Genomic DNA, 60,000 nt, shown 5'->3' on the forward strand with positions numbered 1-60,000 from the left:
CAAACATCCCTTCAGACGTAATGCTCAGACTCCTCGATATCCACGAGAGGACTGCTCATCAGACTACATCCCCTGCAACAGCGCCCACGGCCACAGGGGTCAAAGCTGAAAAAGTCAAGCGGCCAATCATCTCTGTGTCAGGAACAAGCGAGGAATGGACATACTTCAAGCAGAGGTGGTCGGAATATAAGCTCGCCACGCGACTTAGCGGCCAGGACATCATTTTTCAACTCCTTGAATGCTGCGACGAGGCTCTCCGTAGAGACTTATCAAGGAGTTTCACTAACCTCACGTCATGTGATGAAAATACTCTCCTCGATAATATTAAAAAACTCGCAATCCGCCAAGAAAACGTCATGGTGGCTAGGTTAAAACTCCAGCAGATGCGACAAGACAGAGATGAACCCGCACGGACCTTTGCCGCACGCATCAAAGGTCAAACAAGTGTCTGTCCGTACGATTTGAAGTGCACATGTGGAGTCAATGTCTCATACAGTGATCAGATGATTCGGGACACTTTGATAATCGGCTTAGCAGACGACGACATTCGCCTCGATGTGCTGGGGCAGGCTGACCAAGACATGTCACTCGACAACACCATCCGTTTTATCGAGGCTAAGGAAAGCGGGAAGCGCTCGGCTGGCAGGATCAACCCCCTTCCTCTAACGCTCACCCCTACATCAGTCAACGCAGCAAGTAGCACATATAGACAAATGGAAAGAAAACGTCTCACTGCACAAAACCGACCCCCCGGAAAGGAAATGCGGCTATTGTGGTAGAGATGGACATGGCACTAAGAAACAAGACAGAGTCAACCATTGCCCTGCATACGGTTATATATGCACCAATTGTGACATTCCGCACCACTTTGAAAATGTCTGCAGAAAACCAAAACAGAAAAGGCAAGGCAACTCTGCAACAGCCGTGTTTGAAGCACTATGTTCAATCGATCCTCTTGACCATCACGTCTACAATTCTGCACGCGAGTCATGAGGAAAGCGCCCATCTGCACAACAGCCGACAGTCCAAATTGAGATTCAAGCCCTCCCGTCAGATGCTAACGACCTTGGAATCGACCTAGCAAAAGCCCTGGCCATGACACCGGCTGCCAATCATGTCTTGGTGGTACCTCACTCCTTGCACAGCTAGGTTTGACCACTGCCCACTTCACCCCTATTTCAATGAAGATGAGAGCTGCAAATCAAAACCCCATCGAGATCGTGGGTGCCCTAGCCCTTCGAATAACAGGCTTCACACAATCCATGCAACGGAAAACAACGCGTCAAATTGTTTACATCTCGCAAGCAACTGACAAATTTTTCTTATCCATGGAACCTGCAAATACCTTGGTATCATACACCACTCATTCCCATCAATAGAATCAGCCATAATAACAGACTCTATGAAGACCATCCAATCTGCCCTACATAGTGAATCTGATAATACCGCTGACAAAGACCCTTGCGATTGTCACCCTTGCCAGAAACCACCACCCCTCCCAACAATCCTCCCCTTCCCAGCCATAGAAGAAAACAGAAAACAGCTTGAACAATGGCTCTTAGACTACTACAAAAGAAGCACTTTCAATGTCTGCGAGCACCAAGGGCTGCCAATGATATCTGGACCCCCAATGAGACTCCTTATCGACGATGAGGCCACGCCTGTTGCACACCACGCCCCTATCCCAGTACCCATCTACTGGCAGGAACAGGTTAAGGCTGGCCTTGATCAGGACAATCAACTTGGCGTACTGGAACCAGTTCCAATCGGGACCCCAGTGTCATGGTGTCATCGGATGGTTGTCTGCGCTAAGAAATCGGGAAAACCTCGCCGAACCGTGGACTTCCAAGCCCTTAATCGCTATGCCACTAGAGAGACGCACCACACTCAGTCGCCATTCCACCAGGCCCGCATGGTTCCACACAACACGAGAAAGAGTACCTTCGACGCCTGGAATGGCTATCACAGCACTAGACCCCGAGGACAGACACCTGACTACCTTCATAACCCCTTGGGGCCGATACAGATATCGCATGGGCCCTCAAGGGTACATTTCATCTGGCGATGCCTACACCAGACGATTCGACGAGATTATAAGTGACATCGGCAACAAGACAAAAGTAATTGATGACACTATCATGTGGTCCCAATCCATAGAAGACAGTTTCTTCCAAACAGCCAAGTTCCTGGATACATGTGGCAGGAATGGGGTCATTCTTAACCCGGCAAAGTTCTCCTTTGCTAAAGAAACAGTCCAGTTCGCAGGGTTTGAAATTACTCCAACAACTGTTCGTCTATGCCCACAAGTCTTAGAAGCAATTCAGAAATTTCCCAAACCCCGCACAATCACCGACGTGAGAAGCTGGTTTGGCCTTGTAAACCAGGTTGCATATGCCTTTGCGTCAGCAGAAAGAATGCAACCATTCCGCACAATACTTCAACCCAAGACACCATTCATGTGGACTGAAGATCTAGACAAGCTCTTTGAAGAAACTAAGGCCATCATCGTCCAAGAAATTCAGAGAGGCATGGAAATATTTGAAAAAAACAAACCGACATGTCTGGCCACTGATTTGAGCAAAGATGGCATTGGATTCTGGCTACTACAAAAGCATTGCACATGCGCATCAAACAAACCATTCTGCTGCCGAACAGGGTGGAAAGTGACATTAGTGGGCAGCCGCTTTACATCACCAGCAGAGGCAAGATACGCCCCAATTGAAGGAGAGGCCCTGGCTGTGGTAGATGCCCTCAACAAAACTCGTCATTTCGTACTAGGCTGTCCCAACCTGATTATCGCAGTTGATCACAAACCCCTCCTTAAGGTGCACAGTAACAGGAACTTGGATGCCATCCCAAACCCACGACTCGGGAACTTAAAAGAAAAGACACTGAAATATCGGTTCCAGATCACTCATACCCCTGGTGTCCATCATGTTGCTGCAGACACCATCTCACGCAAACCAGTGGGCGAAGCCGAACACATCCATCTACCCTATTCTGCCTCATGACTTCCTCATGGCCATCAGAGCACAACCTGCAAACTCCAATTTACACGCATATGAAGAAAGACTCATTGGAGGGATCAGTTCAATAACTTGGAACGATGTTCGTGTTGCCACCAGCAGTGGCCACTCAATAGTTGAATTAATTGATCTGATAGAAAATGGCTTCCCTGATGCAAAAGACAATTTGCCGACAGAACTAAGACCTTACTTTTAATTCAGAGACAAACTTACAAGTTTCGACGGTGTGACTTTGTACAATGACCGCATAATTATTCCTCCTAGTCTGCGCGACAAAGCCCTTCGAGCCCTCCACTCAGCTCATCAAGGTGTGTCCCAAATGTTCTCCCGCGCTGACGTCTCATTTTTCTGGCCTGGGATGACCGCTGCAATAAGTGAAATGCAAACGAAGTGCCAGTCTTGCAACCGCATAGCCCCAACTCAACCAAGTGCTCCCCCTACCCCGCCAATGTAACCCCAATACCCATTCCATTGCATCTGTGCAGATATTTTCCAATATGCAGGACATTACTACTTAGTTATTGTCGACAGATATAGCAATTGGCCCATCGTGGAAAGAGCACATGGTGGATCCACAGGCCTCATTACCAGCCTTAGACGCACTTTCACTACTTACGGCATCAGTGATGAACTCTCATCTGACGGTGGCCCAGAATTCACCTCTACAGCCACAACAACGTTCCTGCGCAACTGGGGGTCCAACACCGTCTCTCATCAGTGGCATTCCCACACAGCAACAGCAAGGCAGAGATTGGCGTCAAGACCATCAAACGAATGATCATGGACAACACCTGTCGTGACGGGAACCTTGACACAGACTCCTTCCAATGCGCCATCCTTCATTATCGTAACACGCCAGACAGGGACCCTCGGCTATCCCCTGCGAAATGCATATTTGGAAGGCCAATCAGGGACTTTATTTCAATACACCCAGGAAAATATATCCCCCATAAAACCTGGCAAGAGACCTTGGTCAACAGGCACATGAAGAATGAAGAAAGGCTATCTGCCCATACTCGCATTCTACCCCCCCCCCCCCCTTACTGTTGGAGACTGCGTCAGGATACAAAATCAGACAGGGCCATTTCCCACGAAATGGGACAAAACAGGAATCGTTATTGAAGTCCGTCAGTTCGACCAGTATGTCGTCAGAGTTGATGGATCAGGCAGAATAACAATAAGAAACAGAAAATTCCTGCGCCTCTACCACCCAGTGATTGCCAGGGCTCCTCTAGCCACACTGCCTACACCCACCACAACAGTGGCAAAGAGCAATAATTCAACGCCTGCAACACCCAAGATGGTCTCGAACTCAGCAGGCCAGAAAGCAACTCCAGAGACAGTACAGTCCGATGCTCCACCGCTCGAAGAGCCACCCAGCAACTGTCCTGCTGACGAAATTATCGTCCCAACAAAACAACCTAACATACCGATTGCTCCAGCCGGTGATGCAAAGGTTTCATCGAACCTTGCTAACAATTGACAATTTTCTCTTCAGAAGGTCTGTCAATAGTTTTCGGTTGGTAAACAATTTGTCACATGATAAATTCCGCCAAGTGTCAAGAAAATTGTCAAGTACTTGAAAATGTCGCAGCCAACAGCCACCCTTATGAATGTGTGCCTTTCATCAATCAAGGAAATCCCTGGGGTGATAAGTGATAACGTCGTAGTCTCACAAATCCAAAATATCTTTAATCCTTATTTGTCAGGCTTTGGTGGCATGTACGGTACTGAATAAATGTACAACATCCACGGAACGGGTCTAACTGCTTGTAACAAATATCTGATTAACAACCGTTTATATACCGCAATATCCACGAAATATGCTCAAAGTCAAAGCGCTTTACAAAGGATCCCTGACTAATAGCAGCATGTAACATGTAGAACGAGACATGATGACTGTTCAGCGATATTACAAATTTCTCCAGCAGAGACAACGCTGTTAACGGCCAGGTACTCATTTTACACATCAATACGGTGAGATAATGTGAGTAAAGAGCCTTTTCCAAGGATTCAAGTATGCGCAGAGAGAGGCTCAAACCCAGGACCTTCCTATCTGAAAGTGAGAAACATACCAACAAGACCTCAGAGCCGTATTTTCGTGCTGAGAATTGAATTAATGGTCAAAAATAGAGAGCAACAAGTGCGTACATGTTTGTAAATAGAAGAATGAACGTGAAAGTGGTGCTAAGTTAGGAGGCATAACTCTTATCATAAAGGGGACCACTTTTGATTGATTTAGATAACTGTCAATCAATAAGACACACTTTCTCGTAGTTGCCAGTGCCTAAATCTTGTCATTGTCATCGGGTGCAATGCACCCAGTCGTTTTTTTTTTTTTTCTTATATAATTGTTACCGTGTGCAATGCACCCAGCCGGTGGGAATCAGGTGTATAAAATATGCCGTTCAGAATAGGGTTAAAAAGTTCTACAATTACAATTAAAGCACCCAAGAAAAGATGAGACAAAGGGGGAATTGGTTCAAATAGGAAACAGATATAGATTCCAAGAGCACACTATCAAAGTACCTTACTTAGTTTGAGATCACATAAAAGTCTCACCCAGACACCAGCACAAGATCCCACTAAGTGGAATACACTCAAATGTTTACAAATACATGTTTTTAAAAAAACAACAGAGAGATGATTGCAAGGAAAAAAATATCATCTCCCAAAACTATAACTATGCATTCGACTGTTTCCCTCCCAGCCAAGGACTCCGGGAGGGTCAGGACAAATCCAAGTAATCTCATTCCAAGACAAAGACAGAAAGCAATTGGAAAACATACAAGGGGGTAGAAGACACAGTGTGACCTCCTGCCCACTATGGGAGGTCAGGAACCCCTACCCGCCAGAAAACGATCTGTAAAAGTGTTTGAAACAGTGCCAGAGAAGACAAGAAAGAAAAAAGAAATACAGCCTTCATGGCGGGAGATAGAACTGAACCTTAGACCTTCTCATTCTTAGCAAAAGTTGGGACAATCTGATCTCAATATTCTCAGGCCTGCCTACCCCCAATTTCAAATTTCAGAGACATTCTACGAATACAACCTCACATTTCAGATAATGACGATGATTATGACGATGATAATGATTGTCATTCTTCTTCTTCTTCTTCTTCTTCTTCTTCTTCTTCTTCTTCTTCTTCTTCTTCTTCTTCTTCTTCTTCTTCTTCTTCTTCTTCTTCTTCTTCTTCTTCTTCTTCTTCTTCTTCTTCTTCTTCTTCCTTCTTCTTCTTCTTCTCCTTCTTCTTCTTCTTCTTCTTCTTCTTCTTCTTCTTCTTCTTCTTCTTCTTCTTCTTCTTCTTCTTCTTCTTCTTCTTCTTCTTCTTCTTCTTCTTCTTTCTTCTTCTTCTTCTTCTTCTTCTTCTTCTTCTTTTCTTCTTCTTCTTCTTTCTTCTTCTTCTTCTTCTTTCTTTCTTCTTTCTTCTTCTTCTTCTTCTCTTCTTCTTCTTCTTCTTTATTATTATTATTATTATTATTATATTATTATTATTATTATTATTATTATTATTATTATTTTATTATTATAATGTGTGTGTGTGTGTGTGTGTGTGTGTGTGTGTGTGTTTGTGACGTCGTGTCGGGTATAAAAAAGCTTCAATCTTTCTCTTTCAGTCCAGCACTTTGATTCAACATGGATGATTAATAGTTAACTTCGTAAAATAAGTTTAAATCAAGTAGGCTACCGTGAGTGATTCCTAAATCCACCCACTTCGGTGGAGATTTTATTTATTTATTTTATTTCCCAACATGAATGAGATTAAACACAATTCACACCTCATTCTCATTGCATTGCTTTGAAACTCAAAAATATTGCGCTGGCCGACAGTCCAAAACGAGCAGAGGGATCACAATCTGAGTTTCCTTGGACATAGACAACTTGAGTCTGCTGCTAAGCATTGTGTAAACAAATTGAATGTGCATGACGAGCCTAGTTCGGGTCATTTGAATCTAATTATGAAAAAAATCTGGGTCATTTTTTTCTAAATAGTTAGCTCTGCTTACGGACCGTATAAAGTTTCAAAGACGACTTTCCCTCAATATTAAATATATTTATTGACAAAAACATGTCCTCTTTTATAAATAACACAGGGAAAATAATCTAATGAAAGCGTTAGCTGAGAAAATTGGTTCATTGCTTTCTTGAGGGACGCATCTCTGTGCGAACAGACACCGGAGGCCGAAGTCATCGTGTACTCGACTGACACTGGACAATTGGAGGTTGTTACGGGACCCCAAAGAAATTCATACATAATGATTACATACATAGGTTTGTGATGAAAAGAAATCGACATAAATCAATAATTCTAAATGGTACTAACCTTTTTTAAGCCAACTGCATCATAAATAGGGTGCGAATCGGACACAATAATTTCGACAACAAAGTGACAAACTTTTGCACTCGTCACAAAGGAATTCCCTTTCTATAATAAGTGATCACGTGATAAATTAAGGTCTAAGTCTAATACTAAGTCCAAAATTATGATCTGCTGAAAGTCTCTATTATAAAGACATAATTCAAATTATTAACTTTATCAGTAACTCAGTAACATAACATAACATAACATTCTTTCACTTTCAAGGATTTTAGCTAATTTCACTTCAAATGACCACAACTCAATAACCGTAGCTTAACTGGCAATTCTGTTTTCTCTATGATGAAATAGAACATGTTAACTATGTATCACATATCGTAAAAAAAGGAAATCTGTGACATTGTAATACAATTAATATTTTATTCAATGTACTTTAGGTAAAATTCTAAATTTTAGCTGCCTTTTTATTTCATACCGTAATAATTTATTTCTGGATGAAATTTCTTAATTTAAAAGCAGTTTGAAAGAAGAAAGATTGATCTTTAAGTAAACTGAAGAAAAACTGACTCATAATTTGAACATTTAGTCACAGAATAATTTTTTAATGCATGTTTTATTCACAATTCTCCTACTCAGTGATCACTCGTTACGCAATCGCCTGCAGCGGTCATTAATTACTCAGTGACAGCTTTATCTCTTGTAATCGGCAAGTGGTACCGTCGTTCAGGCTAGATCACAGAAACCGGGACTTTTTGCTAAATGTTCAGTTTCAGTTTCAGCACGGTTTTCGGTGCCGTGGTAAGAAATAATTAATATGCAACAGAGTTACATACATAAATGATACATCATTATATTTGGAGTCCTAATCACACTCTCTAATCTCATAACGACATACATGCATGCACACACACACACACACACACACACACACATATGGACATACATTCACCAATGTATGGTTTGAGCTTTGTTTGCTTCGATCTAGTAGTGCTCATGGAAACAAGTTATTTCATTGGTTGAACTATTGAATGCAACTCACGATTTGTATTGTTTTGTGGCAAAAGACTGTCATTTTGACGTCATTTTTTGGTCAGTGTCGGGCCATAACTTTACGAAGGCCACGATTACACTCACTCACTATCCAGCGTCGTCCTCATCGACGTTGGCTGCCCGCCTCTATGATGACAAAAGTCCGCCCATTCTCTTCGTCTTTTGACGGTATCATATAATTCTCTTCCATTCATCTCTGTCCATTCCATAGAATTAAACGAATGAGAATACGTACGAAGCCTAAAAAGTGTCCACCAATGAAAGCATTCAGCGCCATTTTGTTGTTGGCTGAGAATGTAGTAATTACCATTCATTCGGTATCTATGTCAACATAACGACACAAGAAAAACAACAAACAATATCAAAATCCACAATAAAATGTTTCAGAACTGTTGCGTATATTTATGGCACAACGAAGCTGTCAAAAAATGAAGTTAGAGAACGTGTGTTATCATGTATTATAATAACCTGTAATGTGTTTCCCAACTACCACATCATCTACTACTACAACCACCACCACAATATCATCACTAACACTACTACTACAACCACCAGCCCCACATCATTATCACTACCACTACTACTACACCACCACCAGCACATCATCATCACTACCACTACTACAATCACCACAACCACATCGTCATCACTACCACTACTACTGCAACCACCACCACCATTTCATCATCATTACCACTACTACCACAACCACCACCACCACTACTACTACAACCACCACCACATCACTACCTCAACTACTACAACCACCACCACAATAGCATCACTACCACTACTACTACAACCACCACAACCACATCGTCATCACGACCACTACTACTACAACCACCACCATATCATTACCATTACCACTACTACTACAACCACCACCATATCATTACAATTACCACTACTACTACAACCACCACAACCACATCGTCATCACTACCACTGCTACTGCAACCACCACTACCACCATATCATCACCATTACAACTACTACTACAACCACCACAACCACATCATCATCACTACCACTACTACTACAACCACCACCACATCATCATCGCTATCACTACTACTACAACTACAACAACCACCACATTATCATCACTACCACTACTACTACTGCAACCACCACCACCATATCATCATCATTGAAATATATATTTTTTTAAATTGAGCTTTATATAGTGCAATATCTACTAAATGTGCTCAAAGCGCTTTACAAGGGGTCCCTGGTCAACATTTAACATGTAGGACGGGACATGACGCCTGTTAGGCGATATTACAATTTTTCGGACAAAGACAACTCTGCTAACGGCCAGGTACTCATTTTACACCTGAGTACGGTGAGAGAATGTGAGTAAAGAGCCTTTTCCAAGGACTCAACTATGCGCCGAGCGCGAGGCTCGAACCCAGGACCTTCCGATCCGGAAGCGAGTGTCATACTACTAGACCACATAGCCGCATCATTACCACTACTACTACAAACACCACCACCACATCATCATCACGACCACTACTACTACAACCACCACCACCACCATATCATTACCATTACCACTACTACTACAACCACCACCACATCATCATCACTACCACTACTACTACAACTACAATCATCACCACCACCACATCATCATCACTATTACTACTACAACTACAACCACCACCAACACCACATCACCTCACTAACACTCAGTACTACAATCACTACCATTAGGTTTTGGAGCTTTACTTCATTTGAAATAAGGAAACTTCGGAATTGTATTTGGCATTGTGTTTATATATCATAATATAATTCTAATCAGTTATCTATTTAGAACTAGATACTATACAATATGTATGCCAAATACCACCCCAATTCCCCTTGCTTGTGTGCGGGAATTCCTCTTTCGGCATTGAAATTGAGTGTGAGAGAGTCATCCAGGGACGGCTGGTAATAATGGGCAGGGTGGGCAAATACCAGCCTGTTTTTTCAAGTTATATGCTGTATTACCAGGTCTGAAATAATCAAATTTAAATTAGATAATTTCAAAAGTTACTACTTAAACTTTATACTTCGTACTGAAATCAATTTGTGTGTATTTTTGATAGATTGCGAATCACCATGCATCCCGTAATGCATAAACCAGGATACGCTACTGTTCTTTTTTATCACCCCCCCCCCCCCCAACCACTCCACTCCGCCCACATCGTCACGTCGCCTGACGGTGATTTTGCGGTCTGGCCTCTCTAGTACTAGGTCGGGCTAATTCAAATGAGCCCACCTTATTAACCAGTGAAAACTAAATAGAGATTTTGGCAAACAAACTTTTTCTTATTTATTGCCTTACTTGTGCTGGTACCATTGATGTAATGACTTTGGGAATGTTCCAGTATTGAATTAAATTTATTAATTTACTAATTTTATATCAATTTAGTATTAATTTGTATTGTTTTTATATATTTGTTTATCCATTTAAACTTTTCTTTTTTTTTTCTCGTTTTCTTTAGTGCTTCTCAAAACTCATTTATTTAAATTGTTTTCTTATTTGTTTTTTGTTGTTGTTGTTGTTGTTGTTTTGGGTTTTTTTTTGTTTTGTTTTTTAACAAATTAATTTGTTAGTTCTTTTTTTTTAATTCTTAAAGTAATTACCGCTGTATTTTTATTGCCAGACAAAATAATTTTGCAAAACAATGTAATTTTCTATTGTATTCCGTCTAATAAAACAAAACACTTTTATTCAAAAGTCACGACTAAATAAATATATAAAATACAACCACCATTTTGGTTTTCTCAACAATTGAATTAGTATACGAGAAATACTCTTATGAGAAAGGAGAGAGTTGAATTCTAACTAAGTTATAGAGGAAATAAATTTGTTTAAAGGAAGGGTGGGCAGATTCCGTACTTGCCCGTCCTGAAGCTAATACATACATAAGATAGGTCGCGATGAAGAGGCGGGAAGCTCGGGGTTGGTTGGGTAAGGAGTAAAGATAACAAGGTCGTTATTGTTATAGTCTAACGAATGCATGAGGAGAAATTGGTAACATCATTTTGTCTTAATTGTATTGTATGAAGTATTGGCGAAAGCCTAAGATTAAATAAACTTTGTTTTTGTTTGTCTTATTTTGACTATGGAACTGATACTGATACTTGTCATAGCAGACCTGCCTACTTGAAATAGGAAAATAAAAATCGTAGTTTTCAGGGCTAATAAAATCGTAGATATTTTAACTACCCTTTAGAAAATGACCGGAATTTCGTCTGTTTTGATAGATATCAAATTTTAAAAAACGAGATGGACTTGTATTGTCAAGGTGTTGTCGCATTATGTCTTGTCGCTTTATTTTTAGTTGTATTCTCTTTCGTGATTCATTTTTGATTACGTTTGGAATAATTAAAATCTACTGGTATTGTCATTTCATTGTGAATGTGATTATTTGCGGTTGAAATATTATTTTCTAAAGGTGAAAAAAAAATAATAATTAAAAAATAAATAAATAAATAAATAACTTTAAAAAAAATAAAAAGGTAAATTAAAAAAAAAAAAAAAAAAATATATATATATATATATATATATATATATATATATATATATATATATATATATATATATATATATATATATATGACCGAATCATCTTTGCCCCACCACTGTAAATAGGCTAGAACCGCCACTGGAGTCATCACTACACACATAAACAACAGAAACAATTTAAAAACAAGACTATGACACGCAACCACTCACACACGAGGCTATACTATTTATCCTTTTCTCTATATAGAATAGGACAAGACAAACAATAGCTTGACTCTCGCTACACTTCGTATTGATGTTCGTCGTCTCACGAGTTCAACTCTCGGTCGACCTGTCAATATTCCTTTTTGCCTCGGACGTAATCATTAATAGAATGTTGTGTGGTTTTGACCGTGAAGAAAACCTTAAGAAGTCACATTTATATCATTTTAGAGAGATCGTTTTGGATAATTTTGAGTTAAACGAGCGAGCAGCAACTTGTTTTCATGAACGGCCGATCAGCGCTTGTTTACTATAGTAACGCGATTCCCAGCCAACATCAAAATGGCGGATATTTTTCTCATCGAGGCCGCTGGTTGGTTAGCCAATAAGAGCACCGTACGGTTTCCATTGGGTAAATTCCTTGGTCCATTCTAGGATGTTTTAAAAAATATATATATAACTAGGACTACATGTATGTCTTCCCTTTCTTCGTTTGCCCTCCATTTTCCCCTGAATCACATCTTTAATCAACGTGCATGGGTTTCGGCATATTCATATACTCGTATGACCGAAAAAAAACCCAGAGTTTTCTCCTTTTGATTATATTTAATAGCTCTGGCATGACTTCCAGCTCTTCCAGTATGTTTTTATTTGTTCTTTTTTTTTTCCCTCCAGCTTATCCTCATTATCCTTCTGTAAAACCCCATTTCAGCAGATTACAGGGCAAATACAAAAGTCGTTTGCTTTTTGTTGTTTTTTTTTTTTTTTTTTTTTTTTTCAGTGTCAGCCATACAAATCCAAATATCATATTACTATGTAAACATTTTTATTGACCCATCTCTTGTTTGATTCGAATAATCTGTATTTGAATTAAACAATTACGTGGGCAAATAAAAAAAGTTTTTTTTTGTTTTTTTTTTTGTTTTTTTTTTTGTTTTTTTTTTTTTTTTTGTTTTTTTTTTTGGGGGGGGGGGGGGGGGGGGTCAGTTTCAGTGTCAGCAAAAAAAAAGTTTTTTTTTGTTTTGTTTTGTTTTGGCAGTGTCAGCTATATTATATACAAATCCAAATATCATAAATATGTTTACCATGTAAACATTTTTATTGACCCATCTCATCGTTCAAAAACAGATTTTGCAAATTCAGTCGTCAGAGATTGAAAGTCTTCCGTCATCATCGTCGACTAATTGGCGTGCTGTCATGAATTTTGTTTTTGCAAATGTACACATGTGATGTGTGGTTGGTCTGTGTTACATTTTATCACTTCAGCGATCAGAATTTTTAAAAAATACTCACTTCACCAAACCACCGCAGTCACCACCACCACTACCGCATTTATCATCAGCTCCAATACCACCACAAACAACACAATAATAATAATAGTAATAATAATAATAAATTAATTAATTAATAATAATAATAATAATAATAATAATAATAATAATAATAATAATAATAATAATAATAATAATAATGATAATGATAATGATAATAATAATGATAATGATAATGATAATAATAATAATAATAATAATAATAATAATAATAATAATAATAATAATAATAATGATAATGATAATGATAATGATAATGATAATGATAATAATAATGATAATATAATAATAATAATAATAATAATAAGAAGAAGAAGAAGAAGAAGAAGAAGAAGAAGAAGAAGAAGAAGAAGAAGAAGAGAAGAAGAAGAAGAAGAAGAAGAAGAAGAAGAAGAAGAAGAAGAAGAAGAAGAAGAAGAAGAAGAAGAAGAAGAAGAAGAAGAAGAAGAAGAAGAAGAAAGAAGAAGAAGAAGAAAAGAAGAAGAAGAAGAAGAAGAAGAAGAAGAAGAAGAAGAAGAAGAAGAAGAAGAAGAAGAAGAAGAAGAAGAAGAAGAAGAAGAAGAAGAAGAAGAAGAAGAAGAAGAAGAAGAAGAAAGAAGAAGAAGAAAAGAAGAAGAAGAAGAAGAAGAAGAAGAAGAAGAAGAAGAAGAAGAAGAAGAAGAAGAAGAAGAAGAAGAAGAAGAAAGAAGAAGAAGAAGAAGAAGAAGAAGAAGAAGAAGAAGAAGAAGAAGAAGAAGAAGAAGAAGAAGAAGAAGAAGAAGAAGAAGAAGAAGAAGAAGAAGAGAAGAGAAGAAGAAGAAGAAGAAGAAGAAGAAGAAGAAGAAGAAGAAGAAGAAGAAGAAGAAGAAGAAGAAGAAGAAGAAGAAGAGAAGAAAAGAAGAAGAAGAAGAAGAAGAAGAGAAGAAGAAGAGAAATGACAATCATTATCATCGTCATAATCATCGTCATTATCTGAAATGTGAGGTTGTATTCGTAGAATGTCTCTGAAATTTGAAATTGGGGGTAGGCAGGCCTGAGAATATTGAGATCAGATTGTCCCAACTTTTGCAAAGAATGAGAAGGTCTAAGGTTCAGTTCTATCTCCCGGCCATGAAGGCTGTATTTTTCTTTCTTTCTTGTCTTCTCTGGCACTGTTTCAGACACTTTTACAGATCGTTTTCTGACGGGTAGGGGTTCCTGACCTCCCATAGGGGGCAGGAGGTCACACTGTGTCTTCTACCCCCTTGTATGTTTTCCAATTGCTTTCTGTCTTTGTCTTGGAATGAGATTACTTGGATTTGTCCTGACCCTCCCGGAGTCCTTGGCTGGGAGGGAAACAGTCGAATGCATAGTTATAGTTTTGGGAGATTTTTTCCTTGCAATCGTCTCTCTGTTGTTTTTTAAAAACATTTATTTGTAAACATTTGAGTGTATTCCTCTTAGTGGGATCTTGTGCTGGTGTCTGGGTGAGACTTTTAGGTGATCTCAAACTAAGTAGGGTACTTTGATAGTGTGCTCTTGGAATCTATATCTGTTTCCTATTTGAACCAATTCCCCCTTTGTTTCATCTTTTCTTGGATGCTTTAATTGTAATTGTAGAACTTTTTAACCCTATTCTGAACGGCATATTTTATACACCTGATTCCCACCAGCTGGGTGCATTGCACCCGGTAACAATTAAATAAGAAAAAAAAAACAAACGACTGGGTGCATTGCACCCGATGATTCAATGACAAGATTTAGGCACTGGCAACTACGAGAAAGTGTGTCTTATTGATTGACAGTTATCTAAATCAATCAAAAGTGGTCCCCTTTATGATAAGAGTTATGCCTCCTAACTTAGCACCACTTTCACGTTCATTCTTCTATTTACAAACATGTACGCACTTGTTGCTCTCTATTTTTGACCATTAATTCAATTCTCAGCACGAAAATACGGCTCTGAGCTCTTGTTGGTATGTTTCTCACTTTCAGATAGGAAGGTCCTGGGTTTGAGCCTCTCTCTGCGCATACTTGAATCCTTGGAAAAGGCTCTTTACTCACATTATCTCACCGTACTCATGTGTAAAATGAGTACCTGGCCGTTAACAGCGTTGTCAATTTGTAATATCGCTGAACAGGCATCGTGTCTCGTTCTACACGTTACATGCTGCTATTAGTCAGGGATCCTTTGTAAAGCGCTTTGAGCATATTTCGTGGATATTGCGGTATATAAACGGTTGTTAATCAGATATTTGTTACAAGCAATTAGACCCGTTCCGTGGATGTTGTACATTTATTCAGTACCGTACATGCCACCAAATTCTGACAAATAAGGATTAAAGATATTTTGGATTTGTGAGACTACGACGTTATCACTTATCACCCCAGGGATTTCCTTGATTGATGAAAGGAACACATTCATAAGGGTGGCTACAAATGATTCTGTTGGCTGCGACATTTTCAAGAACTTGACAATTTTCTTGACACTTGGCGGAATTTATCATGTGACAAATTGTTTACCAACCTAAAACTATTGACAGACCTTCTGAAGAGAAAATTGTCAATTGTTGGCACGGTTCGATGAAACAAGCGCTTGCTCCCTCCTACCTTCCAAAGTAAGAAGGAACTGGGACTTTTTTAATCTAAGGTTGTTTTCGGCAGAGGAATCACACTGGTTTCTTTCTAGGGATACAAGACTACAGTGCTGCTGAGTTCAATGCACAATGACTGCATGAGATGGTCGCAAACCAGAGATTGTGCACACTTACAATCAACAAACAAAAGATGGTGGTGGCCTCAATGGACCAGAAGGTACATTTCACTTTCCCTCTACTATTTTCAAGCATGTGCTCTCTTGTTGTTCTTTATTTTTGACCACTAATTTAATAGTCATCATGAAAATGCGGTTCTGAGGCATAATCCTTCTCAAACAAGCAGAAAACAAAACAAAAAATAGCCATTGGTGATGTTACCAGAATCACTTGCAGGGTGATTTGGAGCCTTTTATTTTTCTCCCAAGGATCGATATTGGAAGCAATCTTTGTTTTTGTTTTTTTGTTTTTAAGGGTTTTACGGCGCTTGCAACACATTTAGGTTATATCAGCGCCAGTAAAAAGGAAGGAAATGGGATAGTCGAAAGTTCTAGAATTACAATTAAAGCACCCAAGAGAGAGTAAGACAAAGGGGAATTGGGAACAAATAGGGATCAGATGTAGATTCCAAGAGCATACCATCAATGTACTTAGCTTGAGATCACCTATAAGTCTCATCCGGACACAAGCACAAAATCCAACAATGAGGAATACACTCAGATGCTTACATCATACAATAAAAATAAATATAATAATACATAACAGAGAGATGATTTACAAGGATAAAAATATCATCTCTCAAAACAATAACTATGCATTCGACTGTTTCCCTCCCAGCCAGGACTCGGGCCAGGGCCAGGACAAAACCAAGTAATCTCATTCCAAGACAAAGACAGAAAGCATGTTGGAAAACAGATATAAGGGGATAGAAGACACAGTATGTACCTCCCTGCCCGCTATGGGAGGTCAGGATCCCCACCCAGAGGAAGCAATGTCAAAAATCGTCAAAGAGTTCCTGATCCAAACAACCAAAGAACCTGTCTTTGAGCAATTCAAACGGAGGGCAGCAAACAGGACACTGAACCTGACATATAGACAGAACATAGACAATACTGTTGAAAGTTTGACGAAGGTGTGCTGTCAACCAGAAAAGATAACCATGCCTACTCCATCAAAGGAAACACCAGAACAAAAGAGGGAACACTCGCCACTCTAAAGCATACAAAACCGATAAAGATGCAGTATCTGACCATCTTACAAAGGCAATCTGTTTGTTCTCCTGTTATGCATCCCTCATTTTTTCTATGTTAAAGTATACGGGTGCATTGCATCCAGCCAGTTTTTTTTTTCCTCTTGGTCTTATTTTGCTACCGGGTGCAGAGCACTCAGTTGGGTTGACCATGGTGAAAATTTTGTTCCTGAATAAAATTTTACGTTCTTTGAAAATAATTCCTATAATTTGCATAATAACCACTATGGAAACGCTCATTCTGAATTTTAAGGAGAAAATGTATTCTGGGCTAAAATATCTAGAGTTGTTTAGTCGATCCGGGTGCATTGCACCCAGCCGTTCGGAATAGGGTTAATATCCCATTTTCTTCTTTTTTTTTACTGGTGCTGATATGACCTTAATGTGTTGCAAGCGCCGTAAAACCCTTTTAAAAAATCCGATTGTTTTCTTTCAGTGCCTGCTCTCCAATAAAAAGAATTGTCTCTATACTTAAATGGAAGAGGGTGAAGAAAGGGAGAATGGGGAGGGAGAGGAGGATGAGGAGGAAAATAAAAGAGGTAGAAAAATATATAAAGATGGGAAGTGAAAGAGGAGGAGAAAGATCAAGAAGGAGAAATGGAAAAGTAATTTTAAGAAAAATTAGACGGCCCTTTATTTCAACTCGCGTCCTGTCCAGTAGTGACATGCAATTATGCTTGTTACTAGTCCATAACATGCCTTAAATACTGGATTAATTATGCCTATGGCTCTTAAAACTTGTTTCAGGTTTTGTAACTCATGACTCATACATATTTTTCTTTTAAACAGTGATGATGGCACACAAACATCTTAACTTCTACTTCTAGTTACGATAATATGTTCTGTTCTATCCTTATAAAAATATCGAATGTCTAAGGTCTACAGTCTACATACGATCGTCTTGCTTCCAATAAAATATTTTCAAATGATCGTAATTTCAATAACTCAAGTCCAAGCAATAGATCGTCCCCCAAAGGCCGCCATCGTTCTTCTCAGCACTTATTACATGAGATTAGTAAATTTCATGAGTATCTAAGGATTATTATGGATTTGAAACACTTATTTGTCTGTCCTGAAAAGTTGCGTTTTTACGATACGATAGTTTTACACCCTATCCTCGACATTGGTTTAAAGTGCACACATGTGTGATCATAAACAATAATCAAACACTTAGTCTTCTAGTGATCTGCAAATACAGAATAAAAGTAGGACAAGCACAAAACTTGATCGCGTGATTAAAATTAAGTCAATTCACTCATTCATTGAGCTATAATAAAACGGACAACCTGAGCAGTGAATTGATTTGTGTTTCACACGTAGCAAGATCAATCTCTTCAACATTTTTTGTGAGTATAATTCTGTACTTCTTTCTTTTCAATTCATTTTCATTAATGTAGACTATACCAAGTGTTCTGCTGTTCTCGATAAAGACAATAACATGCCATGCATTAAAAATTTTGGCCATTGAAAACTCGTCCTTCAAAATTCCCACGTTTTCGCCAAGATGAGGGTAATTTTAATCAATTGATATTTGAAAGGCGAGTTTTCTGCCCAAAATTTTAAATAGGTACGTGATTTTTCCAGAGTAAAACAGTAAAGGTCCTGTTGTGTGGTGTTTATAGTGATTGAGTGACCACAGTGAAATTCTATCAGGATCTAGCAAGGTGAATCAACAAAATCTTCTTGAATAAATCGTCATGTTTTGGGCAATGGGCAATTGTTATATACGAGTAGTATAGTCAATTGCATACTTCAAAAATACAAACAAAATCCGATTGCTTATCGAATGGCGAAAATGAATAAAAATCTGTATCTACTCTTAAGTTTGGCCTGGAAAATTATATCGTGAATGAGAATGCAATGAGTTTGATACAAGTCATGGGAAAGCAGTTCAAAGAACATGACCATTTTGTAAAGAAAGTCTGGCGCCGCGTTTTTTGCACAGCTTGCGGCCGCAAAATTAGGAAAATTTTCCTGATTTGCAAAAAATCTGCATGTTGTGCAAATTTTGGACAAATTCTTTGATTCTTTCTTTAAAATATTTTTTGCAAAATTTGCGTTCCCGGCGGTGATGAAGAATTTTATTGTAATTGTTTTCCCAACTTTGTGCCTCCTGTATTTCCAAATCAGCATAATTTCTGTCAAAATTTGCCATTTTTTTGTCCCATAATTTTGAGTTTGAAATTTCGTAATTCCACGGGGATACTTTATTACACGGGTTGCATGTAGTTAGTTGAACTCACTGGGCCCTGAGCTTTGATATGGCTGGCCGTCAGCCCTCCCTGGGCTTTTTGGGTAATTTTCAAAAATTCATATTAAATTAACTAATTAAACTACGACTTTGTACTTTTCCATATATACATACATCTGTATTAGATCTATATATAATAAACTTTACCAAATGATGCTATCTATAATAGTTAATTTATTATGAATTTTTGAAATAGCCCACGAAACAGGGTTTTCGTAAAAGGTTTGAGACACCCTCCATGTATAACAAAATGTTGTAACTCACAAAAACCTTCTAATGTTATCAAATAGTGAAGAAAATCAATACTGAAATGATTCAGATTTAATAATAAACCATAAAAATGAAATTAAAAACAAAAATACGCCATATGTATGAATGGTGTCAATCCACCAACAGCGATAATCCGGAGCCTCGAACAAAGTTATTATCAATTGTCCATATTCATACACAGTCCATAAATTATCACTAAAAATATGAATTGTCCATTTCCACATCTTTATATATAATTGAATTAGTGTCCAAATGTTTAACTTTGAAAAATGATATAATATGATAATGAAAAAAAAAAAAGTAATTGATCCCAAATTGGTCCACTTTCGTATCCAAACTTAACACTAACATAAACAATTGTCCAATGGAAATAAGTTTTTAAAAAAATATAATTCTCTTTTTGGTGGAATTGGGCAAAACAAGGGGCCACACATAAAGCAACTTTACAGATGGAGCACCAGTAACGTGTCTCCTTGCGGGCTCTTGAATTGGGTTTTTCACCCGTGGCACGGTGACGTTTCTTTTCCTTGTCAGCACACACTTTGCATGCTCTGTATGAATTGGCCTTGGTGGCAGTGCTAGGAATATTCTCTGCAAAGTGTGTGTGAAGAGCTGACAGTCTCGTAGTGGCAGGGACAAGCGATTGAGACATTCGGGCAACAGGTGGTGCAGATGAACAATTCAGACGCTCTGCTTTGTGGCGGTGAAAATCTGTGCCCAGTTGAATCAGAAACTCACGGACTGTCACCTGTTTGCGCTGGAGCAAGGCCACTTTTTTATTGAATAAAATCCGGGCCTGGATGAAAGTTAGGGTGAGAAGATGCATGAAGAGCTTTTTTGGCCACTTCATGAACAAGCTGATCAGAACAATCAACCCCTGACATGTTGATCACGTAATCTTGGACACAGGTTGGTTTGATCCTGGTGGAAGTTCTAGTTGTGACTCCTTGAGTGGCAGTCGGGTTGTGAATTGTTGTAAGAATATTCACATTCTTTATATCAAACCAACGAACAGCACACAGTCCATCTTTTTGCCTGAAGTCAGATTGCCCTTTTTGTAGTGGCTGTGTAGCCAAGTCCTTGGGCATACCAACCTGATTATGGCGAATAGGTGTCTGTGTATAGGACGTAGCCATGACCGAGATATGGAGTCATAAGATGCATGCAGACATCTGTAGGGGAGTTGCTGAGATTCTTATCTCCACAGTAAACCTCAAATTTGCAGACCTAACCAGAAGAGCTTTCGCATAGTTCATACAGTTTAATTCCCCATTTCGAAGGCTTGTCCTTCATGTAAACACGAAAGATCAATCTGCCTCTCCAGGGACAGATTGCCTCATCTATGCACACTTCACGTTTTGGGGTGTAAAGTGAAGAAAATGTGGTATCCAATGTATTGTAGTTTGTGGAGAGGTTGATGTCCTTCTTGACCATGCAGATGTATTCTGCATTGTTGCTGAAATGTAGAAAGGCCACAATTTGAAGAAAACGATCCCTTGACATTATGGTGGCACAGAACAAAGAATCGACAAAAGGGTTCGTTGACCAGTAGTCAGCAATCGTTGGTTTGCGAGTAAATGACATGTTGACAAGGATAACCAAAAATCCATGTAGGTCTGTAAGTGATACCGGCTTCCAAAGCCGATAAATGCTAAACTCCTTGGCTGCTGCACCAACACGAGTCTTATTCTGAGCAGCATATCTATTAGTTTCTCTCTTTAGAAACTTGAGAAACTCCTTAGTGATGATAAGGCTGAAGATGGCAAATGCCGTTTCACATTCCTCTGGCAGGTGTAGATGGTCCGCAAGGTCAAAGGCTGGAACTTCCGGATAGCCATCAAGATTGTGGCTCCAGCCGTCTATTCGAAGTCGGAGGTGTCATGGTAGAAGGCTCAGGTGCATTACCATTGTCCAAGTTTCTGGTAGCAGGAGGTGCTTCGCCATCTACAAACAGAGAGAAAGAAACAAATGACAAAATGAATAGAGATATTAAATTCTGTAATCACAGACAATAACTTACCCATGCTCCTATTATTATTATCTATAACAAATGGGTCAACAAGGGATGAGAGAGAGAGAGAAATATTTTTCTGAAATAAAACTCGGGGTTAGACAACAACAGCAACAACAACAACAAAAATCTTTTTTTAAAAAACAAATAAATAAAAAAAAAGAAAGAAAGAAAAAAATAAAAAAGAAAAATTTTAAGGAAGGGACTGAACAGAGATTAGATAATTTCCTAGTCCTTTCTAATTAAATGGAAGCAATGAAGTAGAAAAGAAAATAAAATAAAATCCAAGCACAGATGCTCAATCCCAATCCCAATCGTGACCATCAGCTGATGTGTGATCCGCAGACTGGACATCGTCTGACTACAATTACGTGATAAATAAATAAATAAATAAACTGGACAATAGTTGTAAATTAAAAAGATGTGTATCCAAAAGATCTGAATCACACACACACACAAAAAAACAAATAGAAGCAAAATAGAACATTTCCTAGTTCATAAAAAAATTATTGGAGCTAGAAACTATAATGAAATGTAAATAAAAAAGAAATTCAAGCTTCAGCAAGCACCATCGTAAACATCATCAGCCTCACCCGAAGACTGGAGATAATCTGAGTCACATTACGTGCCGTTAAATACATTTTTAAAACTGAACAAGTTGATAGTAACAATGAGATGTCTAATAAATATCCCAAAGGTCTGAGTTGCCCAATATTCACTAAATATATTCACTCAAACGATGTGCGAAAAGCAAGGAGCACTCTCTCACTTTCACTCGGCACTAGGTCAGGGTTGCCAGATTATTTTTCAACAAAATGCCAGGGGAAGACTCAAAAAATGCCAAAACACTCAAAAAAATGCCAAAGTCTGTTGACTCCCACCCCCACTAAGAAAACTACTCACTTTTGATAGACAATTTATTATCATATCCTGGTGGCTTGCGTGTTTTCTTTTCTTTTTCTTTTTTTTTTTTTTTTGAATCATACTAAATTTCCTGTTGGGGTAATTATTTACCTACTGACTACTAAGTGGAGTGCTAAACCACTACACCACGGTTGGATTTTAAGAATGAAAAAGAAATGTGAAGATGTTTGTTTTTACGCGTTTAGAAATAATTAAGAAAAGGTGTCATTTGAAGTATAATATACAAGAAAAAAAAATGCCAAATGCCAAATGATTTTTCGAATGCCAAACGGTTTTAAAAAATGCCAGATTTTTGGAATCTGGCATTTAAAATGCCAAACTGGCAACCCTGCACTAGGTATCAGACGAACACAGGTAGCAGGGTTGCCAGATTAATTTCAGGCATTAAATAAATCTGCCAAATACCACAAAAATCTGCCAAACCGTACTATTTAATAGTACCCCCTTTGAAAACTCATCAGTTTTGTAAAACGAAAAATTCTCAAGGCCTATGTCATAATTATTTTTTCATTTCCCAAGTTTAAAAAAATCACTAACACATAAAAATTGCCATGGAAAACGTGGAGTAGACCTATACATTCATTCCTAGGCCTCGGAAAATAAAATCTGCCAAACTGCCAAATCGATTTTTCTCTGCCAGGCGACTTCAAATTCTGCCCCCAAAAAAAGGACATTTGGCAGAAAATCTGCCAAATTGGCAACCCTGACAGGCAGACGATTTTCTTTGTTGGAACTGTGTATTCAGTCCACCGGAAATAAAAATATTTAAAAAGGACCAATTATCGTCTATACTTATCTTAATCGATAGTGACGACTTTGATACTGAGCCTATTAAAGGCATCATCAGAAATGGACAGGCATAAAAGTTATAGCAATTCAACGGCTTAATAGTATAATTTACAGTGTTTTATTTACTCTCTGAAAATCTTAATTGAGAGTTGTTCGAAACCTGGTGCCTGAAATAGATCTCAATTCTCGAAACCGATTTATCAAACATTGACGAGATTCTTACCGTGGCTGCAAGATAGTCATTGGCCTGGCCAATTTGGCCACACAGAGAATAATGTTTCTACAATTAATTTAAAATTAACTTTTATATCTACATTTTAATTTTTCCGAGTCCTTTAGAATTTTTTTGTGATTATCAAAACCGATGAATTTTCCGAGGAGATCAGAGTTTTAGTATTGCTTGCCCAAGTAAGGTTCTATTTGGTCACTTTTCACATCGATCACTGACCTCGAGTACGGCTGTGCTTCGAGGCCGCCCCGGGCATTCTTACTTTGTCTTCTTCCAAGATCCTTTTCTTTCAAAATCATTCCTTGTCCTTTGAATTGTAGGGCTGGTCTATTGTTCATCGTCTATCATCAGGTCTTGTAAAACTATTTTTTTTTTTTTACTGGTATCCCATTTTTTTCCCTTTCTACTAGACCTAAAATGACCTCAATGTTTTATAAGCGCCATCAAACCTTTAAACACAAAGAGTCCTTAAAAGAATGTAGAGTCATCTTCCTTGCTGCTCACGCCGATATTGTCACACCAAAAGTGTCCGAATGCCCAAGCTGTAACCTCATAAATAAAGATAGGAACCAAAAGAAAAAAGAAAAATCGAGTACAAATAGCTACAAAGCAGTCCTCTCTCTCTCTCTCTCTCTCTCTCTCTCTCTCTCTCTCTCTCTCTCTCTCTCTCTCTCTCTCTCTCTCTCTCTCTCTCTCTCAATCTATCTATCTATACTCTATATTTCTAATCTCTCCCACCAACACACCCCTTCTCTCTCTGACGCTCCCTTAAACACATTCAAGACCCTATAACTATAAAAGGTTGTTCTCTCTTTTTCTTTTATCTTTTTTTTTTTTTTGTGGTTGGTTTTTGTTTTGTTTGTTCGTTTTTGTTTCGTTTTTCCCCGGATTCATATTGTTACGTACAATAAATACACAAGGCAATACATTTTAACGTCTCACTGTGTTCTAAATTAAAATAATAATCTTAAAATGAGTAAAAGTAAATCAATTTTTAAAAAATTAAAAGTTGATCAAACTTATCGAGTCACCAGGACTGGCACTTCAACGTGTTGAACTTGAAAATTAAGAATTTTTTGCCAAGGGAGTAAACAGGCGTGCTCGATGTGAAAAGTGACCAAATAGAACCTTACTTGGGCAAACAATACTAAAACTCTTATCTCCTTGGAAAACTCATCGGGTTTTGATAATCATAAAAATTCTAACGGACTAGGAAACATTAAAAATAGATATAAATGTTAATTTTAAATTACTTATTATATAAACATTATTCTCTGTTGGCCAAATTGGCCAGGCCAATGGCCACCTGGCAACCATGGTAAGAATTTGTCAATAGAGCAGTAAAGTTAGGTGCCCCAAACGTAAACAAAGGTCGAGAAGCACGTGGCAAACCACATGTTCCTGTCTTGACAGCTCACGTTCCAATGTAACTAATAGAAAAAAATAACCTTTAAAATTTGGCTGTTAGGTGGCAAAAGAAACACATATTCATAAATACTCGATCATGCATCAAATAATGTCTAGATATGGATATTTTATGGAACAAAAGGTAAAATTTTCTAAAATTTATCAAAAGTTATAGTCTATCTATTTTTAGACCAGAGCAAATTATTGCGCTGGTGTGAACAAAACGAGAATTATTCGGAGCCTGATTTTCATAATAATTTAGGGAGCGTTCACATATTACGTCATCAGCTAGGGGGGGAGGGGGGGGGTCTACCAAATGTTGACATGTGTTGACATGGGGGAGGGGGGGGGGGGTCAGACCCAAGATGATATCATCAAAACATAGGCAAATTAAGCCTATTTCAAAGTTTGTTCCTTTCAAAACAGCTGAAGATAAATTGCTATGAGGAGTATTGCCCATCTCTCAAGAAACAAGATGGGAAAGGGGTATCACTTCTCAAAAGGCGAACTTGCCCTAAATGTTCATTGTATCACTCCTCGATCACAGCAATGAAAGACCATTCACGAAAATGCGGTATACAAGAAGAACAGCAAATGGGAGAAAATGATGACGATGAAGATGAAATTGATGATACTATTTATAGTACATTGCCAGAGGTCCAAGGCAGAAACATTTTTGAATCAATTAATTTTATGTTTGGAAATTGAAACAGAAATTCATTCCACTAAAAGACTAATATGCTATAAAATAATTTGCCTCCTATACTATTTTAAATTACACTTTCTGAATTTTTTTTAATAGCACCTGCACCAAGGAGCCTAATTTAAATAATGTTTGTTAGATTTTATCTTTGCAAATTTAAATTTTATGTCCCCATTGTATCGTAAAACATAAATTATCAACAGTTTCTGAAATTAATAAAATGTCTGAATGTGTTTTATCAAACGTTGATAATCAATGTTTATGGTTTGAAAAACGAATAATAAATATTGTGAAATTAAAGTTATCTTTTAGTTTTTATTAAATTAGATGACGTCATCATCTGTTGGGGGAGGGGGGGGGGGTCGGGTCAATGATGACAAGTGATGACTTGGGGGAGGGGGGGGGGGTCTAAAAAGGGCAAATTTTGATGACGTAATATGTGAACGCTCCCTTAGCCTTATATTATTATTTCTGCAACTGTTAGATTTTATGTAAACATATTTTCAATACTGAAAGTGTATTGCCTACAACTCAAACTACAAAATTGGGAGACCTATATTGTGCGTAAATTATTCCGGTCCCTAACGGAAATCACTAGCAACTTGTTATTGTTTACGTTTGGGGCACCTAACTTTACTGCTCTATAATTGATTTATCGGTATCGAGAATTCAGATCTATTTCGGGTTCCCGATTTCGAACAACAATGATAATATTAGGCTTTTAACGAAATCGGGCCGAACGAGACGCCGAACGCCGAACCCGAACGGATATAGCCTTCTCACGTGACCATGAACGAGATCTGGATAGTGAAGACTCTCAAGCGGTATGCAGCATCGGATCTAAGGTCACGTAATAGAGGATAGCTTGGGTTGCTGTTGGCTTGTGTTAGGGGAGGGGCAAGGTCATTGTCATTCAATAATATATAATTGTGCATGTGGCGCTCTATACAGAGAGAAAATTATAAATTGATTACGGGGGAAGGTGGGGGGAGGGGGGGGGGGGTTGACCCACAAACGATCGAGGTGTTGGGCTTCGGGTAGACCATGATACGAAATCAAAGAGAAAAGGCCGCTGGTACTTGGATGGTGGAAATGGTTAAGGGGTGTGGGAGGGGGGGGGGGCGTAGTAACAATCAGCATGGGATGTATATATTAACATTAATAATATAGGCAATAGATGACCAGGGATGTGTATTGTTTGTGTATTGTTTGTATATGTTTGTGTGTGTGTTTGTGTGTGTGCGTGTGTGTGTGCGCGCGTGTGTGTGTGTGTGTGAAAGGGATTACACAAAAACACCTTTCTCTGTAGCTTCCAAATGATTACGTATACGATAAATTTGAAAACCACATTGTTTGAATCAGCTCACTAATTAATTCCGGAGCCTTGAGATGGTGACGCAACTATTACATACAAAACCTTGCAGTCGAGACGGCAGGGCTTTTGGGTTACACAACCACTATTTACCCATCGGTCAGCGGTACTCTTTGATGTATACAACACTCACCGCCTTTACGCAAAGCCGCCTGCCCATAAATCAAGAGATGATCTCCTAACTGTTCACAAGCGAACTGTCAAACGAGCAATCGATGATTGGATAAGAATCTCAAGATCTCATATAATAAGGTAAGTTTTGGAGAGGTGATATCCCCCCACCCGTCATCGGACAGAACTTTCATTGCGTTATATCATATGAGCTCCGCCTCCTCTTTCTATTCCGGAGTGACGAGATTAGACGAGAGGACGCGAGAAAAAAAATGGTCACGTGTTGGGCAAGTCGATCGGTCGGCGAGCTTCGGTGTCTAACTATAACTCCGTATTAAGCCGTCAAATTGCCATAAATGTTAAGCCTGTCCACTTCTGATGATGCTAACCTACAATAGGCTCAGTGTCAATGTCGTCATTATCGATTAAGGTAACAAGTATAGACGATAATTGGTCCTTTTATAATATTTTTATTTCCGGTGGACTGAATACACAGCTATGTTTTCAGTCCACTGGTGGACTGAAAACACAGTTCCTTCTTTGTTACATTCAAATAAAACGTGATCAGTACACGATTTTTATACACACTATCGTCAAATGGACAAGCTATGATACCGCCATTCCGTTTATTTAAGAAATTGGTTCTTAATCGTCCCGCAGTTACGGAAAATTCCGACCGAACCGGCTCGGTCATAGGGTTCAAAGTTAAGGTCACCGTTACCGAGTTGGCTCGGTGATACAACATATTTAGAAACCTGCAAAATTTTTGTAAAATTTACTTATTTTCTTCTGCAAAATTTTAAAATATTTTTTGCAAAAAACAGCGGGATCAGATTTACTACGATTTGTTATTATTGTGCTTATTCCTTCAACACCCCAATCCCAAAGGAAAAGAAAACAATTCACGGTTCGTGCGCTGCTAAGCATGAACCAATCGGAACATTTCCTGTATTTAGCCATTTTATTTTTATACAGACCATGTTCTATTTCTTGTATCACACAAACATCCCTTACCCCATTGGGTGTGATTTATTTCTATAATCTCATAGTACGAGTCCCGAGTTATTTAGTTTATATGCAGCGCATATTATAACTTTGAAAATTACGTTTGTTATCGGATAATTTGTCGAAACTGGTCTAATAAACATTTCAATCGTTCCATTTTTGACTTGATAATAATTGTTAAAATGTTCTTCTCTGTCCCTGTCACCGACCAATAACCATGAACCAACGCTCGTGTGAACTTAACAGTTACAAGACTGATAAGAAGTAATCATTTTGAATTAGCAGCTTTTTTTTTTTTTTTCAATGAATTAAATTGACAAATGGAGGGAGGTATGTATTCCGAAAGCTCCACGTGCTAAGGGAAACAACCCAAATATTTCCTCAACTAACCCTAAGAAAAAATAAAACCTAGGACATTAAACTAACAGGAAAAACAAACACCCTAGCACCTTTAGCCCCAGAAGATCCCATCTAGTCCATGGAAAGGACAATAAATGATGTAAGGGGATAGAAGGCACAGCATGACCTCCTGTCCACCACGAGGGTCTAAAGACCCCATCCAGTCCACGGATAGGACAAATGATGTAGACAAAGCGTGACCTCCTGCCCACCATGGGAGGTCAGAAGACCCAATCGAGTCCATGGACAGGACAAAGCTGGAGGGAATAGAAGACAGCAAGTGACCTTCTGCCCATCATAGAAGGTCAGAAGACCCCATCCAGTCCATGGATATGACAAATATTTTGGAGGACAGAAGACGCAGCAAGTGACCTCCTGCCCACCATGGGCGGTCATGAGACCCAATCCAGTCCACGAAAAGGGCAAGTGGCATTGGGAGATACAAGAGATAACACAAGGCTGTGGACTAAGGAGAGCCCATTATTGGCCGGGGAGTCTGAAGTCTCCCCCCACCCCCTTCTTAGGGGAATCGTCTCAGGACAAGAACAAGGAAATTACAGTGGTATCCTGATAAAGCCAACAACACCGGACCAGAGAGATTGGCTGACTTAACTCACTCAATCCTAGAGATTTTTGTGACTTTTCAAAATATGAAAAAAAAATGTATTAAAAACGAGCATGTTATAGATATTTTTCTTCAACTACGTACCATTAACATGCAAAAACTAAAGTAAGACAAAGGGGAATGGTACAAATAGAGAATAGGCGTAGATTCCAAGAACATATTATCATTGTGCATAGTTTGAGATCACCTAAAAGTCTCATCCATACACAAGCACAAGATCTCACTACTAAAAGAAATGCACTCAAATGCTTACAGTATAGATTCAAAACAAGAAATATAATAATACACAACTGATAGATGATGTACAAGGAAAAAAAATATCGCCCAAAACAATAACTATACATTTGACTGTTTCCCTCCCAGCCAAGGACTCCGAACAGAGCCAGGTCAAAACCAAGTAATCTCATTCCAAAACAAAGACATGGCAAATTGGAAAACAGCTATAGAGGGACAGAAGACACAGCAAGCGCCTCCCTGCCCACGATGGGAGGCCAGGAACCCCATCCAGTTTTGGATTATACATATATATATATATATATATATATATATATATATATATATATATATATATATATATATATATATATATATATATATATATATATATACAATATTGATAGAAATGCTCAGTTTGTCATTATCAATTTATGTATATATATATAGTGCCTAATATAGCACTTGCCAGATTCTAGCACATCGAATTCGAATTCTAACACGCTCTGCATTGTAATACAACACGCTGGAGCTGGGCGATCCAATGTATTGGTTACCTTCCATGAATATTGGAGTTCAGCATACTCAGATTCTAGCACACTTTTTGGCTTCTCCAAAGAGTGTGCTAGAATCCAGTGAGTTAATGGGGACCTGCCTACTGTTACGAACAATTCGTAATATTACGAAATTTTGCCTCCAATTTCAGAATTTCATGAGAATCCCTAAGTCATGAAAACTTATTGAAAATGAAAGTTGATACCAGGCTACATAATTTTAATTTTAAGGATTTTAAAGTATTATTTAATCCTTCTGATGGGAAATTGTTGTTCTATATAGTTAATTATAGCGACTACCACCGTTTTTATCTCCTAAAAACTACGAATCTCTAAAGGTTCAAGAAGGCAAGTCTGGTTAATGTATCCACAAAAGTGCCCATTGGTGCTGAACAAGAACAAAACATCATCATAACATTTTGTACAACTTTACAACGATTCAAAAAATAAAATTAATATAAAAGCAATTGACGACAGGAAGATGGAGATTAGGGGAGTGGCAACCAGTTTAATAAAAAACTTAAAACGTTTCCTTCAAAATGAACATTACCATTTCCTCGTGGAGAGAGAGTTCATTAATTAACAAGTTTTTATTAAAAAATTTGAAGAAAAAAATGTAAATGAAAAGCAAGAATTACACATTTAGGTAATATCAGCGCCAGTAAAAAGGAAGAATATAGTAAAAAAGTTCTAGAATTACAATTAAAGCACCCAAGAAAAAGTAAGACAAAGGGGAATCGGTTCAAATAGGGAACAGATGTAGATTCCAAGATCATACCAAGTGTGAGATCACCTAAAAGTCTCATTTTAACACAAACACAGTGAGAGGAGCACACTCAAATGTTTACAAATCATTATATATGTAAAACAAAACATAATACAGTAAAATTACTTTAAACCGAAAGAAGCTAAACCGAAAAATACCTTAAACCGCAAAGAATTTAATAAATTGTACTAGTTTCTTCATTATCTTTGTACGATGAACCGAAATACTTCTAAGCAGGACTTTCTTTAAACCGAAACAACTTGAGAGCACCTTCCCTTTTTCTCTCTCTATTTTTCTTCAAAAATTCGGGAAGGAGGCCACACGTAATAATGCCCGGCGATATTAAACAAAGAGCGTAAGTATAAGATGAGGGTGATGGGTGGTGGGGGGTGGGGGTTAGGCAAACACTTCAATCACTGCCTAGGGCTTCATATACCTACTCTATAGATGTCACTGATCACTGCACTTGGGCTTGGCCAACACCACAATCGCACAGACTGGAAAAGGAAGACAGCGGGTGACTGGCAGGCGAAAAATGAGGAAAGAGGGGGAGTTGGGGTGTAGAATCACGCAAGCGAGATATTCTCGCTCGTGTGTTGATGCTTTGGAACTGACTGGATTTTCAACACGACAATTGACATGCCATTTCATTTCCACTTTGTTTAAATGTGTGTGTGTGTGTGTGTGTGTGTGTGAGGGGGTCGATGTAATTAGGCCTTTGAACCTAATGGCTTTTCAACAAAAGAGAGATGTGTAGTAGACAGCTTAGCACTTACACGCCTTTTCACTTTTCATTTCTACTTCACTTCACCTCTGAGTAGCTGCGCAACATTCATTATCAATTATCGCACAAGAACTTTCGATCTATTTTAGCTTTGCATTTTACTAAAAGATGTCTAAAAGAAAGCACTGTGCTTACACGTTGGAGTTTAAAATCAAAATACTATGTGAAGTCGATGAAAAAAAAGTTGATCAAGACGGAGATATAATGTAAAATACACGGCATCCCGAACTCAACTCTTTCAACAATTTTGATTTGAAAACGAAAACCCCCAAAAATATTTTTAAAACACACCCAAAGAAAAAAATAAAAATTTAAAAAATTAAAAATGTTAATGGTTACGAAGACGGCATTTATTCAACAACTCCATTTAACGGGAAACCCATGATGCGATTAAATGAGCAAATTCCTTAAATAGTTACTACCCTTGAAAAACATTGCAAAACGGGAACTTGCTTTAAACCGAAATGGTTTAGAAGGTCCCCAAAATTTCGGTTTAAAGTAATTCTACTGTATAGTGCATAACAGACAGATGATTTACAAGACAAATAAAAAAAATCATCTCCCAAAACTAACTATATAGTTTACAGTTTCCCTCCCGGCCAGGGTATCCAACCAGGGTCAGGATAAAACCAAGTAATCTCATTCCAAGAGAAAGACAGAAGCGGGTTCGAAAACAGATATAGGAGGATAGAAGATACAGTAAGTGCCCCCCTGCCCATATGGGAGGTCAGAAAACCCTACCCAGAGATGATGAATTGATTATAATGACAAAAGTGATGAATTGTTTCATTGGGAATTCTTATTACAGGTGAAATCCACCCAAATAAAATATACAGTAGAATTACTTTAAACCGAAATTTTGGGGACCTTCTAAACCATTTCGGTTTAAAGACATTTTGGTTTAAAGCAAGTTCCCGTTTTGCGATGTTTTTCAAGGGTAGTAACGATTTAAGAAATTTGCTCATTTAATCGCATCATGAGTTTCCCGTTAAATGTAGTGGTTGAATAAATGCCGTCTTCGTAACCATTTTAAAAATCATAATTTTTTTTTTTTTTTATGTTAGTATTATTTTTTTGGGGGGTGTGTTTTTAAAATATTTTTGGGAGTTTTCGTTTTCAATTCAAAATTGTTGAAAGAGTTGAGGTCGGGATGCCGTGTTTTTTACATATCTCCGTCTTAATCATTTTTTTCATCGACTTCACATAGTATTTTGATTTCAACTCCAACATGTAAGCACAATGCTTTCTTTTAGACATCTTTTAGTAAAATGTAAAGCTAAAATAAGATCGAAAGTTCTTGTGCGATAATTGATAATGAATGATGCGCAGCTACTCAGAGGTGAAATGAAATGGAAATGAAAAGGCGTGTCAATGCTAAGCTGTCTACTACACACCTCTCTTTTGTTGAAAAGCCATTAGGTTCAAAGGCCTAATTACATAGAACCCCCCCCCCCCCCCCTCTCACACACATTCAATCAAAGTGGAAATGAAATGGCATGTCAATGGTAAGTTGTCTCCCCCCCCCCCCCCCTTATTGTCGTGTTGAAAATCCAGTCAGTTCCAAAGCATCAACACACATCTACACCCCAACTCCCCCCTCTTCCTCATTTTTCGCCTGCCAGTCACCCGTTGTCTTCCTTTTCCAGTCTGCGATCGTGGTGCTGGCCAAACCCAAGTGCAGTGATTGAAGTGTTTGCCTAACCCCCACCCCTCACCCTCATCTTATACTTACGCTCTTTGTTTTAATATCGCCGGGCATTATTATGTGGGGCCACCTTCCCGAATTTTTTAAGAAGAATAGAGAGAGAGAGAAAGGGAAGGTGCTCTCAAGTTGTTTCGGTTTAAAGAAAGTCCTTCTTAGAAGTATTTCGGTTCATCGTAAGAATTAGTACAAAGATAATGAAGAAACTAGTACAATTTATTAAATTCTTTGCGGTTTAAGGTATTTTTCGGTTTAGCTTCTTTCGGTTTAAAGTAATTTTACTGTAAATACACTTCCATCCCGTTGAATATAATTTTATTGTTATATGGAAATATATTGTGAATATTCTAACAAGGCCTTCAGTGATAATGATGGCAATTAGTCAAAAGGAGAAAATGTACAGGCCCATCTGTAAAACCCGTGGGTCAAAATAGCAGGTTGTAATATCAAGTAATCTGTAATTATTACCATAGTACAAAATCCAATATATGTGCTCAAAGCATTTTACAAGGGGTCCTAGGCCAACAGTACAATTTAACATGGAGGACGAGACATAACGCCTGTCAGGCGATTATTACATTTTTTTATAAACACAGACAACCCCGCTACCTGTATTCAATTTACTCTGAGTTGTGTTTGGCAAGAATATTTGAGTAAAGAGTCTTTACCCAGAACTCAGCTTGCACACACACACACAACACATATCTACACCCAGCAGGACTCACGGGTCCAAAGGTAGGCATCATACCACAAGATCAATGAAAGCTGCACAAAATAACACGTAAAAGTAAAATTTCCACCTAAACACAGTTACTGCATCTCTCTGTCACAAGAAATACGTTCAAATGCTCACAAAATACTTATTCTCTGCAGAATTCATCATTTTCTTTGCAAAATTTTGAAATTTTTTTTTGCAAAAAACCACGGGGTCAGTACTACCCCTGATGCCAAAGGGCTTACAAATTATGTTTTATTTCTTCAAATTCAATGTGTTACATTTTCACTGTTTGGATCATCATTAGTGCTCAAACACTATTTTACCTCTGTAGTTTATCTGGATTTGGGACTAGCATGAGTACTGCTTTATTATTATTATTATTATTAGCCATAAAGACAGAGTAAGGCACCACATTGGTCGTAAATAAAAAAAAACTTGAATTTTTGTAACAAGAGTCGATTTTAATTGTTAAACAGGGTTTATACTAAAACGTATGCTGCTATATATCTGGCCCCGCGGTTTCTTGCACAACTGGCGGCCGCAAAATTTCGGAAAATTTTCTGATTTGCATTGCAAACGCAAAATCTGCACGTTTTCCAAATTTTTGACAAATTCTTTGATTCTTTTTTTTTTTAATTCAGATATGACCTTTTATTTAAGTTAAATAAAAGGTCATATCCGAATTTTTTACTTCTTTATTATAACAATTTCATTGACAACAATTTTCGTTTTGTAATTTTGTTTACCCAACTTTGTGCCTATTTCCAAATTAGCATAATTTCTGGCAGAATTTGCCATTCTTTGTCCCATAATTTTGAGTTTGAAATTTAGTAATTCCTCGGGGATATTTTATTACATGGGTAATTTCTGCAAAATTAACTTATTTTCTTCTGCAAAATTCATGATTTTCTTTGCAAAATTTTGAAATCTTTTTTGAAAAAAACCGCGAGATCAGATATATTGAGGTTTTTGTTACTAACAATATGATATAGAAAAAAATTGGGATAGGAGTGTTATGTCGCTATTCAGTGTGTCATTATCTACAGTTTGCACTGGATTTCTAAAAAAGGAAAGGCAAATTTTGAAGTAAATGGCTTCTTCAGCATCATACCATTTTGAGGTGATGGATAACAAGGGCTAAGGCAAAACCGACATAAAACAAATGGGTTGTAGAGCGATAATCTCTCATGACTCGCTTCACGAACAATAACAATGGGGCCAGTATCGATCCTGGGTGCAGTAGAGATGTTTTCTGACACCCCTGTCCACCCTCACCCGGAAATAACTTGGTGGCTGGATCTGTTGATCTGGTGGAAAGTATTTTGCTTTAAACTGGTGCCCTATCCAAAGGGAAACAAGAAATTGCTATTGTCCATTAAATGGTAGGGAAAATTTTTCCTTCAGAGCAATTAGGCCTAAGGAGCAGAGTTTATCCTTGTTTATAGAGCTTGAAACAGACAATAGCAATTGCTTGCTTCCCTTTGAAAAGGACGCAAATCTATCGCAAAGTACCTTCTGCTACAGATCCAACTACCCAATCCAATCACTGCTGGATGAACAAGGGGGAATCGTGAAAAAATCTTCACCTCACCTGGGATCTATCTCCATCCCTCTACATGTGAAGTAAGTATTCTACCTAGTGCTAAAGAAACCCGATGATAAATTTCAGATGACCTGACCACTAAGGTCAATCAAGAGTGATCAATAAAACATCATTATTATATTATATTACTACTTTTGGGAACCTGGTACTAGAAATGGTGGTATAACTTATAACAAGTAACGCACACTCAAAGGCATATGCAGAACTGCCTAATTGACATTCCCAAGGGAAATATAGAAAAAAAATAGCTTTAAATGGCTTTAGAAATAAACAATTTGATGATTCAAAACAGTTCACAGCCGTGAATATAGTTTCTTTGGTATTAAAATTAAACTTTCTTTCTCCACTAGATTTATTCAGTCAAAGAGGCGAATGCAGTTCTGTAGTTGGAACAAAAAATTTGTATTTCTACTAATTTTTTGTAGTACTAGGCAGATCTGCATATTATGTCAAATATGTTGGATAAACCAGACACTGGAAATTGAATAAATAGCCACAGACATGACACTTGGAGTTACTTTCTCTTTGTTGTTATAGTTGAGAATATCGTGGCAGAAATGAGGATGTTGAGATGGTCACTTGGCTGGACAAGAAAAGATAATAAAATGAGAAATGAACGGATTCGAAGGTTGACTGAAGTGGAGAATGTACCGATAAAGATCAGAGAAGATAGAAAGAGATGAATGGACATGTTAAGAGACGAGAGAAGGAGTACGTGGGAAAGAAAGTGTTAGACATACAATTAGCGGGAAAGAGCAAGAACTGGGCCTGGAGGAGAATGATGCTATGAACCGAGATGCATGGGGATGTGGCATTCATTTGGCAACTCTGCAAAATGCAGGATAAGCTGAAATCAGAACACTGGATTGATAAAGTGGTTCAAATTTATGTATCATTAATTAATATTTAACGCATTCAATGCTTGTAGATAAATTGGAATTATTGTGAAAATTCACTGTAGCCAGAAGAACATTATCATATGAGGAAGTAACAACAAAGAGAAAATGAAACGGTTATTGAGTGAACTCTGCATCAAGGGTGAAGACCATTTTTAAAGAAATGGGTCACAGTCATAGCTAAATATAGTATAGTGTCCTTTAGTATTTCGGAGTGTCTACGTACACGGTAACTTTAGGCAGTTTAGTGAGCAGCAGCAGTGGGAGTTAAATTGTGATGCAACTCGCTCATAAGAAAGTTATGACTGGAAATTGCCATTCGCTTTTACTAAGTTTTAGGGGGCTTCAATTAAAGATGCATAACTTCGTTATAAAGAGGAATATCGCAGATTCAGATATCATGGTATCATTATTTTCGTTACCAACCGGGCACCTTGCCTCTGGATTTACGTACACAGGAACAGTAACATACATGGTAACCTTGAATCTCGCCTTTAGTAGGTTACATTGCATTGTTTGATTTTTTAATAACACACACCCACACCCACACGAGCGAGGTCCATCCATTGCTTGTATTGTAGCGGCAAACCAGTTACCGGAGTTACTGTGTACGTAGATCCTGAGGCTAGGTGCCCGGTTACCGTGTACGTAGACACTGCCTTAGTATTTTTTCTCACGATAACCACAATTTTTAAAACTTTGAAGTTGGCAGATGGCTCAAGACATAGTTCAGTAGGTAGTGATCACTGTACGAAATTACTGATGGATTTTTCGTTCTAGTTACACACAATGTTCAGCATAGTGATGAGCTTTGAAATTCGACGTTTTCCTGCCATCCTTGGTGTAAAGAAAAGTCTTGAAACAAATATAACACAAAAAGCACGGATCTGTCGGAATAAGGGGACTGTCAAAGACGACCCACTGGGCAGAGATTTTACTACAACCCTGACACCGACGTCTTTGTCTTAGCCTCTCGGAAATGCTCTGAGGAAAAAGTTTCACATCCTGCCCATCCTCGGCTGTGAAAAGTCTCATGTCCTGAAAGAGAATAGAGTGTTCACAATTTCCTTGATGTGTAAATAAATAATAACAGCCGAGTTTGATTTGTAGGTCTAAAAACTTTGTTGTTGCCATATCTGCTACTGACATCTTTTTATCTGGCCAATTGGATTTGGACCATTCTAAAATTGGCTTGGAGTAGTCTTTGTTGTCAGGAAACCTTAAGTCATTGTAAAAAACATTTTCTATGTAGAAAAATCCTGATTTATAAATTTGCTTTGCCTTAAGGAGTGTCTCGGTTTCAATATCCGGCATATTGCTATAATCCCCAGCAATTACTTCATCCAAGGGGCATCTAATGGCATCTTTCAAATCTGCCAATGTTTGGGTCCCCAACACCATGAAAGTTTCACTTGATCGAATCTTTGGATTACTTGACTTTGAAAGAAGACACTTCGAAACCTGAACTGAAAGCAAAACATTTGGAATTGGGACCCTTTGCCCCCATGGAACTGATAGGCGGCGAGATTCTTCCAATGGTCTGACAAATGTAAATTCATCTACGCGACTGTATTTCATGTGGCTATGAGCTGCCTGTCTACAACATTGATTCGAAGCACGCAAAGCTCTCTGTTCCATTTGGTGCCTCACACATTCTAAACGGACATTTGGTCGAGTGTACATTTCCAGTAATTCCTTTCTAGTTTTTGGTTCATCACCGCACATGAGATTTTCAGGGGCACAAACTTCTGCCAATTCCTTCACTGTTTCATCATTCACATCCATTTTATGTGCAATCCTATTCAATTTAGAATCATCATTTGGAATTGATTTAATCCGGACAGCTTGCAGTGCCGGTAAGTTCCACGATTGAAGAAACTCGCGAACAGAAACAAGATCACTCTGAGGGGTCTTACGACCAGTTTTTTTGGCCTCTATTATATTCATGATTTAATTTTAAAGTCAAAGTATTAAAAGACTCAGACTTTTGTCTCGCTTACCAAAAATATAATATGGTTAACTGCAATGTGTTATAATGTAAGCATGTCGTTCAAATTGACAAAGTTATTAGAACAAAACCACGTTCCGTTTATAGTTGGCTGTTTACGTCTTGGGGAAATATTTAATATTTACAACAGGGTTGCCAGATTAATTTCAGGCATTCTGCCAACTGGATAAAAAAATCTGCCAAATACCACAAAAATCTGCCAAACCGTACTATTTATCTGTGAAAACTCATCAGTTTTGTTAAACAAAAAATTCTCAAGGCCGATGTCATACATTTTTTTTTTCATTTCTCAAGTTTAAAAAAATCACTCATACATAAAAATTGCCATGGAAAACGTGGAGTAGACCTATACATTCATCACTAGGCCTCGGAAAATAAAATCTGCCAAATATCTGCCGAACTGCCAAACAGATTTTTCTCTGCCAGACGACTTCAAATTCTGCCAAAAAAGAAAGGACATTTGGCAGAAAATCTGCCAACTTGGCAACTCTCATTTACAAATAAATAGGCTACAGGCCAGTGTTGCCAGGTGCAAAAATCCCGCCAACTTTATGCCAGAACTCCGCCAAAATCCGCCAACTTTATCCTACTTTACCTGCGACATTTCACCAAAATCCACCAAAAAAATCCGCCATTTGATTTAAAACAATTATAATCAACATTAGTGTATTGTCTCAGAATAAATATTATGTTATTAAATTATCCTCAACTATTTACAACGTTTTCCTTTTTAAAGACATGGAGATTCGGAGTTTCGATTTTGATTGAGCGGGAGTTAGACGGTTGTGTAATATAGATCTAGACACTAAATTCGTGCTCCCATGAGTCGCCTAGGGAGGGGGGGGGGGGGGGGGGGGGGGGGGGGAGAAGAAATTATTAGACTTGATTGCTATACATTTACTTTTTAAATCCGCCAATCGCCAGGCCATTTTTCCCCCCACCACGCTATGATAAGCGGCTTCCTAAAAAAAAATTCGCAACCTGGCAACACTGCTACAGGCCGCGATTGGAAAAGGAGAGTTAGTTCGAGAATCAATCTTTTAAAAAAATAATCTTTTTATTGAAGTCTTAACTTCTACGAATTTATACGAATAATATTCTCATAAAAATTATTTTCCACCACCACCACCACCACCACCATCATCATCATCATCATCATCATCATCATCATCATCATCATCATCATCATCATCATCATCATCATCATCGTCATCATCGTCGTCGTCGTCGTCGTCGTCGTTCTCATCATCACCATCGTCATCATCATCACCGTCAAAACAGTAAAATTAAAAATGTGCTCAAAGCGTTTTTATGGGGTCCCAAGCCACTGTCTGTAAGTATGGAAGTCACTTGTGTCTTCTTTCACCTACCGGAGTCTTTAGCTGAGAGCATGGCCTACTTGAGAGTCACTATAGATAGTATGCGCTTGTCTAAGAAGCTCATAACATTGCCATCCGGAAGTATAACGGACCAACACACAAAACTGTGTGTATCCATGAACGTTTATAGTGGGTTAAAACAGTTCAGTGAGCATTACTCATGAACGCGGATGGCAAAAAACAATAACAAAGACCTGAGTGACGTCATCTTCGAACTATCTATAGTTACGGGCTAGTTACGTCATGGCTGAGAACAAACAGTCAAATGTAGGCATGTTATAATTATAGTTTATGTCCTTTAATACGTTTGATCTGAATAAAGCGGGTCATACAGATTGTCGGAGGCCACCGTCATACGATTATACTAATCTTAAATTTATTTATTTATTTATTTATTCATTCATTTATTTATTTATTTATTTATTTATTTATTTATTTATTTGGTTGGTTGGTTGGTTGTTTTCATATTATTATAATATATCTTTATTGTCCCCAAAAAAGTGGCAATTTATCATTTGGTTACACATTTATAACAATACAATATTGACATAGACACACTCACACAAGATGCACACTAGTAACATAGTAGTTATCGTAAAAAAAAAAAAAAAAAAATTTTAAAAAATGATATTATCGATCTTAGCATTAAACATATTTACAGAGGGGCAGCGTGGCTCAAGTTTATGATTTTAGCTTCGTACCATAGCCCTACTATACGCCATGCTTCGTACCCAATAGGTATAGGATTCGACTACCCGCCGTGCTATGTGGCCTTGAGCAAGTCACCTAGGCCTAGATCACTTTGCGGCGCTGCACTACGGCTGACATCTGGATTATTCCCTTCTTCCATTGGGGATGGATAATAAAAATAATAAAATAATAATAATGCGTAAGTTCTATAGAGCACCTTTCCACCAAAAGTGCTCGGAAGCGCTTAGACATATATGCACATACGATTGTATAATATTATTATATCATTCAATAAAATTACTCACTGAAAAACGAAAGGAAGTACCTACCTACTCTGTCTTCAAAGAGGGTTTATAGGAGGACAGAGAATTACGGTGTCTGATGTATGTTGAAAGAGCGTTCCACATAAAGGGAATTTTAATATATAATTTTAAAATTTCAATAAAGATGAATAATGATCATAACAAAAATTAAGTTCTAATTCCGTTAGACTTCTATAACTCAGCCACAATGCAGTGCCGCAAAGTTAACAATAGTGGGTTAAGTTTCTTAATTGCTGGCCGGCTGGCTTCGTGGTGGTTGTGTGTTGGATCCGCGGTCTCCAGTAGTCGGTGAGAGAGGGCTCTAGTAATGAAGGACCTGAGTTTGATACGAATTTTTTTGGGTTCGTGGATAGCTCATGCGGTAGAGTCACGCTCTCACCTACCAGGCAGAGTTGTCGTACCAATAAGGTCGCGGGTTCAAACCCCATCACCGCCGCGTAAGATTTTTATTCTCTATTGTCTTCTGGCACTTTTCTACTCACTTCATCTCTTGTTGTTACCAACATAGGTGCCTGCTCCACTCACTTTTCTGAATTAAAAACAAACAGTTTCCACTCCTCTCTATCTTGAGCTAACTTGTTTTTTAAAATCTCGTTCCAAGTCTTAACACTTCTCTTCATATACAGTCCTTTTGGCTTTGTCTGTTGCCCTTCATAAATTCTGTCACTGCGGAAACTTAGATAAGGAAAATTCCTTTTGAAAATCCAAAGTAGACGTCTAAAGCAACACTAAACATAATGTGGGACGAGAGGTGACGCCTGTTAGGCGATATTACATTTTTTTTTCGAAGAGACATAACGCTGTTATTGGCCAGGTACTCGTTTTACACATGCGTACAGTGAGGGAATGGGAGTTAAGAACCTTTTGCAAGGATTCAACTATACGCCGCTATCGGGATTCGAACCCTAGACCTTCCGGTTCGTAGGCGAGTATCATACACCACAAGATCACATTGTCGGGAAGGAGGTGTTACCATGTCTAAGAATATCCAACGATGGCAGAAGGCCCTTCCTATCATGTTTGGAATATCTAAGAATAGAAAATAGTAAATTTGATTAGAATTTATCACCGTAAACTATAATTAATTTGCGCACAACTAAGTCGGTCAGATATTTCTTTTAAAAATCCGAATACTTCTGGGGGCAGCGTGACTCAGCGGTACATACGGTCTTTGCTTCGTACCCGAAAGGTACCGAGTTCTAATCGTGCGGCTATGTGGTCTGGTGGTATGACACTCGCTTTCGGATCGGAAGGCCCTGGGTTCGAACCTTGCGCTCGGTGCATAGTTGAGTCCTTGGAAAAGGCTCTTTACTCACATTCTCTCACCGTACCCAGGTGTAAATTGAGTACATGGCCGTAAACAGCGTTGTCTTTGTCAGAAAAATTGTAGTATCGCCTAACAACATACGTCAAGTCCCGCCCTACATGTTAAATGTTGCTGTTGACCAGGGACCCCTTGTAAAGCGCTTTGAGCACATTTAGTGGATATTGCGCTATGTAAAAGCTCAATTTAAAAAAAAATCCATACTCAGCTGCGCTGTGTGGCCTTGAGCAAGTCACCTCGCTCTAGATCAACATGCGGTGCTGCGCTGCGGCTGACATCTGCTGCTGGGATATTCCAGTCTTCCCTTGGAATAGACGCTAAAGATAATTAATTTTCTCTATGGGGTGAATGAAGGGAATTTTGGTGGGTTTTTTTTTTTTATTATTAGTTTTAGTTTTTAATAGAAACAAAGGGGAAGTAGGTGTTATAATAAAATGATGTCTAATTTTAATTTTATTTGTCTCTAATCTCTCCACCCTACTACTCAACGTGCCCTTATTTGCAGTTCGAATAAACCGATTCAGTAGGGGCCCATTATTATAATTGAAATCTTTTTTTTTAAATGACGCAAAATATTCTCCTTTTCAACAATGTTAAGCTAGGCCCATAATAGCGGTTGGATGTCAGACCTGTAAGATTAGTACACGCCACTACTGACCCATGTATTTTTTCTTATCTTTCAGGCCAATGTAGCGAGTTACTTTAGAGTGGCTTGCAAATATTATTATTAATATCTTTATGTACACGGATGTAGCTTTAGAAACATCAAAAATGTTTATTGTTTATTTGTAATCATTTTCGTGTGCTCCTAAGCGTGTCAAATTTGAGATAACAGCTGATTATTTCACAATCTATCACAAAAGGACCACAATATAAATTAACGGAATATCTTGGTTAAATGGAAACATAAGACTATCCACTGAGCCGAAGCTCAATGTCAACAGGTGTCAGCCATGTTGTCCGGACCCCCCAAGGAGATAGTCTGAGCCCGATTCTGTTCACAATATACTTAGAACACGCTCTGAAAGAAGTTCGAAAAGTCATTCCAAAACCAACGACTCATATTGAGAATGCAATCCCTAGAGAAATTGCCTATGCAGATGATGTCGATTTTATTGGATCAACACCAGCAAATATAGACATCATACAAAATACCCTCATGAAATATAACCTCCAAGTCAATGCCAATAAAACCGAATTTACAACAATATCGAGGAACAAAGAGGAATGGAAAAGAACAAAGAAAGTCGGCTCACTAATTGGAGACACCGAGGATGTACAAAGAAGAAAACAGCTATCAAACGCCGCACTCAGTAAACTCACCAATGTATGGATTAGAGGTGACAAAATAAAGAGAAAAACCAAACTGAAACTGTACCGTGCTCTTGTAAAACCGGTACTTCTGTATAACTGCGGCACTTGGGGCGTTGACAAAATCCAAAGAAGAACATCTGGATGCCTTCCATCGCACACAGCTAAGAAGGGTACTGGACATCAAATACCCAAAAAAGATCTCAAATGAATCACTCTATAAGATCACAAAAGAAAGACCAATCTCCCTTGACATTTACAACAACGATGGCAACTTTTCGGTCACATACTACGCAGGGACAAAAACATACCAGCTAACCAAGCCATGTCGGGATACTTCCAAAAACACGGGAACCTTTTCAGAGGAAGACCGATCACAACACTCCCTGTGATCCTAAACAAAAACCTCACAACACTTGGACAAAGCATTAGTCTCATAACGGCAGGAGACCTTGAAAATCTGAGAACCCTAGCAAAGGACCGGCAATATTGGAGACACCTCACACAGGAAATACTGGAAACAGCCAAGGCGACCCGATCTTTCGGTCGAGACGCGAAAGGCATCTAAGTCAAGTAAGTCAAGTCTTGGTTAAATCATTCTGGTGTTTATCTGTGAGCAGAAGTCAAACGAACGGAGTCCTGGAAACTGTGAAATTGAATTTTTATTTTAACTTGAGCTTTAAGCTTGAGCAGTTATATAGCGAACAATGCTTTGACCTTGAACTTTACGATAGATGAGCGTCCTATCCTAAGGATAACAAGCAATTGCTATTGTCCGTTTCAGGCTATAAAAACCGAGATAACTCAAATTGCTTTGAAGGACTACTATATTTATTTTTTTTTTAAATGTTATATTTCATATTGCATTTTATATTTTCAGTGATCACAAGAAGATGAAGAATCACATGGCATCTGCGTCAGTCATTCTGTTTTTCCTCCACGGATCAACTGTTTTTGCTTCAGATGGAAGAAAGCTCGCAACTGCCATCAACGATTTCTCCCAACGCTTGGATGGAAAAATTCGTAAAGAGGGCGAGAGTGTTGTCTATTCGCCTTACAGGTAATCAGTGTTTTATTTCTTTTCATAACTAGAACGAGTGCGTTTTGGCCTGTATTTCTGATAAAGAACTGAACAAGTGTTTATGAAAGGTGCCAGACAAAGCAAGAAAGACAAATACAAGAAAAAAAAAAACATCCCAAAAATCAGTCGACTTCGACTGCGAATCGAACCTCAGGCCTTCTGATTACGGTCATTACAATAGTTCATTACATTAGTAGTAGTGCAATGGTAGCACGTCTGACCGGTAATCAGATGGTCTGAGGTTCGATCCCCAGTCGAGGTCGACTGATTCTTTGGGATGTTTGTTTTGTTTTTGTTTATTTTGTGTTTTTTTTTTTTTGTATTTTTCTTTTTTTTTGCTTGTCTGGACCTTTCATGCACACTTGTTCAGTGCTTTATCTTACACTGGTGCCTGCTCCGTAATTTCTTATTTTGACTAAAGCAAGTTGGGATGATGGGGAGAGAAGGCTCTAGTTAGACCAAGCTTTAAAATGACTTTAGGAGGGGGGGGGGTGGGGGGTGTCGTGAATAGCAGGTCAGGCAGAGTTGTACCAGTAAGGTCGCGGGTTCGAGCCCCCATCGCCGCTGCGAAGTTTTTATTCTCTGTTGTCTTCTGGCACTTTCCTACTCACTTCATTTCTTGATGACTAAGACCACTTCCTTCCCCAAAAGTGCTCCTAGATAGAAAGATATTCAACAAATGTAGTAAAATGTACATCATAATTTGATAGATTTCAACCTTCCTCACACTTTAGATGAATAACATTGGACAGGTTATTGTAATGACAAGATGTATCATATAATGATGTATTAGTAGTAATAGTAGTAGTAGTAGTAGTAGTAGTAGTAGTAGTAGTAGTAGTAGTAGTAGTAGTAGTAGTAGTAGTAGTAATAGTAGTAATAGTAGTAGTAGTAGTAGTAGTAGTAGTAGTAGTAGTAGTAGTAGTAGTAGTAGTAGTAGTAGTAGTAATAGTAGTCGTACTAGTAGTAGTAGTAGTCGTACTAGTAGTAGTAGTAGTAGTAGTGGTAGTAGTAGTAGTGGTAGTAGTAGTAGTGGTAGTAGTAGTAGTAGTAGTAGTAGTAGTAGTAATAGTAGTCGTACTAGTAGTAGTAGTAGTAGTCGTACTAGTAGTAGTAGTAGTAGTCGTACTAGTAGTAGTAGTAGTGGTAGTAGTAGTGGTAGTAGTAGTAGTGGTAGTAGTAGTAGTAGTAGTGGTGGTAGTAGTAGTAGTAGTAGTAGTAGTAGTAGTAATTCGTGACGTCACATCTTCAACTCTTCCAAACTCCTTGGAAGTTTGTAACCAGTCCTCAGGACAATAATTAAACGATGAATAGATTACAAATTGAACCATAAGGTGGCATAACTATTTCATTTTAGTAACATGATGTATAGACAAATTATCCATAATTATCCTTGTTATGGGATGTAAATGAGCGAGGATGGATAATGTTTATTGGCGACCAGCATTTATTTAAGATATAAAATATGATGCCATCGCTCCAAAACTAGGAGGTGAATTACAAAATGTAAGTATTCAGTAATCCTGAGGACTGGGTTCACACTTCCAAGGAAATTGAAACCAGTGATTTGACAGCAATGAAGAAAAGTATGGTGTCAAAAGACTGGTTCCTATTTTATTGGAAGTGTAAAACCACTCTCCCAGACGACTGAATACATACCTTGTGTAATTCATCTTCTAGTTTCAGAGTGACGGCATCTTATTTTCTAGTCTAAATAAAAACTGGTGGACAATAAAACCATCCATCCTCGCTCTTTTACTTCCCGTAATCCTACAAATCTACCTATACGTCCTGCTACTAACTGAAATCGTTATGCCACCTTTATGTAACCTATTTATTATTAGTACTCCGAAGGACTGGTTTACATACACACTCCCAAGGATCTTGGAACCAAAAGAGAAGAGAGTTTGACGTCACGATTTTTCTTCCCTATTTTTCCCTAATCCAGCATTCACTCAGCTCTAGCCATGGCCAGTGTCGGAGCGAAACATGATACCCTCAAAGAGATGAGACGCGTTCTAAGCCTCACAACTCTGGGAGATGCGACTAACTCCGCCTACCACGACCTCATTAACAAGGTTTGTTGTGAAGTTAGCCTTAATTTTGGGTTAATTTTTTTTTACCATTGTTGAGATCCACCAATTTCTTGATATTTTTTTCTAAAAGCTAAATCATCGCCTTCGTAAACTAAAAACACGGGCCAGTTTTCATGAACGAGGACTAGATTTAGTTATTTACTAGTCCAGTAAATGACTAGCTAATCTTAAGCCTAAGGGAAGCAAGTGACTAAAAACTCGGATTTCATTAACGCTTTCTTGTCTTGGGCTAGGTAGTCTCTTACCGAGACGTGGGCGTTGTAAGGACGGTTATTTCAGCTATTTTGTACGGGTAACATCACGATGTCAGGTAAGATACCCGCCTTCAACGCAAAAGATTTCCAAAGAGAAATAAACGGTACTTACCGTATAATATTTAGTTTTTTCATATTTTAACTTAGTTTTGTCATTATGAATCAAATCAAGTGATAATGACTGTCGACTGATAGAATGCAATGATGTCCATGGTGGTCGACTGTCAATTCTATATTTAGGCCCATGAAAGTTTCAATGAAACTTAAACATATTGAACAAAAAAAAAAAACCCAAACATACAAACAAATAAAAACCCAACAAAACCAAAACAAAACAAACAAACAAAAGAGAAAATGTGTTCTGATGAATCACATTAATTCAGTCAGCTACAATGCCACCAGAATAACTTATGTCTCCACTATATTTTCCAATCCTTATTTTGGATGTTCTTTGACGCAAATCCTTCGATTTTGAGTCTCCAGTCAATAGCAACTCACGAGCCGATTAGATTCATTTTTAAAATAGTTTTTACACACAAAAATGTGTACTTTCGCCGATCTGCACTTATTAAAGTTTTTTAAGCAAGTGTCAATAGCAACAGGACACTTTTTGCATCTGACATTCGTAACCGACGTATTTTCCTTCCGAATCGAAGCTCTCATCTAAAAATAGCTGCTATCTTGTTACGCTATGACGTATCCTTGATACTAGTCTCACTCTAAGCTTATGAAGTCCTGCCTCAGCAAATGACTAAAACTTGATCAAACATAGTCCGAAGGTGCCGTGATTTTAGTCTGGGACTTGCTTAGACAGCTCACATGAAATCCGATTTTTTCAAGTCCTTGACTGAAGTCAGAGATAGTCATAGTCTAAGCGCTCGTCCGCGTTCATGAAAACGGCCCTTGATTACTTACTTACTTACTTACTTACTTACTTACTTACTTACTTACTTACTTGCTTAGGTCCTTCACTCCGGTTGTAGCACAGGCCATCGACGAATCCCCTCGACCTTGTTCGGCTTTGTTCATCTTTTCATCTTCTTTTCATGCTAAGCCTTCAGTTTTTAGGTCCTCCATCAATGCCCTTCTCCAGCTATTTCTAGGCTACCCTCTCTTCCCCGTTCCCTGCTGGTTCCATGAAAGAGCCTGCCTGGTAATGTTCTCAGGGTGTGCCCAAGCCATTTCCATCTCCTCATCTTAATTTCTACTTCTATTTCTTCTTGGCCTGTAATTTCCTTTAGATCTGCATTTCTAATTTTGTCATGCGATCTAATTTGTAGTATTCTTCTCATACAATTGTTGACGAAGGACTGTATTTTATGGCTTGTGTTCTTATTCAAGCGCCATGTTTCACCGATTTCACATTGGCCTGATTCTGACAAAAAAAAATATTACGTCACAAAAGAAGACGATAATTACCAAACATTGGGAAGCGCATTGAGCATGGTAAACTCGTTGCGCAATAGAAATGTGTTCATGTTTATCTTATTGTATTTTTATATATTTCTCCCCCCCCCCCCCCCCCAGCTAAATAAAGCTCCAAACGTCACACTCAAAACGGGCAACGCGTTATTTTATGCACCAAAGCTCCATCTGAAAAACACATTCCGCAATGAAGTCCAGACTCAGTACTCGGGCGATTTGAGAAAACTCGACTTCAAGGCAATAGATGGACCGCAGAAGGCTATCAATGACTACGTGGCGAAAAAGACAAATGACATGATCAATAAATTTTTGGCTAAGGGTAAGATGTTGTATTGACACAATAGATGTATAATAAAATATGTTGGATAAAGGTACGATGTTATATTGGAACAATAGATGTCTAATAAGATATGCTAGATAAGGGTAAGATGTTGTATTGAAACAATAGATTATGTAGAATAAAATATGTTGGATAAGGGTAAGATGCTGTATTGGAACAATAGATGTATATTAAAATATGTTAGATAAGGGTAAGATGATGTATAATAAAATATGTTGGATAAGGGTAAGATGTTGTATTGGAACAATAGATGTATAATAAAATATGTTAGATAAGGGTAAGGTGTTGTATTGAAACAATAGATGTATAATAAAATATGTTAGATAAGGGTAAGGTGTTGTATTGAAACAATAGATGTTGAATAGAGATGTTGGATAAGGGTAAGATGTATGTTGGATAAGGGTAAGATGTTGTATTGAAACAACAGATATAGAATAGAAGATGTTGGAAAACGGTAAGATGTTGAATTGAAACAATTCACATCACTACGCGAGTAGACTTTGTAAACAACACAAACAAAAAAGATCAGCTCAGTTCGTTCGCCGGCTAAATCTTTGACGTTCAGTGACCGCGAGCAGTTGCTTTGAACTAATATTTCAATGAATTTTGTCAAATACAAATATAATTAGTCTGTCGGAACTTCTTGGCGAACATAATGGGATTGAAATGCCCTTGCTCGTTCCTAATATTGGAGGAAATGATGTTAGCGTGGCTCAGTGTTACGGTCTTTGCTTCGTACCTGAAAGGTACCGAGTTCGATCATCCGCCGCGCCGTGTGGCCTTGAGCAAGTCACCTCGCCCTAGCTCACTTTGCGGCGCTGCACTGCGGCTGACGCCTGGGTTATTCCAGTCGTCCCTTGAAATAGACCCTAAAGAAAAATTTCCCCATGGGGATGAATAAAGGGAATTTTACTCTATTTGTTTTATTTTATTAGAACTTCATTCCGAACAGTTGTAATGCGATTCCCATTTCGAACAATACCAAGATGGCGGCCAACAGGAACCAGTGTAAAATATAGGGAGTAAAAATGACTCGTGTAATATACAACACAAAATAAACATTTAAAGAACTGAACAAGTGTGAATGAAAGGTGTCCGACAAAGCAAGAAAGAAAAATACAAGAAAAAAAAACATCCCAAAAACATCCGTCTACTCCAGTCGAGGTCGACTGATTGTTTGGGATGTTTTTTCTTTCTTATATTTTTCCATCTTGCTTTGTCTCGCACCTTTCATCATATACAGTTCTTTATCTTACACAGGTGCCTGCTCCTTAATTTCTTACTTTGATATTTTTAAAAACAAACCTGAAAAACACAACAAAAACAATACAAAACAAAACCAACAACAAAGCATTAAAGTCTTTCACACGAGTCAATTTGGCTCCCTTTATTTACCCTCCATTTTATTGGCTCATTTAGGTACCTTCAGTTTTCCGCCAACTCGAATCGACTGAAGGCTATAATCACAACAAACAGGCAATCATTGAATTAGAAAATTAGTCAAAATTTAAAACTTATTTTATATGAGTTGCAACGCTGTGAAATTTCTTGAATTTATATTTCAAGTAGTTCTTGTGCGACTATGTTGTCTAGTGGTATGACACTCGCCATTCGGATCGGAAGGTCCTGGGTTCGAGTCCCGAGCGGTGCATAATTGAGTCATTGGAAATGGCTCTTTAGTCATGTCTCTCACTGTGCTCAGGTGCATAATGATCAACCTGCCGTAAACAGCGTTGTCTCTGTCCAAAAAATTGGATTATCGCCTGACATGTGTCATGTAAAAGTTGCTGTTGGCCAGGGACCCGTTGTAAAGTACTTTGAGCACGTTAACCCCCCCCCCCCCCCCCCAAAAAAAAATCATGAGTTTTTATGTAGCGCAATTTCCACTTAACGTGCTTAAAGCGCTTTCCAAATGATCCCTGACCAACAGCAACACGTAACATGTAGCCTGTTGGGTGATAAAACAATTTTTTTCCGACATGGACAACGCTTCTGACGGCCAGGTACTCATTTTACACTGGGTTCGGTGATAGAATGCCAATAAAGAGCCTTTTTTCAAGGACTTATGTGCTAAGCTAATCTCGAACCCAGGAACTTCCAGTTAGAAAGCGTGCCATACGTCAAACCACATAGCCGCACGTTTAGTGGATATTAGTTGCAGTAAGTCTCGCAGTCCGAATGCACGCTTGCTGAGAACTGTGTGGTTCAGTCAGAGTCGATGAGTATAGCTGCTCTCTCCATCCATTAATTGTTTCCATTGGTCACGGTCCTAAGCCAGAGTTTTGAGGCTGTCAAGATCTTGTTGTGACTTTAGTACGGAGGGCACTGCAATATTTATTAGTTCTTCAGGGATGAATTCGGCCTCATCCGAATCCAAAAATGTCTGATAGGTAGAGAGATCCTGGTTCAGGGTAGTTACTATTGAGGTCTCCATGCATAGTGGATATTGGTCTATATAAAAGTTCAAGCTCCCCTAGCTAGTTCTTCATTAATTTTAACAAAACTCGGTCGATACTGATACACACACACACACACACACACACACACACACACACATATATATATATATATATATATATATATATATATATATATATATCAATTTTTCAATATTTGTCACTGATCTTAACTTAATTACACGATTATTATTATTATCATTATTATTATTATTATTATTATTATTATTATTATTATTATTATTATTATTTATTATTATTATTATTATTATTATTATTATTATTATTATTATTATTATTATTATTTTATTATTATTATTATTATTATTATTATTATTATTATTATTATTATTATTATTATTATTATTATTATTATTATTATTACTATTATTATTATTTTTATTATTATTATCAATATTATCATTATTATTGTTGTTATCATTATTATTATTATTATTATTATTATTATTATTATTATTATTATTATTATTATTATTATTATTATTATTATTATTATCATTATTATATTCATATTTATTATTATTATTATTTATCATCATCATCATCATCACTGTCATTGTCATTGCTATAATTTGATAATATTGATGAGTACCATTCCAGGCAGTGTCGGCAGCAATACAATTATGGTCTTGATCAACACCATATATTTTGATGGTAAATGGGTCCATGGATTTGATGCTAAACATACCAACGAACGTGATTTCCGTGTAAATGGGAAAACAAAAAAGGTAACGTTTACAATACCGTGGTTTATTTACCTTTTTCTTCTTCCTTTTCTGTGTCTTCCTCTCTCCCCCCCCCCCCTTCCTCCCCTACATCCTCCTCCTCCTCCCCTACATCCTCCTCCTCCTCCCCTCCATCCTCCTCCTCCTCCCCTCCATCCTCCTCCTCCTCCCCTACATCCTCCTCCTCCTCCCCTACATCCTCCTCCTCCTCCCCTACATCCTCCTCCTCCTCCCCTACATCCTCCTCTTCTTCCTCCTCCTCTTCTTCTTCTTCTTCTTCTTCTTCTTCTTCTTCTTCTTCTTCTTCTTCTTCTGTTTTTAGCCAGCCATTTCTATGAGTAGTCCTCACTAATCAGACAATAATTAACGGCGAAGATTACGGATTTGTGTGTTGATACGATACATCCGGCTGGCAGAATGTGTGAGTAAAATACATAAGGATCAATACAGCGTAGTCAGAACTACTCACAAATATGGCTGGCGAAAAAACAATAGCAAAGTGACGTCAATATTATTCTTCAATTCTTTTTCGTTGTCAGGTGAAAATGATGCATAATATAAACGATTTTGATTGGAAATTTGACTCAGGCATCTCTTCACAAGTATTGAAGATGGACTTCCATGGTCATCGCTTCTCTCTTTACATCGTCCTGCCAAAGGAAGATGACATCGACGTCGATACATTAGAGAAGGGCCTGGATGTTAGCGGAATTTCAGGCATTTTCCAGGGTCTTTCTAGCACTCGTCTCATTGTGAATGTTCCCAAATTTAAAATTAACACAAAATTGGGCATGACTCCGATTCTAAAAGATATGGGAATGAAACGGGCATTTGGTCCATCTGCCGATTTTAGTGGGATTAGCGACGATGGTAAGTAACTCACTATTATTCTTTTTTCAGCTTATCCCGTGCATCATAGCATCATCTTCCTCCAGGCCCAGTTCTTTCATATCGTCCTTTACCTATCCAACCATCTCGTCTTCCGGCACTCCCCTTTTTTCTCTTTCCGGCAAACTTGTATATTTAATACTTTCTTTCCTACATATTCCCCTCTATGTCAAAACCATTTAAATCTATCTATCTATCTATCTATCTATCTATCTATCTATCTATCTATCTATCTATCTATCTATCTATCTATCTATCTATCTGTCTATCTAAATCTATATATAAGACAGGTACGTTATCCATGATGACAAGTTAAATTTGTAACCCACCCTCTCAAAACTGTCTATCTATCTATCCACCTATCTATCTATCTGTGTATCTATCTGTGTATCTATAAATTATAAAAATGAAAACCATGAAATGATAGTGCTCAACTTTGTGACTAGGAGCTATTTATACTTGAAATATTTTATCTATCTATCTATCTATCTATCTATCTACCTATCTATCTATCTATCTATCTACCTATCTATCTATCTATCTATCTATCTATCTATCTATCTATCTATCTATCTATCTATCTATCTATCTATCTATCTATCTGTCTGTCTGTCTGTCTGTCTGTCTGTCTGTCTATCTATCTATCTATCTATCTATCTGTTAACGTACTCAGGTGTAAAATGAGTACCTGGCCGTCAACAGCGTTGTCTCTGAAATATTGTAATATCGCCTAACACGCGTCATGTCTCGTTCTACATGCTACGTGTTGCTGTCGGGAAGGGACCCTTTGTAAAGCGCTTTGAGCACATTTAGTGGATATTGCGCTATATAAAAGCTCTAGTTTCATGGGTTTATTTTTAACCAGTTAATTGTCGTACTTTGGAAAATTGGGTATTTAAAACTTTGGCCATAAAACTCGTCTTTCAAATATAGATCGATTTAAATAATCTTCACCTTGACAAAAACCTCTCAAACCTGAGAATTCGCGAAGAATATAAAAGCTCATGTTTTTTGTTTTTTCTTTTTTTTTTTCAATAGTTGCAGTGAAGCCAAGGCTGAACCAGGTGATTCATCAAGCAGTCATCGAGGTCAAAGAAACTGGAACTGTTGCGGCAGCGGCTACGGGAATTTCCGTGGGACAGAGTCTCGCCCCCAGTCCAATATTGGAACAGGTATTCAGAGCAGATCACCCTTTCCTATTCTTCCTGAGAGATTCCGAAACGGGCCAAGTGCTTTTCCGTGGAAAATTCACAGGATAGACTTCTGTGATTACGAATAAAATAATTCGTTCATTGAGCTACTAATATGATTTGTTTTCTATTGTTGTTTTTTCTCCTTTATCATCATATCATCATCATCATCATCATCATCATCATCACCCATCATCATCATCATCATCATCATCATCATCATCATCATCAATCATCATCATCATCATCATCATCACATCATCATCATCATCATCATCATCATCATCATCATCATCATCATCATCATCATCATCCATCATCATATCACATCAACATCATCATCATCATCATCATCATCATCATCATCATCATCATCATCATCATCATCCACATCATCATCATCATCATCATCATCATCATCCACATCATCATCATCATCATCATCATCATCATCAGCGTCATTGTAACACGTAGACCAGATTGTCTTTAGCTGTATCTACAAAGACGGACTGATATTTAAATACCGTTTTATTATAACTTAATCGTTTTCAACACCACATACAAACATAATACATGAAAAGAAAGCTTAGAATCTCAGCTACGTATCGTATCATTTATTTTTCTACATAATCGCCATCACAAGCAACACAGAGCTGCTAGCGCCGAACAAGTTGACGCATTCCGTCAGCGAAGAATCCCTGTGATTTAGCTCGGACCGTCGACGAACAGCTGCCACTAGCCTACCCCCCAAATCACTCTTGTAATGGTTTACTTTCAGATACATCTTGAGTTTAGGGAACAAGAAATAGTCAGATGGGGCAAGATCTGGACTACAATAATATGAGAGGTGGCTGTAGGGTCGGACGTTTAAACTGAATAAATGCTTCTTGGGTTTAGTGACTAGTTGAGCAATGTCATGCTGCAATATCGAATCTCTAAACTCCGAACCCCTGCGAGTCTATCTTTCAGGGCTCGTAGAGTTAATAATAAATAAAATAAATATAAATAAATTTCCCTTTATTCATCCCAAAGCGGAAGTTTGTCTCTAGGGTTTATTCCAAGGGAAGACTGGAATAACCCAGGCGTCAGCCGCAGAAAAGCGTCGCTAATTGAGCGAGGGCGAGGTGGCTTGCTCAAGGCCACACAGCGCAGCAATGGTACCTTTCGGATAAGAAGCAAAGACCTTTAGTATATGAAGGTGACGGCTAAGCTTAGGGAAAATTATCCCAGGCTCTATAAAATCAAGAAATGGGTGGACGCCAACAATGATAAAAAAAAATCAACCCAATATTAAGGCTAACTTCACATCAAACCTTTTTAATGAGGTCGTGATAGGCGGAGTCAGTCGCATGTCCCAGAGTTTTGAGGCTCAGAACGCTTATAATCTCTTTGAGGGTTTCACCTTTTGCTCCGACACTGGCCATGGCTAGAGCTGAGTGAATGCTGGAATAGGGAACAATAGGGAAGAAAAACCGTGACGTCAAACTCTCTTCACTTTTGGTTCCTAGATCATTGGGAGTGTGTATGTAACCAGTCCTTCGGAGAACTAAAAATAAATCGGTTACATATAGGTGGCATAACGATTTCAGTGGCAGGATGTATAGGTAGATTTGTAGGATTACGGGAAGTGAGAGAGCGAGGATGGATGATCTTTATTGACGATAAGTTTTTATTCAGACGAGAAAAGAAGACGCCATTACTATGCAAGTAGAAGATGAATTACACAAGGTATGTATTCAGCCCTCCGGGAGAGTGGTTTTACACTTCCAATAAAATAGGAACCAGTCTTTTACATCACACTTTTTTCCAAAAGTGCGATATCAAAATACAAGTTCCAATTTCCATGGAAGTGTGAACCCAGTCATCCGGAAGATTGAATACATACCTTGTGTAAAACATCTGCTTTCAGAGTGATGGTTTCTTATTTTCTAGCCCAAATAATAAGTTGTCATCAATGTAGACTACTACTACTACTACTACTACTACTACTACTACTACTACTACTACTACTACTACTACTACTACTACTACTACTACTACTACTACTACGACTACTATAACTAATAAAATTACTACTAACTACCACCACCACCACCACTACTACTACTACTAATAATAATAATAATAATAATAATACACATTTATAGAGCGCTCATTCTCGTGTAAAACACAAGCTCTGGGCACTTTACAATATAAATTATCAATTTTAAGTGAAAAAAAATAATTAAAAAATAATAATAATAATAATAATAATAATAATAATAATAATAATAATAATAATAATAATAATAATAATAATAATAATAATAATAATTCATAGCCAAATCAAGGCTATGATAGGTAAAGACTTACACTCCCTCAGACCACGTGGTAGTTCATTCCAAATCTTGGGACCGAAACAAGCAAACGATCTATCACCAAATTTTGTTCTTGATCTTTTTTCCGAAATTTTCAAATTTACACATGACCACGTGATCTGTGAGATATGCCGGTGCTATACCAGTCAAACACTTATAAACAAGACACGCTGCTTTGTAATATGTGCGCTTTTCAATGGGCAACCAGTGGAGAGAGGCCAACAAAGAGGTTGCATGATCAAAAAAATTTTTTGCCAAAAACTAATCTTGCTGCACTGTTTTGCAGTAGTTGTAATTGTTCAGTAGAAGCCTGAGGCAAGCTGACAAGCAGGGAGTTATAATAATCTAGTTTCGAAAAAAATGAGGGAATTAACCAATGTTTTACATGTTCCAATTGCAATATACTGACGGATCGAACTGATTTTCTTCAATTGAAAGTATAAAGATTTACAGAGAGCAGAAATGTGAGCTGACATTCTCATTTCTGAATCAAAATAGACACCCACATTTTTCACAGTCTTTGAAACTTTGATCTTTTCACCCCAATCAACACCTCAAGACCATCATTCACCTTCAACTGCCCTCTATTTCCCACAATCATCACTTCTGTTTTTGACCCATTCATTTTCAACTTGTTTGCATCCGTCCACTCTTTTACATCCGTCACACATTCTTCCACACGTTTCACAATATTTTCGAGATTTTTAGTTTTATCAGTAGCATAAAGTTGCTTATCAACTGCATAGAGATGATAGCGCAGCCCATGACCAGTGATGACATTAGATAATGGAGAAGTATACAAAACAAAAAGAATTGGACCCAAAACAGAGCCTTGAGGAACACCAAACGATAATGTATGTTGACGAGAAAGTTTATCTAAAATCATAACCTGTTGCTTTCTGCCATCTAAATAAGATTCAAACCACTGCAAGACAGTCCCAGACAAGCCAAAAGTTATATTAAGTCGTTTAATGAGAATACCGTGATCAATGGTATCAAACGCCACCGAAAGGTCTAACAATGTCAGAAGAGAAACAGAACCTTTTTCTAAAACATCAAGCAAATCACTCGCAACACAGCACAGAGCAGTTTCTGTGCTGTGGTAAGAACGATAAGCTGACTGAAATTTTTCCCATAGATTGTTTTCATGGAGATGTCGTGAAAGACGTCTGAGTACAACTTTTTCAAGGATTTTAGAAAGAAATGGCAGATTTGAGACGGGACGGTAGTTACTAAGGTCATTTACATCGAGGTTTTGCTTTTTTTATGTGAGGCTTTACAATTGCATGTTTATAAATATCTGGGACTTGTCCTGTGATAAGTGACTGATTTATAATATGAGTTATGAAAGGTAACAATTCAGGAAGATATAATTTCAAAATATTAGTTGGTAAAGGATCTAAATCACATGACTTCGAGGAAGATGAACAAATTATTTTGGAAATCTCTTCTTCAGTTGTTTCTTTAAAACAAGAGAGTCCCTGTGAACCCGAAAAAGGGTGGAAATTTATATCTTCATTTTGCACGAGGTCCAAAGTGTTCCGAATTTTCGATATTTTCCCCGAAAAGAAATCTGAAATGCATGCGGCTGTTTTTCTACCGGGATATTAGTGGGTAGACACATGCCCTACTACCGCTACTACTACTACTACTACTACTACTACTACTACTACTACTACTACTACTACTACTACTACTACTACTACTACACTGTACTACTACTACTACTTCAACCACTACAATTACTACTAACTACCACCACCACCAACACCACCACCACCACTACTACTACTACTACTACTACTACTACTACTACTACTACTACTACTACTACTACTACTACTACTACAACACTGTACTACTACTACTACTACAACCACTACAATTACTACTAACTACCACCACCACCAACACCACCACCACCACTACTACTACTACTACTACTACTACTACTACTACTACTACTACTACTACTACGACGACGACGACGACGACGACTACTACTACTACTACTACGACTACTACTACTTAATGGACACTTTGTCTTACATCATTATATGACATATCTTGTCATTACAATAACATGTCCGATGTTATTTTTCTAAAGTGTGAGGAAGGGTGAAATCTATCAAATGATATACATTTTTCCACATTTGTTGAATATCTTTCAATCTGGGGCGACGGGGTGGTCTTGGTCACCTCGACTGGTTTAGTCACCCTATTCCAATGCAGGCAACACACTGGTTTCGAAATACAGGCCAAAACGCACTCGTTCTAGTTATGAAAGGAAATCATACACTTGTTATCTGTAAGGCGAAGAGACAAAACTCTTGCCCTCTTTACGAATTCTTTTGTCCAGGCGGTGGGAGAAATCGTCGATGGCAATAGGATTCAATAGTCTGATATCACGTCCGCCCAGCAACCAGCAGCTTGGTTTTAAATAAAGAAATTCCGTACTTTTTATTCTTCATGACGGCTAGAACATTTTCACATGTCATGTAATCAGAATGTATAAAAATCAAAGCATTATCAGATTTTAAATGTTTTTCTCCTCTGGATAGGCTTTTATGCTCGTCGGAGAAGTATCACATAAGGGCGTCCGCCGTTGTTCCGATAGTTTAGAACCAGTTACTAAGTTACAATGTGTCAATACGAGGGAAGTGGCGTCACGACTGTTGAAGCCTATTGAAAGCTTTCCTCCATCTGAAGCAAAGACAGTTGATGCGTAGAGGAAAAACAGAAGGACTGCTGCAGCTGCCATGTGATTCTTCATCTTCTTCTGAATATTGAAAATATAAAATATGTAAAAATATAGTAGTCCTTCAAAGCAATTTGAGTTATCCTGGATTTTATAGCCTGAAACGAACAATAGCAATTGCTTGCATCATTAGGACAGCACGCTAGTCTATCGTAGAGTAGGTTACTTTCCGCTAGATCTAACAGTCATCGCTACCCAATCTCGGGGGGGGGGGGGGGGGGGGGGGGGGGAGGGGGTCAGAAAAATGTCTCGACTGTGCCCGGAAGTAATCATTATCTATTTCGAAACCGACAGACACCATTCGCTAAGTCCCAGATTTGAGAGGTGTTGCTAGGATGAGGGCCATTCAATAAAATTGATCGATATTTGAAGGACGAGTTTTCTGACCAAATTTTTAAATACGAGTTTTTCCAGAGCATGGTTTAAAGACCAAAACACTGCTCAACCGCCACTCGGGGCTCGACTCAATTCAAGAACATGGCCGTTGACAGCTTGACAGCGGTGTCTCTGTTCGAAAAGAAATGGTAATATCGCCGAACAGGCGTCATGTCATGTCTCGTCCGACATGTTAAGTGTTGCTGTTGGCTAGGGACCCCTGTGAATAGTAATAATAATAATAATAATAATAATAATAATAATAATAATAATAATAATAATAATAATAATAATAATAATGATAATAATAATAATAATAATAATAATAATAATAATAATAATAATAATAATAATAATAAAAAATAATAATAATAATAATCATAATAATAATAATAATAATAATTCCTTTTATTCACC

General features: G+C 38.0%; 2 protein-coding genes across 5 annotated transcripts; one reads left to right on the forward strand and one right to left on the reverse strand.

Moving 5' to 3' along the window:
* The first annotated feature begins 18,325 nt into the window (after positions 1-18,325).
* LOC144967650 (iripin-2-like) lies at positions 18,326-54,207 on the forward strand. 4 transcript variants are annotated; one of them, XM_078905168.1, is made up of 7 exons: positions 18,326-18,596; positions 44,498-44,677; positions 46,647-46,776; positions 48,576-48,792; positions 51,891-52,018; positions 52,555-52,885; positions 53,942-54,207. In XM_078905168.1, exons 2-7 carry the CDS (start codon positions 44,511-44,513, stop codon positions 54,160-54,162), a joined length of 1,194 nt encoding a protein of 397 aa, XP_078761294.1. In that variant the 5' UTR covers positions 18,326-18,596; positions 44,498-44,510; the 3' UTR covers positions 54,163-54,207. The 4 variants fall into 4 exon arrangements, with proteins under 4 accessions (XP_078761294.1, XP_078761295.1, XP_078761297.1 ...); XM_078905169.1 differs by lacking the exon at positions 18,326-18,596 and adding an exon at positions 18,630-18,914; XM_078905171.1 differs by lacking the exon at positions 18,326-18,596 and adding an exon at positions 27,645-27,747.
* Positions 33,566-38,696, reverse strand: LOC144967651 (snRNA-activating protein complex subunit 3-like). Its single transcript, XM_078905172.1, has 2 exons — positions 34,789-38,696; positions 33,566-34,731 (listed from the first exon to the last, which is right to left on the reverse strand). Exon 1 carries the CDS (start codon positions 38,527-38,529, stop codon positions 37,363-37,365), a length of 1,167 nt encoding a protein of 388 aa, XP_078761298.1. The 5' UTR covers positions 38,530-38,696; the 3' UTR covers positions 33,566-34,731; positions 34,789-37,362.
* Positions 54,208-60,000: the final 5,793 nt, after the last annotated feature.

Source organism: Berghia stephanieae, chromosome 3 (genome assembly GCF_034508935.2).
Source record: "Berghia stephanieae isolate SIO BIC M18660-M18661 chromosome 3, UCSD_Bste_1.3, whole genome shotgun sequence".
In the NCBI taxonomy this organism is placed as follows: domain Eukaryota; kingdom Metazoa; phylum Mollusca; class Gastropoda; order Nudibranchia; family Aeolidiidae; genus Berghia; species Berghia stephanieae.

Excerpts from the sequence above, each read along its gene's own strand:
- LOC144967651 (XM_078905172.1), bottom strand. The coding sequence starts at position 38,529 with ATGAATATAATAGAGGCCAAAAAAACTGGTCGTAAGACCCCTCAGAGT.
- LOC144967650 (XM_078905168.1), top strand. The coding sequence starts at position 44,511 with ATGAAGAATCACATGGCATCTGCGTCAGTCATTCTGTTTTTCCTCCAC. Across the intron at positions 44,678-46,646 it reads GTTGTCTATTCGCCTTACAG|CATTCACTCAGCTCTAGCCA; the intron begins GTAATCAGTGTT and ends TCCCTAATCCAG. Across the intron at positions 48,793-51,890 it reads CAATAAATTTTTGGCTAAGG|GCAGTGTCGGCAGCAATACA; the intron begins GTAAGATGTTGT and ends GTACCATTCCAG.